Source organism: Primulina huaijiensis, chromosome 5 (assembly GCF_012295235.1).
Source record: "Primulina huaijiensis isolate GDHJ02 chromosome 5, ASM1229523v2, whole genome shotgun sequence".
Taxonomy (NCBI): domain Eukaryota; kingdom Viridiplantae; phylum Streptophyta; class Magnoliopsida; order Lamiales; family Gesneriaceae; genus Primulina; species Primulina huaijiensis.
In genome coordinates, this window is record NC_133310.1 from 11,055,129 (window position 1) to 11,127,217 (window position 72,089).

General features: G+C 34.9%; 3 protein-coding genes, 1 long non-coding RNA gene and 1 other non-coding gene across 7 annotated transcripts; all 5 read left to right on the top strand.

Annotated features, from left to right (window-relative positions):
- Window positions 1–16,753: 16,753 nt before the first annotated feature.
- On the top strand, window positions 16,754–24,608 carry LOC140977814 (uncharacterized). Of its 2 annotated transcripts, XR_012175440.1 has the most exons (4): window positions 16,754–16,988; window positions 23,801–23,873; window positions 23,972–24,292; window positions 24,374–24,608. It is a non-coding gene; the product is annotated as an uncharacterized lncRNA (long non-coding RNA). The 2 variants fall into 2 exon arrangements; XR_012175439.1 differs by lacking the exon at window positions 16,754–16,988 and having other exon boundaries at window positions 23,019–23,873; window positions 24,374–24,607.
- Window positions 19,729–21,863, top strand: LOC140977403 (uncharacterized). The gene is made up of 3 exons (XM_073442150.1): window positions 19,729–21,316; window positions 21,402–21,683; window positions 21,770–21,863. The coding sequence occupies exons 1-3, from the start codon at window positions 20,907–20,909 to the stop codon at window positions 21,861–21,863; spliced, it is 786 nt and encodes a 261-aa protein (XP_073298251.1). The 5' UTR covers window positions 19,729–20,906.
- A 9,882-nt stretch (window positions 24,609–34,490) lies between the features above and the next one.
- LOC140977929 (small nucleolar RNA R71) lies at window positions 34,491–34,601 on the top strand. The gene has a single exon (XR_012175494.1). It is a non-coding gene; the product is annotated as a small nucleolar RNA R71 (small nucleolar RNA).
- Window positions 34,602–37,812: 3,211 nt separating this feature from the next.
- LOC140977544 (uncharacterized) lies at window positions 37,813–39,253 on the top strand. Of its 2 annotated transcripts, none has more exons than XM_073442293.1 (5): window positions 37,813–37,958; window positions 38,061–38,167; window positions 38,259–38,543; window positions 38,652–38,756; window positions 38,940–39,253. In XM_073442293.1, the coding sequence occupies exons 3-5, from the start codon at window positions 38,463–38,465 to the stop codon at window positions 39,048–39,050; spliced, it is 297 nt and encodes a 98-aa protein (XP_073298394.1). In that variant the 5' UTR covers window positions 37,813–37,958; window positions 38,061–38,167; window positions 38,259–38,462; the 3' UTR covers window positions 39,051–39,253. The 2 variants fall into 2 exon arrangements, with proteins under 2 accessions (XP_073298394.1, XP_073298393.1); XM_073442292.1 differs by having other exon boundaries at window positions 38,849–39,246.
- A 16,513-nt stretch (window positions 39,254–55,766) lies between these two features.
- LOC140977636 (uncharacterized) lies at window positions 55,767–56,630 on the top strand. The gene has a single exon (XM_073442383.1). The coding sequence runs from the start codon at window positions 55,767–55,769 to the stop codon at window positions 56,628–56,630; it is 864 nt and encodes a 287-aa protein (XP_073298484.1).
- The last annotated feature ends 15,459 nt before the right edge of the window (window positions 56,631–72,089 follow it).

Genomic DNA, 72,089 nt, shown 5'->3' on the forward strand with positions numbered 1-72,089 from the left:
TATTGCCTTCTGGTGAAGAGATGGCAGCTACCAATGTGATCCGAGACATAGATCTCGAGCTTCATGGCAATCTCGTTTACGCGGATCTGATTGTCTTACCAATGCCAGAGTTTGACATCATTCTGGGGATGGACTGGCTACTAAGGAACAGAGGTTTGATCGACTTTCAGCGGAGATCTGTTCTAGTCCGACCGCTTGGGATGACGCAGTTCTTATTCGAGCCAGACAGGTACTTTCCTTTACCGCGCATTATACCTTGTGTCCAGGCTAGGAAGCTCATACATAGAGGGTGTCGGGCATTTTTAGTGACTTTTGTATCCGTCCCCGAGACACCCAGTCAGTCAGCCTCCGATGTCCCAATTGCTAGGGATTTTCTAGACGTGTTTCCTGATGACGTCTCTGGTATGCCACCCGAGCGAGAGGTGGAGTTTTCTATTGAGCTTATGCCAGGTACGGTACCGATCTCAAAAGCGCCGTACCGATTAGCATCGACGGAGATGGCAGAACTAAAGAAGCAGATCCAGGAACTTCTTGACAGTTTTTCACCATGGGGCGTGCCAGTTTTGTTTGTGAAGAAGAAGGATGGTTCGATGAGGCTTTGTATTGACTACCGGGAGTTGAACAAGGTCACAGTGAAGAACAAGTACCCACTGCCGCGGATTGAGGATTTATTTGATCAGTTGCAGGGAGCTTCAGTGTTCTCAAAGATTGATCTGCGTTCCGGTTATCCCTAGTTGAGGGTGAAAGAAGCCGATGTTCTCAAGACTGCTTTCAGGACTCGTTACGGCCACTTTGAGTTCCTTGTGATGCCGTTCGGTTTGACGAATGCGCCAGCGATCTTCATGGATCTCATGAATCGTGTATTTCAACCGTATCTTGACAAGTTCGTGATAGTATTCATAGATGACATTCTCGTCTACTCCAAGAATCACGAGGAGCACAGCAGACATCTGATCACAGTTTTGCAGACCTTGCAGAAACATAAGCTATTCGCGAAGTTCAGTAAATGCGAATTCTGGTTAGAGAAGGTGGCATTCTTAGGCCACATTGTTTCTAGCAGCGGTATTGAGGTAGACCCAGCGAAAGTTGCAGCAGTCAGAGATTGGGTTGTGCCGCAGAATGCATCAGAAATCCGTAGTTTTCTTGGGCTAGCAGGATACTATCGGAAGTTCATTCAGGGATTCTCTTCCATCGCAGTCCCACTCACATCATTGACAAAGAAGAATGTTAAATTTGTGTGGAGCGAGGAGTGCCAGAAGAGCTTCGATACTTTGAAGCAAGCTCTTATCTCAGCGCCAGTATTGGCCATGCCGTCAGGGCCCTGTGAGTTTGTTCTGTATACCGATGCTTCGAAGCTCCGTCTAGGCGCAGTGTTGATGCAGCATGGGAAGGTGATAGCGTATGCTTCTCGACAGTTGAAAACCCATGACAAGAACTACCCTACCCATGATCTAGAGTTGGCAGCCGTAGTTTTTGCCTTGAAGATTTGGAGGCATTATTTGTACGGGGAGAAGTGCCAGATCTTTACCGACCATAAGAGCTTCAAGTATTTTTTAACGCAGAAAGAGCTAAACATGCGTTAGAGGTGTTGGCTGGTGTGGGGACCCGGGCTCTAACTCAATTCTCTTTGGATTAATTGGATCTTTGTTAGAAAATGTAGGTCAAAATTTTACTTTTAATATTAAAACAAATGTAAATAAACCTACACAAGTAATGTCTCCATTTTATTTCAACAAACATAAATCCATGTCTTATTTCAGTACATTCATACCAACTAGTGTTCAATACCAACTACAAACCACATTGTAGTACATGTCTAGTAAGAAACCACTAGAAATCTTCTTCTACGCCCGTAATCTCCACGCTATCTCGATCTCTCATCTTTGTCTCGACCCTGATCCTGTCCCACCTGTGATCATGCACACATACAGACACAACCACAGCCGGATACTCCGGTGAGAACAAATCCCAGTATAAAACATGGTACACATGCATATACACAATATAAATCATGAAGCATACTCTCATGAATAAAATCAATGGCAATAGGTTCCATAATCTATGAAACCAAATCAATATCAGCATGCAAATGAAATCGAAATCATATCTTGACTCGACTCGACTCTAACTCTAGGGATCCCGGTGTGAATAAGACGTCACAGTCTACCACCTACCCTCCCAATCGGGGTGACAGTACGTCTTATTCCTAGACTTCGGTCATGTCTGTATCGAATGTCTACAATCGGAGTCAATTATGCTCTTATGCGTCGATATCACCGAACGTCTAGCTTGGAAAGTCTGCCATTGACTCTCTTATCTTAAATGCTTGAATATAAATCTATAAACAAAGCATCAACATATAAAAAGGTAACAATCTAGTATGTGATTTTGGGAAACTCAAATCCAATCTAATTCGAGTTATATCTTCCCGAATCAACATGAATTATACCTTTCGTTGTATAGTATTTGTTGTAGTCGAAGTCTCGATGTCGAATTTGATAATATCAACTCTGAAATGGCAATGTATAGATATAATCTATCAAGACACAACTCAAAGCAAATCTTGTACAACTCGTTATTCAATCTCAATACAATTCGACGGCATAACGGCGTGATTTCTCAATACCGATCAACTAAAATCGCAACATAATTCATATTAAAACTCACAACCATCACAATCTATATATCAAGATCTCAAAATCTGCATAATTTCCACCCAATACATGCGGGAATTTCATATAAATTGCATACGATATCATTTCTTCGATCCGGTATCGAATATAAGATTACCACTATCATACCAACACATAATAGGAATCATATCACAATTTCCCCAACAACTAAACTTCAAACCATGCTGAAAAGTAAAGAAACTTACATCCTTTGATAGCTCTTAAGGCGAGGAATAAGAATCTAAACTCGGATCGAAAATCTGATGGTTGGATTCTTCGCAATCAAATGTCTAATATGTGAGGATCTTGAGCTTTCTTGAATGCTTCTCTCGGTGGTGCTGGTTTCAAGGTGGAGGAGAATGAGAGTGAATAACATATATATATTGCATGCAAATCTCGTACGTGGCTTCTTCAGAATTTTAGTGTATTTCAGGCGGCGCTCGGGCGGTTGAAATATACCGCTCGGGCGCGGCATGTTCAATCCGAAAACTTTTAGTGTTATCCCCTGGCGCTCGGGCGGTCACAAGCCACCGCTCGAGCGCCAGACTTTCTGTCCGAGAACTTTTCTTGGTAACCATTGGCGCTCGAGCGGTCTCTTTCTACCGCTCGGGCGCCACGACTTATGTACAATTTTTGGATCTTGAGTTGTACCGACGCCCGGCTTTTCCATTTGAGTTCCTACAACCTTAATTCTATCAATTCAGTACCATCTGACCACAATAATCAAATCTCGGGCATTACATTTCTCCCCCTCTTAGATATAAGTTCGTCCTCGAACGCGCAGGCAATTAATCAAAGCAAGTAAAAGAAGCAATGACAAAAATCTAAACAGGAACTCACATCATCAAAATAACTCGGGATATCTCTGTCTCATCTCTGATTCTGTCTCCCAAGTGGCTTCTTCAGTGCCATGACGACTCCACTGGAGTTTCACCAACGGAATATTCTTCGTTCTGAGCTGTTTTTCTTTTCGATCAAGAATCTGAATTTGCTGCTCAACGTAACTCAAAGTCTGATCTAGCTCGGCTTCTTCTGGCTGCATGACATGAGACCTATCTGGCATATATCTACGCAACATCGATACATGAACGACGTCATGTATCCAAGATAGAGCAAGCGGAATGGCGAGTCGATAGGCACGATCTCCTATCTTCTCGAGAATCTCGTATGGACCGATGTATCGCTGAGACAATTTTCCACGTTTGCCAAATCTGACAACGCCTCTGAAAGGAGAAATCTTCAAGAATACTCTGTCTCCCTGCTCAAACGCTAACGGTCTACGTATGATGTTCGCGTACTTTTCCTGTCTATCTTGTGCCGTCTTCATTCGCTTCTGAATTATCTATACTTTCTCAGTCATCTCACGAATCATATCAGGCCCAAGTTCTGGTACCTCTGAGATGTCATCCCAGTTCAATGGAGATCTGCACTTCTTTCCGTATAAAGCTTCAAACGGTGCCATCTCGATGCTAGTCTGGTAAATGTTGTTGTACGAGAATTCACAAAGAGCTAGTGAATCTTGCCAACTAGTACCAAAATCTAGTACTACAGCTTTCAACAAATCTTCTAAAGTCTGAATAGTCCGCTTTGATTGTCCGTCTATCTGGGGATGGTAAGCAGTACTCAGGTGCAATGTCGTACCTAAAGCCTGCTGCAGACTGTGCCAAAAGTGTGAAGTGAATCGTGGATCACGATCTGATACGATCGACTTCGGCACACCAAGCAATCTGACTTTCTCTCTGACATATATCTCTGCCATCTAATCATATCGATACTTCATTCTGTATGGAATAAAAAATGTTGATTTGGTCAATCTATCTATCACAACCCAAATCGCATCACAACCCCGAGATGATCGTGGTAACTTCGTAACAAAGTCCATGGCAATGTGATCCCATTTCCATTCAGGAATAGATAAACTCTGAAGTAAACCTCAGGGCTTCTTTCTCTCGGCCTTCACCTGTTGGCAATTTAAACATTTCGACACAAACTCTGCAATGTCTGACTTCATTTGTTTCCACCAGAACTGTGTCTTCAAGTCATTATACATCTTTCTGCCACCAGGATGAATACTGAACCGACTACAGTGCGCTTCTGACAATATCTGCTGTTTCAAATCTAAAATATCTGGCACTACAAGACGGTTATTCACATACAGAACATGATCAAGTACCTGATACTCGGACAAATGCCCTGATCGGACCATCTCAATTGACTTCTGAACATTTGGATCAGTTCTTTGTGCTTCTTTGATTCTCAAAATCAAATCTGGCTGAACTTGAATTGTAGCAAGTTGTAATGGTCTACTATCTGTATCAAATTCTAATCTAGACAAACAGCAATCTTCAACTAAATTCGAAACACCTATCGTCGATAAGGATAGGGAACATACCTTTCGACTCAAGGCATCCGCTGCTGCATTTGACTTCCCTGGATAGTACTTGATCTCGCAATCAAAGTCTTTCAGTAGGTCAAGCCATCTACGCTGTCTCATATTCAATTCTGACTGAGAAAACATATATTTCAAGCTCTTGTGATCAGAGTAGATCTCAAATTTCTCGCCATACAGATAGTGTCGCCATATCTTCAGTGCAAATACGATAGCCGCCAATTCAAGATCATGAATTGGGTATCGAGTCTCGTGTGGCTTCAACTGTCTCGAAGCATAGGCAATAACATGCTGTCGATGCATAAGAACACATCCTAACCCTCTGTGCGATGCATCACAATATACAACGAAATCACCTGTACCTGAAGGTATCGTCAACACTGGAGCACTGGTTAGTCGTCTCTTCAACACTAAGAAGCTAGACTCACAATCTTCAGACCACACAAATGGAGTATTCTTCTGTGTCAACTGGGTAATCGATTTCGCAATACTGGAGAAATCTTTAATAAATCGTCGATAGTACCCTGCTAGACCCATGAAACTGCGTATCTCTGGCACAGAACTCAGTCTCGGCTAACTGATCCCAGCTTCAACTTTACTCGGATCAACAGAAATACCGTCTCCAGATATGATATGACCTAAGAAGACAACCTGTCTCAGCCAAAACTCACACTTTGACAGTTTAGCATACAGTTGCTCATTTCTTAACGTCTGCAACACAATTCTCAAATGCTCAGCATGATCAGTCTCATTTCTCGAGTAAACCAAAATATCATCTATAAAAACAATCACAAACTCATCCAGATATTTCTGAAAGAAATGATTCATCAGTCCCATAAACACCGCTGGAGCATTTGTTAAATCGAAAGGCATGACAATAAATTCATAATGTCCGTACCTGGTTCGGAATGCTGTCTTCGGTATATCAACATCTCGGACTCTCAGCTGGTGATATCCAGATCTCAGATCGATCATGGAATAGACAGAGGATCCCTGCAACTGATCAAATAAGTCGTCAATACGAGGCAAGGGATATTTGTTCTTTATCGTTGCCTTGTTTAGTTGCCGGTAATCAATACACAATCTCATCGAACCGTCTTTTTTTCGCACAAATAGCACTGGTGCGCCCCAAGGAGATACACTCGGTCTAATATACCCCTTGGCCAATAAATCTTCAAGCTGTTCTTTCAGTTCTTTCAATTCAATAGGTGCCATTCTATAAGGAGCTCGAGATATAGGAATGGTACCTGGTACAAGATCAATGCTGAAATCTACCTCTCGAACTGGAGGTAACCCTGGAATCTCGTCTGGGAATACATCAGTAAACTCGCAAACCACTGGCGGATCTGCCAATGCCGGGCTCGATTTCAGTAGATCTACTGAATATACAATGAACCCCTCTGCTCCTTTCGGCAACAATCTACTCATAGTCAGAGCAGATACTAAGGGAATCCGAGATCTGGAACCCTTACCGTAGAATTTCCATTCGTTAGCCATCTCTGGTCTGAATCTAACAATCTTCTGGAAACAATCTACAATGGCTCTGTACTTGGTTAACATATCGATACCGACAATACAATCAAAATCAGCTAACCCAAGCACAATGAAATCTAAATCAATCTCGTGGCCCTCAAACTGTAGTATACAATATCTAACTGAAGTCACATATACAAGACCACTTCCCAACGGAGAAGAAATAAACACTACAGCAGGCAAGGACTCGACAGGTAAAGCATGCATCAATGAAAAACGCTCAGATATAAAAGTATGAGATGCACCGGTGTCTATCAACACATAAGCAGGATAACCGAAAAGAAAACAGTTACCTGCAATCACATCATCTGGCGCATCTTGGGCCTGCTCTTCTGTCAGTGCAAATACTCGAGCCTGCTGTCTGGGAGGTTGGCTCACTGTCTGGCCACCTCTGGCTCGGGATTGGGTCTGTGAAGGTGGCGGCTGAAAGGAGTGAACAGATGAAGCTTGCCTCTCAGGCTGATCTACTGAGTCAGATGCTCCTACACTCTGAGTTTGCTGTGACCCTCTCTGTGGACAGACCCTGGCAAAGTGTCCCCGCTGTCTACAGATATTACATCGGCCCGTCACACCTTGACACTGCTCTGTCGCATGTCTGCCCCCACAAGAACTGCAATAAACACCTGTATACTCTAAACTCTGGCCAGGACCTCTCTGTCGTGACCCACTAGAGCTCGACGAACTGCTCCCTGATCTCTTAAACTGTCTACCTCTCGCTTTCAGAAAATCTTTCTTGCCACTACTACTGCTTCCACTATCAAATCGAGGAGGAGGTGGTGGAAACTGGGCGGCAGGCTGTGGCGGTCTCTGACTCTGAGCACTATATGAAGCTCCTGGCTGTCGAATCAATCCAGCCTCGGCTCCTTTCGCTCTGTTCAGTGCATCAGAAAAAGTGTTGGGTCGTCCCGTGTTCACCAAAGTAAAGACGTCAGGGTTTAAGCCATTGATGAACTGATCAGCGACCGCTTCATCACTTTCTGCTACATGTGGCGCAAATCGGAGAAAAGAAGAAAACTTGGCAACATATTCTTCAATGTTCCACTGCCCCTGTCGTAAGTTTGCAAATTCTGCTCCTTTGCCTTTTCGATATGACACTGGAAAGAAACATTGATAAAACTCATCTTTAAATACCTTCCAAGTAATATCGATACCTCTATGCTCCAATGCTCTTTTCGTTGTAAGCCACCCACTCTTCGCCACTTCTTGCAACTGATGCCCTATTAATTTCACTCTTCTTTCATCTGTATAAGAAAGAGATTCAAACAGCATCTCTATATCGTCTAGCCAACTCTCACAATTCACTGCAGTCTCAGTACCCTTCAAGGTCGAAGGATGAAATGACTGAAGTCTCTTCAATAAAGTCTCTATCGGTGTTGCAGTAACGTCCATCTGAGTACCTGACGTACTACCCTGTTCTGGCACTTGACCTGCGGCTGGTTGTGGTATTCTTCGAGGAGGCATAATCTGATTATCACACAGATTAGTACACAATCGATACAGTCTGTCTCAGTCCTCCTCTGATCATATACCTCTGATCCAGACTCGGTTCTGATTCAGTCTTCGTAAAGGCATGCTGTAATCAACTCAGATAACAACACAACATGTAATAAAGAAAGCAATAAATCATGCTAACACACAAAAGCAAGGAAGAAGACTCATCTACCCCGCTCAATCTATTCTATCTCAGTCTACAGAACCTACTGCTCTGATACCACCTGTTGTGGGGACCCGGGCTCTAATTCAATTCTCTTTGGGATTAATTGGATCTTTGTTAGAAAATGTCGGTCAAAATTTTACTTTTAATATTAAAACAAATGTAAATAAACCTACACAAGTAATGTCTCCATTTTATTTCAACAAACATAAATCCATGTCTTATTTCAGTACATTCATACCAACTAGTGTTCAATACCAACTACAAACCACATTGTAGTACATGTCTAGTAAGAAACAACTAGAAATCTTCCTCTACGCCCGTAATCTCCACGCTATCTCAATCTCTCATCTTTGTCTCGACCCTGATCCTGTCCCACCTGTGATCATGCACACATACAGACACAACCACAGCCGGATACTCCGGTGAGAACAAATCCCAGTATAAAACATGGTACACATGCATATACACAATATAAATCATGAAGCATACTCTCATGAATAAAATCAATGGCAATAGGTTCCATAATCTATGAAACCAAATCAATATCAGCATGCAAATGAAATCGAAATCATATCTCGACTCGACTCGACTCTAACTCTAGGGATCCCGGTGTGAATAAGACGTCACAGTCTGCCACCTACCCTCCCAATCGGGGTGACGGTACGTCTTATTCCTAGACTTCGGTCATGTCTGTATCGAATGTCTACAATCGGAGTCAATTCTGCTCCTATGCGTCGATATCACCGAACGTCTAGCTTGGCAAGTCTGCCAATGACTCTCCTATCTTAAATGATTGAATATAAATCTATAAACAAAGCATCAACATATAAAAAGGTAACAATCTAGTATGTGATTTTGGGAAACTCAAATCAAATCTAATTCGAGTTATATCTTCCCGAATCAACATGAATTATACCTTTCGTTGTACAGTATTTGTCGTAGTCGAAGTCTCGATGTCGAATCTGATAATATCAACTCTGAAATGGCAATGTATAGATATAATCTATCAAGACACAACTCAAAGCAAATCTTGTACAACTCATTATTCAATCTCAATACAATTCGACGGCATAACGGCGTGATTTCTCAATACCTATCAACTCAAATCGCAACATAATCCATATTACAACTCACAACCATCACAATCTATATATCAAGATCTCAAAATCTGCATAATTTCCACCCAATACATGCTGGAATTTCATATAAATTGCATACGATATCATTTCTTCGATCCGGTATCGAATATAAGATTACCACTATCATACCAACACATAATAGGAATCATATAACAATTTTCCCAACATCTAAACTTCAAACCATGCTGAAAAGTAAAGAAACTTACATCCTTCGATAGCTCTTAAGGCGAGGAATAAGAATCTAAACTCGGATAAAAAATCGGATGGTTGGATTCTTCACAATCACATGTCTAATATGTGAGGATCTTGAGCTTTCTTGAATGCTTCTCTCGGTGGTGGTGGTTGCAAGGTGGAGGAGAATGAGAGTGAATAACATATATATATTGCATGCAAATCTCGTACGTGGCTTATTCAGAATTTTTGTGTATTTCAGGCGGCGCTCGGGCGGTTGAAATATACCGCTCGGGCGCGGCATGTTCTGTCCGAAAACTTTTAGTGTTATCCCCTGGCGCTCGGGCGGTCACAAACCACCGCTCGGGCGCCAGACTTTTTGTCCGAGAACTTTTCTTGGTAACCATTGGCGCTCGAGCGGTCTCTTTCTACCGCTCGGGCGCCACGACTTCTGTACAATTTTTGGATCTTGAGTTGTACCGACGCCCGGCTTTTCCATTTGAGTTCCTACAACCTTAATTCTATCATTTCAGTACCATCTGACCACAGTAATCAAATCTCGGGCATTACAGTTGGAGCTAGTGAAGGATTACGACTGTGACATTAGCTACCACCAAAGCAAAGCTAATGTAGTCGCGGATGCATTGAGCAGGAAAGTCGCAGTGATGGCTCATTTGAAGATTTCTAGACCCCTTCAGTTTGAGATGTAGAGATTTGATCTAGAGACTTATCCACGAGGTAGAGTTCCCCGTCTATCTACCTTGACTATTCAGTCCTCTCTTCTAGACCGTATTCGAAGTGGGCAGTCAGCAGATGAGCAGTTGGCAAGGTGGAAGTAGAGAGATGAGGCCAAGGGCAGTGTCTTGTATATAGTTAGCGACGGTATTGTGAAATATCGAGACAAAATGTGGGTTCCTAGCAGCGATTCTATTCGAGCAGATATTTTATCAAAGGCCCACATGTGGCCGTACTCTATTCACCCTGGAAGTACGAAGATGTACAAAGATCTGCAGTTGTTGTATTGGTGGCCTGGCATGAAGAAGGATATCAGACGTTTTGTATCCGAGTGCCTGACATGTCAGCTTGTGAAAGCGGAGCATCAGAGACCAGCAGGTATGCTCAAGCCTCTTCCTATTCTCGAGTGGAAGTGGGAAAATGTTACCATGGACTTCGTGACCGGTTTGCCGAAGTCAGCCAGAGGATCAAATGCTATCTGGGTGATTGTTGATCGTCTTACCAAATCAGCACACTTCTTGCCTATTAAGACGACTTTCACCATGATTCAGTATGCAGAGTTGTATATCCGGGAGATAGTCCGACTTCATGGTATTCTCGTTTCTATCGTGTCTGACCGAGATCCTAGATTCACTTCCTCATTTTGGAAGAGTTTGCATTTGACTATGGGTACGAAGTTGTTGTTTAGCACAGCTTTCCACCCTCAGACAGATAGGCAGTCAGAGAGAGTTATCCAGATTTTAGAGGATCTTCTCCGTGCTTGTGTTATCGATTTCTCAGGGAGTTGGGAGTCGAATTTTCCATTGGTAGAGTTCACCTATAACAACAGTTTTCAGTCGTCTATAGGTATGGCTCCGTATGAAGCACTGTATGGTCGCAAGTGCTGATCGCCTATTCACTGGGATGGAGTAGGGGAGAGATTAGAATTGTGTCCGGAGATTATTCAGCAGACTACCGATGTAGTAGTCAAGATCCGTGATAGGATGAGGACTGCTCAGAGTCGACAGAAGAGTTAGGCGGATCAGCGGAGGAGAGATCTAGAGTTTGCCGTTGGCGACCATGTTTTCGTGAAGGTAGCACCTATGAAAGGTGTCATGCGATTCGGGAAGAAAGGGAAGCTTAGTCCGAGATTCATCGGACCATTTGAGGTCCTCGACAGGGTTGGGACTCTAGCTTATCGTGTCGCTCTTCCCCCGAATGTGGCCGGAGTACACAATGTGTTCCACGTCTCTATGCTCAGGAAGTATATGGCAAATCCTTCACATATCTTGAACTTCGAACCGTTACAGCTCACTCTGAACCTGTCTTATGAAGAAAGACCAGTGCAGATATTAGACAGACAGTAGAAGAAGCTTCGGAATAAGCAAGTGAAGCTAGTGAAAGTCAAATGGCTTAATCATTCGGAGGAGGAAGCTACGTGGGAAGCTGAGCCGGAGATGAGGAGTAGATACCCCGAGTTATTAGGTGAGTTTTAATTTCGAGCACAAAATTTCTTTTAAGGGGGGGAGAGTTGTAGAACTCGTAAACCAGACTACGTATAAGCCATGCATAATTTCTAGTATGGTTTCTTTATTATTCAAAGAATTTTTTTTATTTGATAGTCATGATTATTTATTTTAAATCGCATAAGTTTAGTTTTATCCTTTCAGTTAAATAAGTGAGGCCGGACTGGAGTTGGAGTTTTAAGATAAAATTTAATGATAAGAAAATATTCCTAGAATTTATTCATGATAAAAGATAATTTATTTTATTGTGAAAGAATGTTTAGGAATTTAATTAATTAATTAGAGTTAAGTAGTAAATAAATTCTTCTATGTGCAATAATTTAATTAAAAGCCTAAATTAAAATATGTGACCAATTGAGATAAGTTAATCTAGACTTATTTTATTTAAGAAATTGTAACTTAATAGTTAGTGAATTTAAATTAAAAATTAGTCATGCGTACAATATAATCACTATCCTAAATTAATTATTTAATCCACTAAAATACTTAATGGGTAGATAAAAATTTAAAGATTTAAAATACAAGATTTAAGCAATATTCTCACCCCATTTTAATAGAATTTTCGGCCATCGCACTTCAAAGGATTTAAATGTTTGACAACTCATTTTCTTTGATTCGTTTCCTTATCCATTCTTGGTAGATTAATCCTCTCAATTTAATCACCACTAATTATTAATTAAACAATATTCCAACCCCATTTTTAACAAGAATATCGGCCACCCCCTTTAAATATTTGATATGGATTGACAATTCACCATCTTGATTCATATCCTTAATCTTTTCTTGGGAGATAATTCCCTAATCATTTAATCTTCAATAATTAAATAATTAAGCAATTTCCTACCCCACTTTGAATGATAAAAATCAGCCATCATCCCTTGATATCATCCCTCAATCTCACAATATCATATCATTCCTATCTAGCAATCAACTCAAGGATAGAAAGATTCATTTCCTCCCTTCAATCTTGCAACTTCCTCATTCACTTCCTAGCCATTTCTCTCTCCCCATTTTCGAAAATTTCAGAGCATTTTAGAGAGGAAAAATCGTGGGAGGCTAGCAAGAAAAGAAGAGAGAAAAGAGAAGGGACTCCGTCTCCTCCGTGCCGTATTCTTCGTATTGATTTGTTCTCATTTCAAACAAATCCAAGGCATGCATATATCATTATTTTCTCTTCAATCAAGTCCTATACATGTTTTTAAACCATATTTTGTTCATGAATCATGAAGCATATTCGAAATTATGGCAGTAACTTTTAAAAAAAATCTGTGCAGAATTTTTACTCCCACTTGTGCTTCAAGTTTGTGTGATTTTGATGATTTCAGGGGTTGGCTTCGGTTCCAGGCATCCAAGGCTGCACCTAGGCACGTACTAGGGTGTATTAGGATCGTGTTGGTCCATTAGTTCAAGCCTCATGCACGCAAGGGAGGGAAATGACAGCAACTCTTCCATAATGCCATTTTGAGTCTCGATTTCTTGTTTTGCTGTCAAAAGGGAGGGTTCGGGTCTTGGTTGGCCTAGGACCTGTAACCATGGTCTGAACTCCTCCTTGACATGTCTAGGACGTGACCAAGATGCCCTTTTATGGCTTGGTTCATAGTCCCATCGGTTTTAAAACAAAACAAGACAAATACCCCCCCTTCGATTTTTTCCCCGGCGCGAGTGAAGCTTCGGCCTTGAAGTTTTGTGTGGATCTTGGTTGGCTTTTTAGCCATTAGCCATGGTTCACACAATACCTCATGGTGTCTAGATCAAGCCATGGTCAACCATATGACCACTGGAACGACACATGACAGCAAGCGATCCAAACAATCGCATGGTACAGACACTACAAGAAAAAAGGCCTACGACAACGGTTTTTCCCCGTTGTTGTAGGTCTTTTAAAACTGTTGTTAAAGCCCGTGTGGTTAAAGGGTGCGCTCAAAGACAACAGTTTTTATCCGTTGTTGAAGCTACAATTTGCAACGGTTTTTAACAAATCGTCGCACATAAATATTGCGACGGATTTTTGTTAAACCGTCGCTAAAAACCTTCGCTAAAATTAGCGACAGTTAGGCAATGCATTCCGTCGCTAATATTTTCAGTAAAATAAAAAAAAATAACTTTTAACAATCTAATTATTCTAAAAAAACTTGTATTTGAATAGACTAAGATCTTAAAACTTAAAAATTTAACAAAAATAAAATGAAAAAATTTACATAAATAAGCGGGGATTTCAAAAACTTGGAACAATTTTTTAAAATTACCGAAACTAAAATTATGTAAGAAAAATTTTAAGTGTTGTGAAGTTGTGTGTTTTAAAATTGACCGAATAAGTGGGTATTTATAGAAGAGTTGCGACGGGTTTTGGTTAATATGTCGCTAATAGCGACGGGTTTTTGTTAAACCATCGCGAATAGCGACGGTTTATTAATGACCCGTCGGCGATCTATAATTTGCGACAATGTTTTCTCATCCGTCGCTAATTTTAGCTACGGTTATGCTAACACCGTCGCGAAACTTAGCAACGGTTATCCTTATACCGTCGCGAAAATTAGCGACGGTGTAATAATAACCGTCGCTAAGTATAAATATGCGATGGATTTACGATGGATTTAATTAAAACTGTCGCTAAATATAGCGACAGATATTATACCGTCGCTATATATAGCAACGGTTGTAGGCCAAACCGTCGCTATTTTTAATTTCGCGACGGTTTAAATAAACCGTCGCTAACGATAGAGGCGGTTTCAGTAAATCCGTCGCTAAATACGTTTTACATCACCTTTTCCACAACAGTTTAAGAAAACCGTTGTCAATTGTCAAAAAAACACGCTAATAGATAACGTTTCTATAAACCGTTGTCTTTGACCCTAAAAAACGCTCAAAAGACAACGGTTTTACAAAACCGTTGTCATTGACCCTAAAAACCGTTGTCTTTGACACCTAAAAGACAATGGTTTTTATAAATCGTTGTCTTTTGTTTAAAAAAACACACCTACGACAACGGTTTTCACTAAAGCCGTTGTCAAAAAGCATAGGACAATGGTTTTAGTAAAAACCGTTGTCGTAGGTGTGTTGTTAATGGTGATTTTTCTTGTAGTGAGAATTTTTCTTTGTGTTCTCGGTTTGAGCTTTGTGTCGTCCTAGGTGTTTGTTTTGATTATGGTTGGCCGAGGGCCCTTAGCCATGGTTCAAACCATACCTTCGGATTTTTGTAAGAGGCTCTGGTTGGTGGTTCAAACCCCAATGGCCGATGGTCTCGAAACGAAGCGACGGAAGCTCAAGAGCTGCTGCTGTATTTTCTTGGACAGCAGGTTTTGATTCGGTTAAGAGGTCACGTACGAGTTCTTGGTTGGCTTTTAGCCTATGGGCTTGGACTGGACAGTACCTTATTGAGTTAGGAAGGTCATGGTTTTGGCCGTTTGTGATTTGGTTAAGTTTAGAGGTCGTACGAGAATTTACGGTGCAATGTGCCAAAGTGACTCTCGAAAGAGCGTTTCATGTTTTGGCCTCCATTCACCAAAATTTCGACTTATACAACTTTAGGAGCATTATTTCTTCATTTTAGGTGTAATTTAATCATGATTAAATGCTGGTTTGGTGTTGGTTCGGGTTGACACGGAGTCATGGTTAAATACCAAGTCGTTGAGCGTAATTGTCTCGTTTTTGGGTCCAATTACGAATTTTGGTCAAGTTAAATCATTTGCATATTTTTCATGTTAGAATTAGGGCGCAGCGAGCCTGGGAACAATCCAACCCATTTGGTAAATTAATACAGGATTTTTTAATTATGTTAATTAATTATATTACGTGCATAAAAATATAAAATATTCATTTTTGAGATTTATGCGATATTGCTTGTGGTGACCTCACTATCATGGGATTGCAGACTATCATGGGATTATTACCTCACCCGGTGGTCACTAACCGGTTCATGTTCATTTATTGGTACGGATATCCAGTCCAAGGGCTGTGATGATCTCTACCGCCCAGTATATTGTGGTTTAGTCTGATCAGGCGATTCAGTTCAGTTCATGGGCCACTTGCGTAGAACATAATCTCAATAGAAAATTATTACATGCTATTTCATGACAGGGCTCTACGGAGAAAACATTTCACCTACGATTTTCAGTTCAGTTATGCACGTATTTATAATTATTTATGACACGATTTTCATGTTACGCTTTATGACACGATATTTCTACGTTATATTTTAAGACATGATATCTTTACATGGCATGAAATTTTATGATATATGTACTTGTTATTTACGATATATGCATGCTGAGTCTTTAGACTCACTAGACTTGATTGTTGTAGGTACTGATGAGGTCGGGACCGAGAGCGGGGACCAGTGAGCCATCGTGGGTCGGCAGTAGTAGGAACCCGAGGACCTCATTTTCAGCACTTACTATTTTTATTCCAAACTCAGTTTTTATTTTGTTGAAATTATTTTAGTTGTTACTTTAAAACAAATATTTACTTCCGCTGCTACCACTACAAGAAAAATGCTTTTCCGCAGCACGTCATCAACAGCGTGCATTAAAAGCACGATGTTGATACAACTTTTAACGGCATGCATTTATGTGTGCTATTAATATTATACACTATCCTCATCGTGCATTTATGTCTGCTGTTAATAACCTATACAACAACGGCGTGCATTAAAAGCACGCTGCGGATAGTAATATTTTATACTATCCGCAGCGTGCCATAAAAGCATGCTGTTGATAACCTATACAACAACGACATGGATTAAAAGCACGCTGCAGATAGTAATATTTTATACTATCCGCAGCGTGCCATAAAAAGCATGCTGTTAATAACCTATGCCTACAGAACAATGGCGTGCATTAAATGCACGCTGTGGATAGTAATATTATATACTATCCGCAGCGTGCTTTTATGTGCGCTGTTAATAACCTATGCAATTATAGTATTACACAACACTACACGCGCGATTTAAAGAGTGAAATCCCAAATCCCCATCTCTTAATCGGCCCTTCCCCTCCTCCCGTCGGTGTTCTGTGTGCCGACTCCAACCACCGTTGTGTGCTGTCCGGCCACCGGAGATTGGAGCGCAGTAGCCAGCAACCTTGTTCCCCTAACCTTGCGCCTCCTTCGCTGCCTCAGATTGGAAGAACTAGCACGAGTAGGAGCCTTGTTTCAGTCTTTTTCCGTGCGCGAGTTTTTCCTTCGTTTTCTGTGAGTGCGTCTCTCTATTTCTTAATTAATATATAAACATGTTACTCTTTCTATTTGTAATTTTTCTTAGTCGATTTTGCCCATTAACGCTTCCTAAAACCCTATTCGCATTTCCCGGAATAATGTTCAAGAAGAGCTAATTTATTTGTATTCGATTGAATCTACTGGGATTTTTTTTTGTTCCACTCGATTGTTTAGAAAAACTAGAGCAACGCATTGAGGATCCGATTTTTAATTGTGTTTAATCTCATACTCCGGGCGGTTTTCCCTATGATCCTCTATGTACAAATTTTGATTTTTTGGTTGAATGATGTATGTTGTTTCCTTTCTTTCCTTCTTTCTGGGGAATTGGGGTGCTGTTGTTAACTGGGAATTTTTACTTTTTATCACGTTATCTAGTGAAAGTCTGAAACCAATTAGATTGGATCAAAAACAGAAAGAAAATGGGGGAATATGCCAATTTGGTGAAGAAAAAGGATTTAGAATGGCCCTTATTGACATTTAGGCTACATAAGACATTGCTATATGAACTTCTAGTGGAAATTATTTTATGAAGATTCTTTGCTTCAGCTTAAAGGCTGGAAATTATATGTCAAATTGCCATTTATTATTTGCTAGCTATTTATGTTTATCAGAAAGTATACTTCTTTACCTGGTCCATTTGTTTTTTATGTTGTTTAATCCATAAAATTGAAGATTTCTTGGTGCAACAATGCTGTTGTTTTTTACCTCGTCGATGTTCTCTCTCCATTTTCCTTCTCCTCGTTGTGCTTATCCTTCTCCTTCCTTTCGTGTTGCTGATCTTTCTCAACTTTTGTTGCACTGTCATTCTTTGGATCTTCTCTTTCTCCCATTAATATTTGGACAAGATCAACTAACCTCTGCCATACAAAACAATCAGCTTAGAATCAAGATTTTCATTTGAAGGGTTGAATTACAATATGCATCTAATCAACTGAAATATACAAGGATAACATCTGAACACTTTCTAAACCATTTCTTTTCCATAAAATGAAAAATTATTTTAAATATTAAACAAGCATTTTTATAGAATAAAAAAGTTACACACACACACATATATATATAACCTGAACTATCTTGTGATTTTGATGATTTTGGGTGTGTGTCATTAACAAGTAGTACTGCATTTAGTTTATATAATATCTCAAGTTCCAAAATATTTGTCTGATTTTTTTGCATTTTCAAGTAAATCATTGATCTATAATCTTCTCCCTTATACTTTTACTCCTACCTAATAATTTTCCCCTTTTTCTGTCAATCCTCTAAAAAATTGTTCTTTTTAATTTTCTTTCACCTCTTGCGGTGTCAAAAAAGGCTACACTAATTACTTATGTAGACATTAAAAATGTATGTTCATCGACTCGTCTAAATTTTTTAATCTCATGAATACAAAAATAAAAGTATGATTTTTCTTCAAATAGATAAAAATGAATTGTATTTGTGTAAATAACTAATTTATTATTAAAGAAGAAATTTTATATTTGAATTAAATTGTAGTCTTCAATAATTATCATGATTATGTCACAATATATATGTCTTAAGTTAATTTTCAATAATAAACCGTAAGACAGTAAATTATTTTATATTCTATGAATAACGCATAATGTTGTATCGTTCGTTCTTTTTTCTATTATACATGATAAAAAAAATATGAGTAGAATTTAGGTTATCTTATTTTTATATATGATTTTTATTTGTTTAAAGTATAATGATGTATGAATAAGTTTTTTGTATTTAATTTTTTTTTATTTATTATGTGGTGTTCTCTTATAAAATGTTGAGGATATTTTGGGAAAGAAAAGTTGAGATAACATCTGACACCTAAGTAAGTACATCATATAAATTAAATTATCATCGTGTATATATGTGTGTGTGTGTATTGATAAAATCTCATAATTATTTCATACAAATGAAAAAGGTTTGTTCACGAGATGGATAAGGAATGGATGCATCTGCCTTCTAGGCTTGTACCCGAGTATGAAGAAGGGGTAAAAAAATTTATAGCACAAGCTAGGAACTATGCAAAAACACGTGAAGTAATCTTATGTCCTTGCAAGCGTTGTAAAAATAAGAAGTATATGAAATTTGACCAAGTTTACGACAATTTAATTATTAAGGGGTTCGGTCCTTCTTACATTATTTGGGTCTTCCATGGTGAAACTTATAACTCACAATCTGAAGCTGAAGGTAGTTCAGTAGGAGTTCAGAAAGAGAATGAAAGTAGAGAGGCATATAACTTATACAAAGATGTTTTTTTGTCGGAAGAAGAGGTTGGACACACTATACCTGAGGCAAAGGATTATGAGTTTGAAGATTTATTAAAAGATGCGGAAACTCCTCTCTTCCCTGGTTGTACATCTTACACAAAGTTGTCGGCAGTCGTCACACTATACAATTACAAGTCTACTAATGATCACACAGACAATAGTTTCAATGAGCTCCTTAAGATTTTAGGTGACATGCTTCCAGAAACCAACACACTTCCAAAAACTGTTTACACGATGAGAAAGTTGTTGAAACCATTTGATTTAGGATATGAGAAGATTCATGCTTGCCCAAATGATTGTTGTCTATTTAGAAAGGAGCTTCAAGATTTAGACTCATGTCCAAAGTGTGGATCCTCAAGATGGAAGATACAAAGTTACCACCAAAGTTTATAAAGGAGTTCCTAAAAAGGTCCTACGATATTTTCCATTGATACCAAGACTGAAAAGGATGTTTAAATTAAAAGAAAAGGCTGAAGAGTTGATTTGGCACTCCAAACACAAAATTCAAGATCATATGATGCGTCATCCAGTTGATTCAGTAGCTTGGGATACACTAGATCATAAGTGGCCTGATTTTGCATCAGATCCTAGAAATCTCCGCCTTGGTCTTGCAACAGATGGATTCAACCCTTTTTGTGACCTTAGTTCCAGATATAGTTGTTGGCCAGTTATTTTGGTCAATTACAACCTTTCTCCATTGTTGTGCATGACAAAGGAAAATCTTATGCTGACGTTACTGATTCCAGGCCCGAAGCAACTGGGAAATGATATAGATGTATACTTGGAACCCCTTGTGGAGGATTTGAAGGAGTTGTGGGACACCGGTGTGGAGGCGTATGATGCATTTAGTAAGTCAATGTTCAATATGAAGGCTATTTTGATGGGGACAATCAATGATTTTCTAGCTTATGGAAACCTAGCTGGATGTGCCACAAAAGGGAAACTCGGTTGCCCAATATGTGGTGAAGACAAATGTTCTATGTGGCTTAAGTGTAGTAGAAAGTTTGCATACTTATGACACAGAAGATTTCTTGCTCCTAATCATCCATTTCGGCAGAAAAAGAAGTGGTTTAATGGGAAAAAAGAGAGTAAAGGGAAACCTAGACCTTTGAATGGGATAGAAATTACCGATGCATTGAAAGATATTGAAAATGACTGGGGTAAAAAGAAAAAGGGTGAGACTGTCAACACTTTGAGAAAAAAGAAGAAGAAGCAGGATAGTTCAAAAGAGTTACAAAAACCAGTTCAAAGGTGGAAGAAAAAGTCAATTTTTTTCGATTTGCCATATTGGAGTGTAAGTTAATTTGCACTCTTTTCATTAGCTTTTGCAAATTTTTTATTTTTTGTTCCTAAATTGTTAGAAATATTCTGAACTAACACTATGAAACTTGTTTATGGTTATTTTTAGGGCCTCCTGCTACGTCATAACTTAGATGTGATGCATGTTGAAAAGAATGTATGCGAGAATATCATAGGCACATTGTTAAACCTGAGAAAAAATCCAAAGATGGTGTGAATGCTCGCAAAGATTTGGTACACTTAAAAATTAGACACGAATTACATCCGCAAGAAAAAAGGAGAAAATAAATATCATTTACCTGCTGCCCCGTACACACTGTCTAAAAAAGAAATGGATGTATTTTGCTCTAGGTTGAAGAAAATAAAGTTACCCGATGGATATAGCTCTAATATTGGTAACTGTGTTTCTGTAGAAGAGCGTAAGCTTATTGGGCTGAAATCTCATGATTGTCGTGTTATGATGCAACAATTGCTATCAGTAGCATTGAGAGATCTTCTACCGAAAGGTCCACGCAATGCTATATGTCTGTTGGGTGCATTTTACAATGAATTATGTCAAAGAGTATTAGACAGGAACCGCTTAGAACAACTCGAGGAGAATATTGCTGAAATTCTATGCATGTTGGAAAGGTATTTTCCACCTGCTTTCTTTACCATCTCGGTTCACTTGACAATTCATTTAGCAAGAGAGGCTCGCTTGTGTGGGCCAGTCCAATTCCGTTGGATGTATCCATTTGAAAGGTATTAAGTAATCATTAATCTTTTTGATAAATTTTATATTTTGCTATCTACACTTATTTCATGTGAATTTTGCTTTGTGATTTAGATTTATGAAAATACTAAAAGGGTATGTTAAGAACCGGGCAAGACCAAAAGGTTGTATAGCTGAGTGTTACCTTGCAGAAGAACAGATGGCATTTTGTAGTGCTTATATAAAAAATGCTTCTAGTATTGGTGTTCGTTCTAATAGGAACGATGATTTGGAAGATGGATTATTAGAAGGTCGGCCAATTTCTAAAGGGAAAGAAAATATTTTAGAGGATCACGTGTTACAAGGTGCACATCGATATGTGTTGTTCAATACTGCAGAAGTTGAACCTTACTTACAGTGAGTGTAGTTAGTTTCATACTGTTAGTCTTGATTTATTACATATCTTGTGTATTCTAACATCTTCATTCAATGATTTTAATTAGGATGCACGTTGACGAGCTTAAACAAACAGCTCATCGTTTCTTAAGTAATGAAACATTGTTACAAAAGAAGCATACACTACAAGAAAAACGCTAAACGACAACGGATAAAATCCGTTGTCGTAGGCCTTTAAAAACTGTTGTAACTGAGGGTGTTGTTGAAATGCCGTTCAACGACAACGGTTTTTATCCGTTGTTGTAGCTCATATAGCGACGGTTTTAATAAACCGTCGCTAATGAATTAAAACCGTCGCTAATGAATTAGCGACGATGTTCTATTATCCGTCGCTAATATTAGCGACGGACTTTAAAACGACCGTCGCCAATTAGCGACGGTTTTATAAACTGTCGCTCAAATTAGCGACAGATAACCATCAAGTCTGTCGCTACTTTTAGCGACAGTTTCTTAATGATGTCCGTCGCTATTATTTTCATTAAAATAAAAAAAATTACTTTTAATAAATCTAAAAAAAATACTTATAATTTGACTATGCTAACAATATTCATCTGACTATGCTAACAATATTCATGATTTTAACTAACACACAAAAATTTAAAAAATTAAAGGGAAAAAATTTACCCAAAATCGAAACTAAAATCGTGTAAGAGAAAAATTTTAACTGTTGTAAAGTGATGTTGGGAAAATGGACTGAGAAAATTTATAGAGAATTGGCGACGGTTTTTGGCTTAACCGTCGCCATTAGCGACGGTTATTTCATTTAACTGTCGCAAATTTGAAAACTGTCGGTCATTTTAGCGACGGTTTTCTCTAAACGGTCGCTAATTTAAAATTAGCGACGGTTTTGTTTAAATCGGTCGCTACATTTAGCGACGTGGAAAATAAAACGGTCGCTAATGTAGCGACGGATTTCAAAAAACCGTCGCTAAACTTAAAAATGCGACGGACTTGTTTTAACCGTCGCTAAATTAGCGACCGATTTAAACAAAACCGTCGTTTGTCCGAAAAATACGCCAATCGACAACGGTTTTTGAAAACCGTGGTCGATTGAAAAAAAAACACGGCAAAAGACAACGGTTCATAAAACCGTTGTCTTTTGCCTTAAAAAAACGCTAAAAAACAACGGTTTTCTCAAAACCGTTGTCGTTGACCTCCTAAAAGACAACGGTTTTATGAAAACCGTTGTCTTTGACCCCCTAAAAGACAACGGTTTTGTAAAACCGTTGTCAAAATTTACCTACGACAACGGTTTTCNACGTTGTTGTTGGGCGTTTTTCTTGTAGTGATATGGAAACATTTGCTGAATGGTTATCAAAACAGGATCATGTTAACTCTTCAGACCGAATTCAATGGCTATCACATGGTCCAAGAAAGCACGTTACATCTTATACGGGATATATTGTAAATGGACATCGGTACCACACAATTGATGTTGGAAGATCAACAAAAGATAGTGGTGTTTCAATTGAAGCTGATACAGTTTGTCAATCTAATGCTAATGACAATTCACATACAGTAGGAAGACTATCATACTATGGGGTTATACGAGATATTGTTTTGCTAGACTACTATTCTTTCAAAGTGCCTGTTTTTAGGTGTGATTGGGCCAATCCTGGAACTGGTATCAAAATTGAAGATGGTTTTACACTGGTCAACATACACCAAGGACTAAAAACTTTTGAAAGTGATCCTTTCATTTTAGCATCACAAGCAAAGCAAGTATTTTATTCCAGGGACAATGATGAAACAAATTGGGATGTGTTGCTAAAAGCGCCGCCTCGGGGTATTCATAACATGAATGTGCTTGAAGAAGATGCTTATACGTCATCAACACCTCTTGATGTGTCCCTACTTGAGATTAACATTACTGAGAAAGAACCGTATTCAAGGAATGAGTATAAGGGAATCGATGTGACTGAGACATGACTGAAATTTTCGGCAGTAGATTTTATAGTTATTTATTTTGATTGATACATGTTTTTCTAAAGTTACGTAACTATTTATTTAGTGTTTAAATATATTTGTTTGTTTGTTTATTTTCAGTGATGCATCATGTCATATTACATGTTTATCAGGTCATTAAATAACATTCAAAAGATGAGCAAAATGGTTAAAAAATGTAGCAAATGATCTGTAGATGAAATTCAGGTGAGACATTAAATCTTGTTTTATTTTACTAAAGCACACTAGTATATTTCAATGTATCTTATTTCCATTTTACAATGTATCTTTTTTCCATTTTACAGGAAAATATATCTAATGGGTTATATAGAATGGATTCTAACAATTCCGCTAATTCATCACATGATTTGCATGGCAAAGAACCAATTGATGATGAGAAAACAAATAAGAAAAAAGGACGGGGTGCATCAAAGTTGAAAATGGTTAGTGGCCAAGACAAGTGTAAAGAGCTGGAGCGTAATGAGTTTGGACAGCTGGTTGGAGATAATTCAGTGAAGTATGCTTCTTTCCTAGGTTGCATGATAAAAGAATTTGTGCCTTATACATTAGATGGATGGAATGACATAAGTTAAGAAGTGAAGGATAGGATGTGGAGCTGTCTTCAAGTAATATATTTAGTTACTTAATTTTTCATTTCAATTTTCATAACAAAATGTAGACATATTTTCTTGTTATTTAATTTACAGCTGACTTACAAAGTTGAGGATTGTGAAAAGAAATCAATTTTTCGAAAGTTGGCAAAATTGTGGCGCGATAGGAAATCCAAATTGCAAATACTTGTACGAGAAGCTAATACAAGTCGACTGGCTTCACGAGATCTCAATCTTTTGAAGCCTGAATTTATGGACGAAAATCAGGGGGACTTGTTTGTACATAGGACATTATCCCCTAACTTTCAAATAAGAATTTTTCTGAACTCTTTTATGGTCACTTAGTACATTTGCTTTACTTTTCATTTTGTTGGTATTTGTAATTTTTGTGATGATTTATGGGCAAATCATTTTTAAAATATGCCAAAACGTGTGGCAAATATGAGGTGGGTGTAAATGTAAGACATGTAAATCTTATATGAAGGCTGCTACTACTTAAATTATAATTCACCCTAGTGTAGGTTGTCTGCAAGTAATATATTTCGTAAGTACGAGATCGATCCACAGAGAGGTTATTTTGAGTGTAAATTTATTAATTTATAGATTACAAATGCAAGAACGAAGTTTACAAATTATAAATTTTGTCAAGGTTCGAGGATTTATTCTTGGTTTATACAATATTGTTTAACTAAAAGTAAAACAAAAGAAACCACCATAAATAATGGTTCCAAGAAAATAAAAATATTTAAACACACACCTAATATAATATAGTTCCCACTATAGAAAATACCGAATTCACCGATATTTTATATATGGTACCTATGATTATATATATAACTATATAAATATATAACTGCATAAAATAAATGTTAAATTAAATCATTATATTTCATTTAGAACAACCGGCAGAGCCACGCTATTGCCTAAATGAAATATATGATTTAATAAGTTAGTTGGGATAAAGTAAAAGTTAGATGCGGAAAGTAAAAGTTAGTTGCTATAAAGTAAATGTTAGATGCGGAAAGTAAACGTTAGTTGCAATAAAGTAAATGTTAGATGCTGAAAGTAAAAATTAGTTGCGATAAAGTAAATTTTAGATGCGGAAAGTAAAAGTTAGTTGCGATAAAGTAAATGTTAGATTGTTAGATATCATAATATTTCATTTAGAACAACCGGCAGAGCCACGCTATCGTCTAAATGAAATATATGATATAATTATATATATATATATATATATATGTATGTATAATATAACAATAATAATTGATGAAATATTTATTGTATCAAAATTAAACAACAAATCAAGATAACCACTTAAATGATATCAAGCATTTGATTTAAATTGATAACAACAAATAATTCATTTTTATACCTACAATAAAAAGAAATTAGCAAAATGAAAAGAAATAAAGAAAGAATATACAAAATATAAACAATCTTACGTCACCCAGAATTCATCATCTTCACCTTGACATAATAGATTTAGCTTTCCATTAACTTACTTTTGATCAACACTAAAAACATCACTCATAATTAGGAAAATGGAAAATATATTGGAACTTAGAACTTTTATACACACTCACAATATATTTTACAATGAGATAGAATGATTCTCAAGCTAGCACAAGGCCACTATTTATAAGCCAAATGAGAGAAAGGGTCAAAAATTCTATTAATGCAATGTAGTTGTAATAGTAGTCTTTGTCTCCTCCAACTCAAATTCCATGCCCCTTCTTTTAATGCTTTGTTCCACGACTTTAATCACCAAATTTGACTCAGCTCAAAACAGCAAACATGTGTGGAATTTTCTGTAGATGAATTTGGCTACTTTGTTCACCTCATTTGGTTAAATATTGAAATAGTTATGCTTTTTTACTATATGCTGGTCATGGTGAAAGTAAATTTGTCCTCCTTTTGATATTTTCACAATTTGATCATCTTAACCAACTTTTTAGGCAATCATGTCTTCTGCAAAGTTGTAGATAATTTCTCAAGGATTCCAAAAATATTTGAATCACCTCCATTTGAATTTTCTAGCTTGAGTTATCATTATTTTACCAACACGTAGAAAACCTGAAAATAAAACATATTTAGTAAGACATTTAAATATAAACACACAATACTAAAATAACATAATTTTATAATTTTAATGAAACTTAAATTTTAAAATATAGGTTTTAACGTATAATAAATTATTAATTTTAAGTTTCATCACAACCCCACACTATCTTATTACTAGTCCCTTAGTAATAAAATTTATCGGAAAATCACAACCTAGATTCTTTATTCCTTTTATATATTCAAATATACAAACATATTCATTTTAAAAACAAACTCATATACCGATTTATATATATATATATATATATATATATGTATATATATATATATTCATTTAATATAATAATATATAATTAGATGTGTTTTTATTATTATTTTCACATAATATATAAAGTAACAATATATATATATTTTTTTAATTTCTAAATTTTTTTATGATAATATAGTCAAAAAGATAATTCACACCACCCACCATAACATGTATAATATCGAGAATTTTTTTGTAAAAGCCTCACCTCCATATTCTTTCAGGTCAAAATATTTAATGGATAGCTGATTTACACTCATGGAGTTGGAATGATTATTAACTTCCATTGAAAAAGGCTAATTAGTAAAGCAGACAATTAAATAAACTAATATTGAAAACAAAATAGGAAAATTTACAAAGAATAAAATCCCCTTTTTTTCTCTTTTTTTTCTTTTTTTTTCTTTTTTTTTTTTAACGTGACTGCAAAGTTTTACATTGACATAATTTTTTTTTCCCCAAACATTCTACAATAAATTTCTACATATATAAACATTTATATAATGGATACATTCGACTACCTTTGAAACTTATTCAACACAAACAAATCTTTTTTTTTTAGAACATTTTGATTGATGGATTTTTTTTAGAACACATTTATAGTACATCAATCAAATCTAAAAAAAAACAATTATAATGAACAAAGAACTTTGCAGTCCGTTACTTATCTTCTATTTTTTTTATAATCAAAATTTTTTTATAGGGGAGTTATATTCTTGTAATTAACCAGTTTTTAATAATCAATAAAAATTTATTAATTGTTTTCTCATTTCTCACCACTTACTCACAAAAGATGTGTGAGTATATATTATACTTTAACAAAAAGAATTATTTCAATTATACATGTTAACAACCATACAAACCATATCTTTTAACTATATTATCATAAAAAGTTTAGAAATTATTTTATTTGAAAACACACACAATTATATATATGTGTATATATATAAATAAACACATCTATTATACATTTTATATTAACTGATCAAAAATATATATATATATAAATTGGTATATGAAAAACTAATTTTTCTTTTAATCTATAATTTGAATATAATGAATATTAAAATCTAGTGTATTGTGATTTTCCAATAATTATTAACTAATGCGTCTCAGGTGCATTTGACTGACACCTTACTCGTCATTGAACTAAACATTACAATTATTATTATTTCTATATATATGAATATATATTTTTTTAATTTTTTTATAAAAACAAACTAAGAGGAGAAGAAGAAGAGGAGATTTTTCATACCTTAAAGAGAAAACAAAATATTAAAACATACCGTTGAATCACAAGTTCAGCATCACATAAATTTTCTTTTCTTACTCTTGGATGTTGGCCAATTAAGTTGAGATAAGAATGGATCAGATTCATGACTAAATCCTTGCAGTAAATCAATAAGTTCACCTTCACTTGTAGCAAAAACTAACATCCTTCGCGAAGCTAATGAAATAAATCACTGTTCCACAACATCATCAAGAAACGATAGCAGTTTATCATAATAATTGTTAACATTTAACAAACCAATTGGCTTATTGTGGATATTTAATTGTGCCCAACAAAAAGTATGAAACATTTCTTCCAAAGTACCGAAACCTCCCGGCAAATCAATGAAAGCATCTGAATGTTCAATCATTTGAGTAATTCGTTCATACACGTTGTCCACTTTCATTTCTTCTTCTATTGTTGGTCCAGTAAGACTGGCTAAGGTAGTTGGAATAATGCCTAAGACTTCACTTCCACCTGCATGCGCAGCTTTTGCAACTTTTCCCATGAGACCAACTTCACCACCACCATATACCAAATGAATCTTTTTTTTAGCAAGTGTTATTCCAAGCTTTTCTGCTGTCTCTTCATAAATTGAATTTTTTCCCGCACTAGATCCACAAAATACACAAATATTTTTTATTTTACTTCCCGTGGACGTCGACATGTTGAGAAATATGTTTTCTGCAATTGTTAAATCACAGCATATAAATTTATAAGCGTAACGTGCCAAAAGTCAATATTTGAACATGAAATTATTATTATTAAAAGAAAATAAAAATGACATAAATTAAAACACATATATACAGCGTAGTTGTGATTGTGGCTCACATCTTCCTCTGATTTTACGTTCAGTAACTGCTTCAACGCCTTCTATGAGTCGAGGATATGCTTCCTATCCAATTTTCTTATAAATTGGCAAATAGGGTCTTTTAACGTCAGATTCCCGAGACGAAATTGTATATATATATTTACATATCTAAACAGAGATGCGTTACTACAGTAGGATCTTTATAAGGCTGATTCCACCGTCCATATTGAAATTCCTCATGTTGAAATTGCCACCATAGTTTAAGAAGTTCATTTTGCACGTACTCACTAGAATGCGTATTAAGAACCTCTAGAAAATTATGCAAAGGCTCTTTACTCAGACCATTCTTAATGAATAAAAGTTTATCTTCTCTATTCATTGATGTCATTCCAACATTTTTGCATTTCCCTTTACAAGTCCACCTTGCACATTTATGACATCCACATATACGTTTAGCTCTTCGTTTCTTAGCATATGTACTTTTACCAAATCCTGGCATATGTCTTATTATTATTTCACTTGCTTCCCCAACCAATCGGACTTTTGCTTCAATTATCAACTGGATATCATTCGGTATGCCATATGACATAATCAACCTTAGTCGCTCACATCTAGCTTTATATATTTTTCTCAACGCATTATCAGGTAAACAAGAAAAATATTTACGAAGATTCACGGAGTACCGTTATCCGCCACTTAGATAGTCACGGAGTACCGTTATCCGCCACTTAGATAGTCACAGAGTACCGTTATTATTATTATTATTATTATTATTATTATTATTATTATTATTATATATTTCAATTATTTTGGGAAACTGAAAAAACCGACTTAGATAGTCACGGAGTACCGTTATCCGCCACTTAATCGGGAAATGAACTAGAATCTGCAAAAACAAAATGAAAATATCAAACAACTATTGTGGATCATATAAAGGCATAAAATCATCATTAAGAATTTCATTTTCTATTAAAGGATTAAGTCTTTGCCCATTAACTTTAAACACGTCCTTATTTTTAGGATTTTCACTATCAACAGCACCATGAGGATAAACAAATTTAACTATAAATAGTCCTGACCATCTCAATCTTAGTTTTCCTGGAAATACATGGAAACGAGAATTATAAAGTAAAACTTTTTGTCCAATTTAAAATGACTTTCTCATAATATTTTTATCATGAATGACTTTAGTTTTATCTTTATAAATCTTTGAATTTTCATATGCATCATTTCTTAATTCTTCTAGTTTATTTAATTGCAATTTTCTTAATTTAGATGCATCATCTAAATTAATATTAAATGCTTTAATTACCCAATAAGCTTTATGTTCAAGTTCAACCGGTAAATGACAATGTTACCAAAAACTAACCTATATGGTGACATCCCTAATGATGTCTTAAATGCAGTTCTATATGCCCATAATGCATCAGTTAATCTTAAAGACCAATCTTTTCGATTTGGATTAATTGTTTTTTCTAAAATTTGTTTTATTTCTCTATTTGCAAGTTCAACTTGACCATTACTTTGAGGATGATATGGGGTAGAAACTTTATGTGTAATGCCATATTTTCTTAACAAAGAAGAAAATGATTTATTTATAAAATGACTTCCCCCATCACTAATTATTGCTCTAGGTATTCCAAATCGACTAAAAATATTTTCTTTTAAAAATTTTATAACAACTTTATGATCATTAGTTCTACATGCAATTGCTTCAATCCATTTTGAAACATAATCAACAACGACTAAAATGTACGTATATCCAAAAGATAATGGAAATGGACCCATAAAANAAGGTATTCCAAATCGACTAAAAATATTTTCTTTTAAAAATTTTATAACAACTTTATGATCATTAGTTCTACATGCAATTGCTTCAATCCATTTTGAAACATAATCAACAACGACTAAAATGTACGTATATCCAAAAGATAATGGAAATGGACCCATAAAATCTATCCCCCAACTATCGAATATTTCAATAATTATGATTGGATTTAAAGGCATCATGTTTCGTTTTGAAATTGATCCCATCTTCTGACAGTTTTCACAAGATTTGCAAAATAAATGCGTATCTTTGAATAAAGAGGGCCAATAAAATCCACATTGTAAGATTTTTGCAGCTGTTTTATTGGATGAAAAATGACCTCCACATGCTTCAGAATGACAAAATTTAATAACATTACTTACTTCATTGTCGGGTATGCATCGTCGAAAAATTTGGTCAGGACAATACTTAAACAAGTAAGGATCATCCCAATAAAATTTTTTAACTTCTATCAAGAATTTATTCTTATCCTGTGAATTCCAATGAGAAGGCATTTTATTTGTCACAATAAAATTTACAATGTTAGCAAACCAGGGCATAATAGTAGCATAAAACAACTGATCATCTGGAAAATTTTCATTTATTGGTATTTCATTATGAGATGATTCAGTCATTATTCTAGATAAATGATCGGCTACGACATTTTCTTTTCCTTTTTTATCTTTAATTATAATATCAAATTCTTGTAACAATAAAATCCACCGTATTAATCTTGGCTTAGCATCTTGTTTATTTGATAAATATTTTACGGCAGAATGATCAGTGTACACAATAGTAGTAGAACCAATTAAATAAGATCGAAACTTATCTAATGCAAATACTACTGAAAGTAATTCTTTTTCAGTAGTTGAATAATTTATTTGGGCACTATTTAAGGTTCTACTAGCATAATAGATTGCATACGGTTTTCCTTCTTTTCTCTGTCCTAACACAGCTCCTATAGCATAATCACTTGCATCACACATTAATTCAAATGGTAAAGACCAATCTGGAGGTTGTAAAATAGGTGATGTAATTAAAAGATTAATTATTTTTTTAAAAGCATTTTCACATTTCTGAGTCCATTCAAATTGTGTATCTTTTGTTAAAAGATTCGAAATTGGTTTAGATATTATGCTGAAATTTTTTATAAACCTTCTATAAAAACCTGCATGACCCAAGAATGATCGAACTTCTTTGACCGTTTTTGGTGATGTTAAATTAGCAATAACATCAACTTTGGCTTTATCAACTTCAATTCCTTTTTCAGATATCACATGACCTAACACAATCCCAGATTTAACCATATAATGACATTTTTCCCAATTTAAAACAAGATTTTTTTCTTCACATCGTTTTAATACTTCTTCTAGGTTTTTAAGACAATTTTCAAATGAGTTTCCAAAAACAGTTATATCATCCATAAAAACTTCTACAAATTCTTCAATCATATCACTGAAAATACTTAACATGCATCTTTGAAAAGTAGCCGGAGCATTACATAAACCAAATGGCATTCTTTTAAATGCAAAAGTTCCGAAAGGACAAGTGAAAGTAGTTTTTTCTTGATCTTCTAATGATATAGGTATTTGATAATACCCCGAATACCCATCAAGAAAACAGTAATAAGAATTTCCTGCTACTTTTTCTAGAATTTGATCTAAAAATGGTAGTGGGAAATGATCTTTTCTAGTTGCATCATTTAATTTTCTATAATCAATACACATACGCCAACTAGATGGAATCCTAGCTTGTAATAACTCTCCCTTTTCATTTTTTATAACAGTGATGCCTGACTTTTTAGGTACTACTTGTGTTGGACTTACCCATTTACTATCTGAGATTGGATAGATAATTCCAGCGTCTAATAGTTTTAATACTTCATTCTTAACAACTTCTTTCATATGTGGATTTAACCTTCTTTGTGGTTGTTGATATGTTTTAGCATTTTCTTCCAAATGAATTTTATGTGTGCAAATTAAAGGATTTATACCTTTTATATCTTTCAAAGTCCATCCAATTGCATTTTTATATTTCTTAAGTAATTTAATTAAATCTTCTTCTTGATTTGGTAGAAGAGTGGAAGAAATTACAACAGGAAATGTTTTATTTTCACCAAGAAATACATATTTCAATTCGAATGGTAAAACTTTTAATTCAAGTTTTGTATTATCATCTTTTTTAAAATTATTTTCAGACTCAAAACTTTCTATTGAAAAAACTTCAGATTGTTGATTTAAGTTTTCTTCTTGTATATTTTCTTCCATAATTGTTTCAATTTCATTATCATATTCATTTTCATTAATACTTGGTTGTTTACATAAATTGAACACATTAAGTTCTAGAGTCATATTTCCAAAAGACAATTTCATTATTCCATTTCGACAATTAATTAAAGCATTTGAAGTTGCTAGAAATGGTCGTCCCAATATTACTGGAATTTCATTATGTACTTCTATTGGTTGTGTATCCAAAACAATAAAATCTACAGGATATATGAATTTATCAACTTGAACCAACACATCTTCTACAATACCTCTAGGTATTTTGATTGACCTATCCGCCAGTAAGAGAGTAACAGAAGTGGGTTTTAATTCTCCTAAATTAAGTTTTTCATAAACTGAATAAGGAAGTAAATTCACACTTGCTCCCAAATCTAACAAAGCTTTTTTAATTTTATTTTCTCCAATAATACATGAAATTGTTGGACAACCAGGATCTTTATATTTTAAACTAGAATTATTTTGAAGAATAGAACTTACTTGTTCAGCCAAGAATGCTTTCTTCTTCACATGCAATTTTCTCTTCACAGTACATAAGTCTTTTAAAAATTTTGCATATGAAGGTACTTGTTTAATAGCATCTAATAATGGAATATTTATCTTTACTTGTTTAAAAACTTCATAGATATCAGAATCATTTTTTTGTTTTTTATGATTTGTTAATGCATGAGGAAATGGTGGAGGTTTATTTGATTCATTTACTATTTCAGATGATTTATCATTCAACATATTATTTTTAGAATTTAAGGTATCATCATTCTCAAAAGTATCAGGATTATCATCCTTACTCTTTGATTTTAAATGATCCTTGTTTTCATTACTATATGGATCATTAACTATTTTACCACTTCTAAGGGTAATAACAGATTTTATTTGATCAATTTTTTCATTTTTTAATTCTTGATTTTGATTTTTAGGATTAGGTTGAGGTTGAGATGGAAATTTTCCTTTTTCATGAATATTAAGTGCAGATGCAAATTTTGCAAGAGTTTCTTTCAAATCAGTCATAGATTGACTGTTTTGAATATTGATAGATTCTTGCTTTTGGATAAATGCATGAATTACATCTTCAAAGTTTTTTCTTGGAGGTGTAACATAAGGAATATAACCTTGATGATTTTGGTTATTTTGAAAATATTGTTGTGAGGGTTGTGCATTATTATCATTCCTCCAACTAAAATTAGGATGATTTTTCCATCCAGGATTATATGATGTTGAAAAAGGATCTAGTATTGGTTTTTTATAATTGTTAACATAATTTGCTTGTTCATGGAGACATTCTTTAAATGAAGGTAATGTTGGACAATCTTTTGTAGCATGATCATGTGTATCACATATATGACAAACAATTTCTTGAATACTTTTTAATTGACCACTCTTTTTCATTTCTAATGACTCAATTTTTCTTGCTAAAGATGCAAGTTTAGCTTGAATATCTATATCATCTTTAAGATTATAGATACCACCCCCATTTGTTGAATTATTGATTTTAGTTGTTGGTGGTTCTATTGTGCCTATATTATCCCAATTTTGAGCATTTTCTGCTAATGAATCCAAATACTCCATAGCTTCATTTGGGTTTTTATCTTCAAAAGTTCCATTACACATGAATTCTATCATTTGCCTATCTTTAGGTATTAGACCTTCATAAAAGTGAGAAACTATTCTCCATGTTTCAAAACCATGATGTGGGCATGTATTAAGTAATTCTTTATATCTATCCCAACATTGATAAAATGTTTCTCCTTGTTTTTGAGAAAAAGTAGTAATTTGTCTTTTAAAAGAGTTTGTTCTATGGGAAGGAAAAAACTTTTTGAGAAATTGTTGTTGCATTTCTTCCCATGATCTTATTGAACTTGATCTCAAATTTTGTAGCCATGTTTTAGCTTTATCTTTTAAAGAAAAAGGGAAAAGCTTTAATCGAACTATATCCATGCTACAATTTTGATCATTATAAGTGTTACAAACTTCCTCAAATTCTCTTAGATGTAAATATGGATTTTCAGAATCTAAGCCATGAAAATTTGGTAAAAGTTGAATAATTTGAGGTTTAAAGTTGAAATTAGATGCATCAGGAGGAAAAACTAAACAAGATGGGGCACTAGTTCTAATAGGGTTCATATGGTGCCTAAGTGTTCTTAATTGATCATGTTCTTGATTATTATTATTATTATTGTTATTATTGTTATCATTATCTTGATTATTTGAATTATCATCCATGTTTAAATTATTTTCAGATACTCGAATAAGTCTACCACTTTTTTTTCGACTCCAAATACTCATACAAAAAAAAAAAAACACAATACTTATAAATAAAACATAATTAACAAATATAAACTTAATTTATACCTCCCCGGCAACGGCGCCAAAAACTTGCTACTACTTAAATTATAATTCACCCAAGTGTAGGTTGTCTGCAAGTAATATATTTCGTAAGTACGAGATCGATCCACAGAGAGGTTATTTTAAGTTTAAATTTATTAATTTATAGATTACCAAATGCAAGAACGAAGTTTACAAATTATAAATTTTGTCAAGGCTCGAGGATTTATTCTTGGTTTATGCAATATTGTTTAACTAAAAGTAAAACAAAGGAAACCACCATAAATAATGGTTCCAAGAAAATAAAAATATTTAAACACACACCTAATATAATATAGTTCCCACTATAGAAAATACCGAATTCACCGATATTTTATATATGGTACCTATGATTATATATATAACTATATAAATATATAACTGCATAAAATAAATGTTAAATTAAATCATTATATTTCATTTAGAACAACCGGCAGAGCCACGCTATTGCCTAAATGAAATATATGATTTAATAAGTTAGTTGCGGGAAAGTAAAAGTTAGTTGCGATAAAGTAAAAGTTAGATGCGGAAAGTAAAAGTTAGTTGCGATAAAGTAAATGTTAGATGCGGAAAGTAAAAGTTAGTTGCGATAAAGTAAATGTTAGATTGTTAGATATCATAATATTTCATTTAGAACAACCGGCAGAGCCACGCTATCGTCTAAATGAAATATATGATATAATTATATATATATATATATATATATGTATGTATAATATAACAATAATAATTGATGAAATATTTATTGTATCAAAATTAAACAACAAATCAAGATAACCACTTAAATGGTATCAAGCATTTGATGTAAATTGATAACAACAAATAATTCATTTTTATACCTACAATAAAAAGAAATTAGCAAAATGAAAAGAAATAAAGAAAGAATATACAAAATATAAACAATCTTACTTCACCAAGAATTCATCCTCTTCACCTTGACATAATAGATTTAGCTTTCCATGAACTTACTTTTGATCAACACTAAAAACATCACTCATAATTTGGAAAATGGAAAATATATTGGAACTTAGAACTTTTATACACACTCACACTATATTTTACAATGAGATAGAATGATTCTCAAGCTAGCACAAGGCCTCTATTTATAGGCCAAATGAGAGAAATGGTCAAAAATTCTATTAATGCAATGTAGTTGTAATAGTAGTCTTTGTCTCCTCCAACTCCAATTCCATGCCCCTTCTTTCAATGCTTTGTTCCACGACTTTAATCATCGAATTTGACTCAGCTCAAAAAAGCAAACATGTGGGGAATTGTCTGTAGATGAATTTGGCCACTTGGTTCACCTCATTTGGTTAAATATTGAAATAATTATGATTTTTTTACTATATGCTGGTCATGGTGAAAGTAAATTTATCTGTTTTTTGATATTTTCACAATTTGATCATTTTAACCAACTTTTTAGGCAATCATGTCTTCTGCAAAGTTGTAGATAATTTCTCAAGGATTCCAAAAATATATGAATCACCTCCATTTATATTTTCTAGCTTGAGTTATCATTATTTTACCAACACGTAGAAAACCTGAAAATAAAACATATTTAGTAAGACATTTAAATATAAACACACAATACTAAAATAACATAATTTTATAATTTTAATGAAACTTAAATTTTAAAATATAGGTTTTAACATATAATAAATTGTTAATTTTAAGTTTCATCAAAGGCATGCATTCCAGAATTAGTTTTCTGGATTAGATCATGTGACATAGCACCATGTGAATATGCAACTAAGTTAAAAATCACAGAGTGCTAGAAGTTAAAAATCACAAAGTGCACTCCAGTCTACAATTTTGTAAGCAAGCGGAGTATTCAGGGGCTTGTAAACCAGGTGTGTCCACTCTCTTTTCTGTGTTTGACTTTGTTTGAGTTCCGACTTGACATACGTGAAGTTTGGTGTCCATTGGCTCTTTCTATGCAAGAATTGAAACCATTTTCGATGATGATTTTACTGTCTCATGGCTGAATTTGATCATATTTTTTTGTTTTGGATGCTAATTTGTTTATGGTTTTTGCCACTCTTATGCTTTTACCCTGGTGTAAGAGTGTTATTTTTTTAAAATCCGGTTTGGTGGTTTCCAGCTTGTGATAGCCACCTTACCCCTGTGGACTTGTATGCATAACACAATCAGCACCGGAATTGATAAACTATCATCCAGTAGCTTACAGGGAAATACATAATCAGCACCTGAGCATAAAAAATAATTCACAACAAATAATTTTGGAACTGTAAGCAGTTTACAAGATCAAATGCAGGCACAAGCTACATTTCTGTTTTCGATTCGAATTGTAGCCTTACGTTGCTCTATGGAACTCAAACCATAAGAAGAATGTTGGCATTGTTAAAACATGAAACTATTATAATGTTGGACAGATGATTTCTAATGTATAATTAGTTAGAAAGTACAAACTCCCTTTCAGATTTCATTGAACTTGTCATGAGTTTTGTTCCTGGCCTTTGTTGTCCATTTTTCAACCAGCACGTACATGTATCCTTAGCAAATCAGAATGGTGAGATTTGTGAATAACTTAAATTATACATCAGACTTGAGGCTATTACCTTATGTGATCCAAGATTACCTTATGTCCTTATCTTGATTTTCCTATACCGTGCATACGAGCTTTGATGATAAAAAGATCACATTTTGATTATGCAATTTTAACTAATTTCAGAACAAGAGTGAAAGATTTAGAACGATGAGGAAAAAACAAGATCACATTCACACAATGAGCCGGAGAGGTTATGCTCGTTTGACTCACATTATGGTAAATATTTTTATTGTTTTTATAATTTATGTAATTAGTAATGATATATATATACATTTTGAATTATGTTATTATGATTTTGTATTTATTTCTATATTAAAGGAGAAGAGAAGCCCGGCAGACACAAAAATTACGAGATCGCAAGTTTGGATTGAAGGTCACGAGAAAAAAATGGGGAGCCTAGTACTCAAGCTGTTGGATAGAAAATGGTAATAAAATAAATATTTTATTTTTAAAATATTAAACACAATTTTTTCCTTCTCGATTTTATCGTGTTTGATCATAATTTTTTTTTTGCAGAAAAAAATACAAGAATGTCCACCTGAATCTCAAAACACAACTAACATTGTTGATGATGCAATTAGCCTTGTGTTTGGCAAGGAAGCTCGGGGTAGAGTGCGCGGAATGGGCTTCGGAGTTACACCATCGAAAGTTGGAGCTTTTGTGAAACAAAATCGAAATGTTCAACAACTTCAAACTATGGTATAAAGCCTTCAACAACAAATGCAACAAAATCAGCTAGAAATGCAAGAAATGAGGTCCATGTTTTTACAAAGTATGAATCAACAAAATCAGCAAGAACAGGTTAGTAAGTAAACAATATATAAAAAATATGTTTGGTATACATACACACTTAAATGCTTTTGAATTATCATGATTACATCGCTTGACACGATTTTATTGTAAAATTAGGTTTCTAGTGGTGGCATTGGTAGCGGTATTGGGAATGAAGTTGGTAGTAATGGTGATATCGATATTGGTGCCAAGAAAAATGGTAATTTTGATCATGTTTCTCTGGTAATTATCCTTAAATTATGTATTTTTAAACCGCAAAATTGTTACAAAAATAGACATGGTTGAATAAATAAGTTTTCATTGTTTATTTACAGTTAAATTTGAGGAATGTGAGTCTTGGAGATATCCGTGCTAATACTAAATGTAAGCTGCTTCATTGGTGTGCTTATGAATTAGTTGTTGCAGAAGGTCGAATTGCATCAACAGATCCAAACACAAAATTGCATCACGTTGTTCTTGGTAGATCTTGTTGGAAAGTTTGGGTTGATAAGGTTTTGGTGGAGAAGGTGGACCTAATTCGACCAAATGATGAAATGCAGTTTCTCGAGGACGCGATAGGAAGCACGGTAGCATGGTTATCTAAATTTATAGTATTGTGTGATTTATAAATATTCTACTGATTTGCGTGTATTGAAAGTTTAATCATCGTTATATATGAACCAGCTAGTTGTTACAGATTCTATATCTTGCTTTGGATTTTCAGACTTTCAGTATTGATATACTGAAAAACAATGACTTTTATCAATTTTGTGTTAATTAAACTTAAAGTTGCACTAAATTTTTTGTAAAATTTTGGTTTATCGTTTTTGTCCATTCGATTGATTTTTTTAACGAATTTGATTTTATCGGCTAGCAACCGAACGACGTAGAATTTTTCTGCATGTTGTGGATAATATTATCCTCAACGTGCTTTCGCGTGCTATCGATAATAGTATCTGCGGCGTGCATGTATGTGCCACTAATAATAGTATTAACGGCGTGCATTTGCACGTCGCGGATAAGAGTATTCGCGGCGCGCAATCGCATGCCGTGGATAATACATTTAACGGCGTGCGCATGTGCGCCGCGGATAACAGTATCCGCGGCGCGCGTGTGCATGCCGCGCATAACAGTATCCGTGGCGTGCTTATGCGCGCCGCAAATAACAGTATCTGCGGCGTGCGTGGTATCTGCGGCGCGCCCACGCACGCCGGATAATCTTGAACTTTCAACAACTTTCAGCTGTGCAGCGTGCAATGTGCGCCGCGGAAAGGGAAATTGCGCGCTGCGAAAAATCATTTTGGTTGTAGTGTGCTTTAAACGTTGAACCATTTTTATCAGTTTATTTTATGAATGAGGCTTTTTATTTAATTAAAGAGAAAATTTTTAATTTTTCCGCAAATTTTCAAGTACGAAATACGGGCCTCTACAATAATTGTGTTTTTTCTAGATTTGATTGTTGTACTGTAAATGTGTTCTAAAAAAAACTATCAACCAATATGTTTTTAAAAAAAAGATTTGTTTGTGTTGGATAAGTTTAAAAGGTAGTCGAATGTATCCATTATATAAATGTTTATATATATAGACATTTATGGTAGAATGTTTGGATAAAAAAAAAATTTATGTGATTGTAAAACTTTGCAGTCACGTTAATAAAAACAAAGAAAAAGAAAAAAGGAAAAAAATGGGATTTTATTCTTTGTAAAGTTTCCTATTTTGTTTTCAATATTAGTTTATTTAATTGTCTGCTTTAATAATTAGCCTTTTTCAATTATAATTAATATTCATTCCAACTCCATGAGTGTAAATCAGCTATCCATAAATATTTTGACCTGAAAGAATATGGAGTTGTGATTTTCCGATAAATTTTATTACTAAGGGACTAGTAATAAGATAGTGTGGGGGTGTGATAAAACTTAAAACAAAAAATTTATTATATGTTAAAACCTATATTTTAAAATTTAAGTGTGGGGCCCCGGGTCCGACATCTAATATTAATAATTATAAATGTAACAAATCAAATGATTGAGTAAAATACATAATCAGTGGTTCACCAACCGACATAAATATCGTTAAAATAATTTAAAGATCTCAAATACTTGAAATATAAATTTTAACATGCCAAAATAAAGTAGTGAACCAAAAAAATCCAAACATCATCACATAGCTACTAAGACCCAAGAATCCCACTCTAACTCGTATCTTCTCGCCTGGAGCTGGACTCTGGCATCCCAAGTCTCGCCTCACCTATTGTCAAGCACATGAAAACAAGAGGTAGCCGACGTGCCGGTGAGTATAAACCCAGTATGATACAATCAATAACATATGAGATTTAAAATGACAAATAGTTCATATAATTTCATAAAGATGCAATATAATGCAATGCATGATCAGAAGATATGGGCTAACAATAAATCTCAAGATCAAGTGAATCATCTGGTCATAGGGTACCCAAGGGAAGAGAATCCCACAGCAACATCCACAGACTCATCCGCTCGGGGTGGGTTGCTGTGTTCTAGAATCCCAGGACTATTGTGCACCTATAGAGAGTGTTCAGGCCATAGCAGCGACCTCCGCATACACTATGCAAACTCAACTATAGCCCCATACGTCCAACAAATCAATAAATCAAGGCGACCTCCGCCATATCAAATCTGAATCGACAAGTGGCTCAATAAGCAATGTAATGATGCAAATCAATATCATCATCTCGATATCATAAAAAACTCATCTCAAGACAACAATCATCATCAAATCACAAGTATTTCATCAAGCCATAGAATTTTAAACTTAAAATAAAAATGATACTTTTACCTCTATGTTACCGACCGTAACATACCTTTCAAATATTACCAAAAAGAGATCGAAAGGTGTAGTCGAGAAGTCTTGAATCTCTGAAGTATACTATAACTCAAGAACTCGGTTCATTTATCAAAACAGAGCAGTTTCTGTACAAAATTCATAATTAATTCAATATTGCTTCAAATCAAGATCCAAAAATTGGATATGCAAATAAACTCAAAGTCCAACAATTGTTCTTCAAAAAGTTTTGTCAAACAAAGTTGTTTACCCATTCGTTCATAATCTGAAACATACAACATCATTTTAAGGAATTCTGCGTCAACACATTTCTGGCACACTTTAGTATTTTGATCATAACTTCCTCAATATCCAATGGAATCAAGCCAATTTGTTATCATTTCGAAGGTAAGACAATTCTCTATAAATTTTATTGGAACATCAAATTCAGAATCCCAACCGATTAATACCAAAATTTTAATAAACATAAGGCATGTACACAAATCTGCACTAACTCGGAATTCCAGACCAGTTATAGTAAAAATTACATATCTATCTCATTTCTTCATGGAATTGAGTCATTCAATAACCAAATCGAAGCTAACTTGATGCTCTACAAATTTGATGCAAACCATAACATCAAAATCCAAATAGAACCATCCCATATACCCGAAATACAGTAGGCATAAAAACTGATCTTGCACAAAAACAAGAAATCATGCTCATATCCATTTTAAATTCAAACCAACTCAATTATAACATCTTCAACATCTTAATATCTCAAATATCAATTCTAAACTTTAACCCATTTCCAAACTTGAATAAAAATGGGAAATACTAACATTCTCGTGAAGCCCGTGATGAGAGGATCACAAATCTAACTTCATTTCATAATTTTCTTGAACAAATCTCCCATAGATTGAAGAAAGAAATGTAGAAAATGCAAGGAAAGAGGGTTTCGGTGGAGGAGAAGAAGGAGAAATGATTGGAGGAGGTGCAAGTTAACTTAAATATTGATTTTTCGCGTTTGTAGCACCGCAGCGTCACTTTTCAGCGCCTCAGCACCAAATTTACGCAAAACTAGCGCCTAGGCGCTACTATTCTAGCGCCGCAGCGCTTAAATAGTGCCGATGAATAGTAATTTTTTTTAAAAAAAAATTCGGGTATTACGATTCCTCACCTCTAAAAATATATTTCGTCCTCGAAATCAAATCATCAATTTCAAGTCTACGATGGAATGATCAATACTGAAAATAAGACTGAAAATAGAAGCATACTTTATTTGAATAACTCTGGATATTTTTGTCTCATTTTGTCTTCTAATTCCAAGTTGCCTCCTCGAAACCATGTCTGTTCCACTGTACTCTAATCAACGATATCAATTTATTTCTGAGTTGCTTATCTTTTTTGTCTAGAATCTGAATCGGTCTCTCAATATAGCTCAAAGTCTGATCTAACTCAACCTCGTCAGGTGGAAGTACATGAGAAGGATCTGGATGAAATTTCCTCAACATAGACACATGAAAAACATCATGAACACCTGATAATGCAGGAGGAAGAGCTAATCTATAAGCCAAATCACCAACACGTTCCAAAATCTCAAACAGACCTACAAATCTCGATGATAATTTTCCTTCTTTCCAAATCTAATTGTACCACGGAAAGGAGATATTTTCAGAAAAACTCTGTCACCTTTCTCAAAAATCAATGGTCGTCTCCTGATGTTCGCATACTTAGCCTGCCTATCCTGAGCAGCTCGCATACGACTCTGAATCAATTTCACCTTCTCTGTCATATCTCTTCTCATATCAGGTCCTACAATTTGTGCTTCAGATAAATCGTCCCAATACAAAGGAGATCGACACTTCCTGCCATATAGTGCTTCAAATGGTAACATTCCAATGCTCACTTGATAACTGTTGTTATAAGAAAACTCGACAAGTGGTAACGAATCCTGCCAACCAATACCGAAATCCATCACTACAGCTACGTTCTGACTGTCCGTCTGTCTGAGGATGATATGTTGTACTCAAATGCAAACGAGTACCAAGGACCTCTTGTAAACTCTGCCAAAAATGAGAAGAAAATCTGGGATCACGATCTGATACAATGGACTTAGGCACACCATGCAATCGCAAAGCTTCTCTGATGTACAATCTAGCCATCTGATCATGCCTATATGTCATCTGATAAGGAATGAAACACGAAGACTTGGTTAATCTGTCGATGATAACCCAAATTGCATCGCAACACCTCGACAACTTAGGCAATTTCGTGACAAAGTCCATGGTGATATGGTCCCACTTCCATTCTGGAACCTTAAGGCTATGCAGAAGACCTCCTGGTCGCTTCCTTTCTACTTTTACTTGTTGACAATTCAAACATCGAGATACAAATTCTACTATGTCAGATTTCATTCTTTTCCACCAAAATTGTTTCTTCAAGTCATTGTCCATCTTTTTACTTCCAGGGTATACACTGAACTTACTGCAATGAGCATCACGCAAAATCTGTATCCTCAATTCTGAAATATTAGGAACTACAATACGATCATTCACAAACAAAATACCATCAGTATTGACCTGAAATTCTGACCGATATCCTGATTTGACGAGTTCAACTGATTTCTGAATGCTTTGATCTAACCTTTGGGCCTCTCTAATTTTTACAAACAACTCTGGCTCTGCCTGAATCACAAATACTCTTACAGGTTGAGTATCTACCACAAAATCCAAACCAGAAAGATAACAGTCTTCTACTAGATCAGATACACTGCTAGTGATCAAGGACATACTGCATACTTTTCTGCTCAAAGCACCGGCTGCTGCATTAGACTTGCCTGGATAATATTTTATTTCGCAATCATAGTCTTTTAACAAATCTAACCAACGTCTCTGTCTCATATTCAGCTCTGCTTGTGAAAAGAGGTATTTCAAACTCTTATGATCAGTGAATATCTCAAATGTATCCCCATACAAGTAGTGACGCCAAATCTTTAGAACAAAAACCACTGCTGCTAGTTCCAAGTCATACACTGGTATTTAGACTCATGTGGCTTCAGTTGTGGCAACAACACGACCATGCTGCATTAATACACAACCTAGTCCTTGATGTGAAGCATCAGTGTGCACTGTAAATCCTCCTACACCTGATGGAATAGTCAGAACTGGAGCACTAGTCAATCTCTTTTTAAGTTAAAAAAAACTAGCCTCACATGCCTGAGACCAAATAAATGGTGCATTCTTGTGTGTCAGTTGGGTAATTGGTCTCGCAATCTGTAAGAATCTTTCAATAAATCTGCGATAATATCCTGCCAAATCCATAAAACTACGCACCTCAGAAACTGATGTCGGTCTAGACCAATTGATGACTGCCTCAACTTTACTCGGATCAACTGATATACCGGCACTTGAAATCACATGTCCAAGGAAAATCACTCTATCCAACCAAAACTCGCATTTTGATAATTTAGCATATAACTTTTCAGTTGTCAAAATCTGCAAAACAGCTCTCAAGTACTTGGCATGCTCAATTTCAGATTTTGAATAAATAAGAATATCATCAATGAAGATCACAACAAATTTATCTATATACCGTTGAAACACATGGTTCATCAAATCCATAAATACCGCAGGTGCATTGGTCAACCCAAAAGGCATTACCAAAAATTCAAAATGCCCATACCTGGTACGAAAGGCAGTCTTACACACATCTGCCTCTCTAACTCTTAACTGATGATATCCAAATCTTAAATCAATCTTAGAATATACTGAATAACTCTACAACTGGTCAAAGAGATCATCAATCCTTGGTAAAGGATACTTATTCTTTACTGTGGCTTTATTCAATTGTCTATAATCGACACAAAGCCTCATAAACCCGTCTTTCTTCTTCACGAATAAAATCGGAGCACCCCAAGGTGAAACACTTGGTCTTATATATCCTTTAGCCAATAAAACCTCAACTTGTTCCTTTAGTTCCTTCAGTTCAATTGTCGCCATCCTATAAGGAGCTCTAGATATAGGCTGTGTACCTGACATCAACTCAATGTTGAACTCAATCTCTCGGACTGCAGGAAATCCTGGAATCTCGTCTGCAAATACATCTGAAAATTCACTAACAATTGGAATATCTGTCAATTTAGGTACTAACCTTGAAATATCAATTGCATACACCAAGAAACATTCGGCTCCTTTCTTCAACAAATGAGTCATAGACAAAACAGATATCAAAGGAATCTTAGCTCGAGAACCCTTACCATAGAACGTCCAATGATCTGTCATATCAGGCCTAAACTTAACAATCTTCTGAAAACAATCTACAATAGCCATGTATCTTGTCAGCATGTCAATGCCAACTATGAAGTCAAAATCAGACAGCTCCAACACAATACAATCAAGTTCAATGACATTATACTCATAACGAAATTCACATCCATTTATCATTTCAGCTGACTTCATCACGTTTCCCAATGGAGTAGAAATAGATAATGTAGATGATAATAGCATAGAATGCAACGAATGCAATGTGACAAAGTGCTCAGCTAAGAAAGTATGTGATGCACCGGTATCCATCAAAACATAAGCTGGATAACCTGAGAGAAAAAAATTACCTGCAATGACATTATCTGGAGCATTATGTGCCTCATCCTCAGTGAGTGCAAAAACTCGGGCCTGCTGTCTGGGTGGCTGTCCTACCCTGTGGCTATCACTCTGTTTATTCTGATCTGACCGGTTTGACTGCTGATAGGAATGAACTGTAGGGGTCTGGCGGTTTGGTGCGGTGTCTGTCTCGATGAGCCCCCACTCTGAGATATATCACTGCCACGGTTAGGACACACTCGAGCATAGTGTCCCACCTGATTACACAAGTGGCAAGCTCCCGAGACTCCTCTACACTGATCGGTATAATGTCTACCACCACATTGACCACAAGTCGGGCCTGAATAACCAGTGCTCTGAACTGAACCAGACTGTCTCGATCTACTAGAACTCAAAAAATTACTGCCATGCCTCTTAAATTGTTTCCCTCTAGCCCTAAACTGCTCTCTTATGTTGCCACTGTTACAGCTACTATTACCCTGCCTGAACTGCTGTCGATTCTGTGGCTGTTGGGGTCGTTGCATATATTGAGAACCTCTCTGCCTAATGATTCCAATTTCAGCTCCTTTGGCCTCAGCAAAAGTGTTAGGCCTTCCAGTATTAACCAGGGTAAAGATATCAGGATTAAAACCATTTATGAAGTGATCGGCCTTAGCTTCTTCATCAGAAGCCACATAAGTAGCAAATCTCAGTAAATTTGAGAACTTAGCGACATAGTCCTCAACATTCAGATTCCCCTGCTTCAAATTTGCAAACTCGGCTCCCCTAGCTTTCCTGTATGAGGTAGGAAAGAAACGCTGATAAAATTCAGATTTAAAGATATCCCAGGTAACAATCGTACCTCGACTCTCTAAAGCTTTCTTGGTCATGATCCACCAACTTTTAGCAACATCCAATAACTGATGAACAACTAACTTGATTCTACGATCATCTGGATACTCAAGAGGTTCAAATAATTGGTCCATATTCTCCAACCAGTTCTCATACTCTAATGCATTCTCTGTACCCTTCAACATCGGAGGGTGCAAAGACTGAAATCTGGCTAACAGTATCTCCATCGGAGTCGAAGTTATATCCATCTGAGTATGAGTAGCACTGCCCTGATCTTGTGCCATTGGTATGTTTTGTCTAGGTCTACCACGACCTCTACCTCGAATAGCCATGTCTGATATACAATAGATCAAACACATATAAAATCACAATATCATAATTATCTCAATCTTGTATCAATCATCTTTGGCTCTCGAGACTCAATAATCTCAAAAATCTCAAATAAAGCTCAACAATATAATATCTCAATTATAATCATGTATTTCACAGTATGGCACAATCAAAATGCTAGCAAATATATCACATGATCAAGCAATTTGAACTGACTCGATTTACCCTGTTCCCAAAAATCAAATGCTCTGACACCACCTAATGTGGGGCCTCGGGTCCGACATCTAATACTAATAATTATAAATGTAACAAATCAAATGATTGAGTAAAATACATAATCAGTGGTTCACCAACCAACATAAATATCGTTAAAATAATTTAAAAATCTCAAATACTTGAAATATAAATTTTAACATGCCAAAATAAAGTAGTGAACCAAAGAAATCCAAACATCATCACATAGCTCCTAAGACCCGAGAATCCCACTCTAACTCGTATCTTCTCGCCTGGAGCTAGACTCTGGCATCCCAAGCCTCGCCTCACCGACTGTCAAGCACATGAAAACAAGAGGTAGCCGACGTGCTGGTAAGTATAAACCTAGTATGATACAATCAATAACATATGAGATTTAAAATGACAAATAGTTCATATAATTTCATAAAGATGTAATATAATGCAATGCATGATCAGAAGATATGGGCTAACAATAAATCTCAAGATCAAGTGAATCATCTGGTCATAGGGTACCCAAGGGAAGAGAATCCCCCAGCAACATCCACAGACTCATCCGCTCGGGGTGGGTTGCTGTGTTCTAGAATCCCAGGACAATTGTGCGCCTATAGAGAGTGTTCAGGCCATAGCAGCGACCTCCGCATACACTATGCAAACTCAACTATAGCCCCATACGTCCAACAAATCAATAAATCAAGGCGCCCTCCGCCATATCAAATCTGAATCGACAAGTGGCTCAATATGCAATGTAATGATGCAAATCAATATCATCATCTCGATATCATAATAAACTCATCTCAAGACAACAATCATCATCAAATCACAAGTATTTCATCGAGCCATAGAATTTTCAATTTAAAATAAAAATGATACTTTTACCTCGTATGTTACCGACCATAACATACCTTTCAAATATTATCAAAAAGAGATCGAAAGGTGTAATCGAGAAGTCTTGAATCTCTGAAGTATACTATAACTCAAGAACTCGGTTCATTTATCAAAACAGAGCAGTTTCTATACAAAATTCATAATTAATTCAATATTGCTTCAAATCAAGATCTGCAAATTGGATATGCAAGAAAACTAAAAGCTTAACAATTGTTTTTCACAAAGTTTTGTCAAACAAAGTCGTTTACCCATTCGTTCATAATCTGAAACATACAACATCATTCTCACGAATTCTGCGTCAACACATTTCTGGCACACTTTATTATTTTGAGAATAACTTCCTCAATATCCAATGGAATCAAGCCAATTTGTTATCATTTCGAAGATAAGACAATGCTCTATAACTTTAATTTGAACATCAAATTCAGAAACCCAACCAATTAATACCACAATTCGAATAAACATAAGGCATGTACAGAAATCTGCACTAACTCGGAATTCCAGACCAGTTTTAGTAAAAATTACATATCTCTCTTATTTCTTCATGGAATTGAGTGATTCAAGAACCAAATCGAAGCTAACTCGATGCTGTACAAGTTTGATGAAACCATAACATCAAAATCCAACTAGAACCATCCCATATACCCAAAATACAGTAGGGCATAAAAACTGATCTTGTGCAAAAACAAGAAATCATGCTCATATCAATTTTAAATTCAAACCAACTCAATTATAACATCTTCAACATCGTAATATCTCAAATATCAATTCTAAACTTCAACCCATTTCCAAAATTGAATAAAAATGAGAAAATTTACATTCTCGTGAAGCCCGTGGCGAGAGGATCACATATCTAACTTCATTTCATAATTTTTTTGAAAAAATCTCCCATAGATTGAAGAAATAAATGTAGAAAATGGAAGGAAAGAGGGTTTCAGTAGAGGAGAAGGAGGAGAAATGATTGGAGGATATGAAAGTTGACTTAAATATTGATTTTTCGCGTCTGTAGCGCCACATCGCCACTTTTCAGCGCCTCAGCGCCAAATTTGCGCAAAACTAGCGCCTAGGCTCTACTATTCTAGTGCCGCATCGCTTGAATAGTGCCGATGAACAGTAACTTTTTTTTTTGTCAAATTTTTTTTTTAAATTCAGGTATCATATTAAGTTTCATTAAAATTATAAAATTATGTTATTTTAGTATTGTTTGTTTATATTTAAATATCTTACAAAATATTATTTTATTTTCAGGTTTTCTACGTGTTGGTAAAATAATGATAACTCAAGCTAGAAAATTCAAATGTAGGTAATTCAAACATGTTTGAAATTCTTGAGAAATTATCTACAACTTTGTAGAAGACATGATTGCCTAAAAAGTTAGTTAAAATCATTAAATTATGAAAATATCAAAAGGAAGACAAATTTACTTTCACCATGACCAGCATATAGTAAAAAAATCATAACTATTTCAATATTTAACCAAATGAGGTTAACAAAGTGGCCAATTCATCTACAGACAATTCCCCACATGTTTGATGTTTTGAGCAGAGTCAAATTCGTGATTAATGTCGTGGAACAAAGCATTGAATGAAGGGACATGGAATTGAAGTTGGAGAAGACAATGACGACTATTACAACTACATGGCATTAATAAAATTATTGACCCTTTCTCTCATTTGGCCTATAAATAGAGGCCTTGTGCTAGCTTGAGAATCATTCTATCTCATTGTAAAATATAGTGTGTGTATAAAAGTTCTAAGTTCCAATATATTTTTCATTTTCCCAATTATGAGTGATGTTTTTAGTGTTGATCAAAACTAAGCTCATGGAAAGCTAAATCTATTATGTTAAGGTGAAGAGGATGAATTCTTGGTGAAGTAAGATTGTTTATATTTTGTATATTCTTTCTTTATTTCTTTTCATTTTGCTAATTTCTTTTTATTGTAGGAAAATAGCATTAAGTCATCAAGGGTCTTTTTAAGTTGAGAATTACAAATAAGGATTTAGAAAAAAAATTTAATTGAGATCAAGCAGATGTAAGGACATTGTAGAACTTAATTTTTATCAGAGTAGCGTAGTGGAAGCGTGGATTTTTGGGATACTTAAACTAAGTCTAAATTTTTTATTATCAAGGATAAGCGAATTTCGAGAACGAAATTCAATTTAAGGGGGGAAGATTGTAACGCCCCGAAAATTTGAAGGTCCACGCGAACCAAATACATAAAAGTTATTAATTTCCTTGTGTATTTCAATTAATTGTTTTAATTGCATAAATTAATTGTGGGGACCCGGACGCTAATCATGTTCTTATTCGTGATTGGGACTAATTAATCAATTATAATAAACAGGGTCTAAATTTTTTTTTTTTCAATATAATATCAAATGCGGAACGTAATGGAATCACTCTACTATACATATCAGTATAAAAGTCAAGTACAAGTTTCGTACTATATACAATCATTTACAAACTAAGGTTCAACTACTAAATATCAAATGTTCAACCCTATCTCAGATCAAGTCCGTAGTCTCCACTCTAATCACGATCTCTCTCTTCATCTCCTCGACCCTGAACCTGTCCCACCTGTTGTCATGCACACATACAAACAGACAACAGCCGGATAACTCCGGTGAGAACAAATCCTAGTATAAATCAACGAAATATGCAATCATATAATTAATATAAAGCATGAAGCAGATATCAGATATATATCAAAATCTGAAACATAATTAATATCAAACTATCAATCATACTCGTGACTCCACGGCTCAGACTAGACTCAATCCTAGTCTAGGGATCCCGGTTTCCAGAAGTTGGTATTCCTATATCGACCAACAGTAATAGAAGAAACTCCGATTCTATCCACGTCGATATAACCAAACATCCAGTGTCTTGACCTATCCGTCACAGACTGTGGCACTATCGCCAATAGACTATCTTGTGACATCATGCAATGTGCCCGTGGCGATCCCGCCACTATCAGGTACTTCTGTCACAAGATCACTCGTCTAAACACACGCTCTCTATACATCAATAGAACAAGCATATCAAATCAAATCAATGCAAATAATAACAAATAGTATGTGATTTAGGGAAACACAAGTATATCCTACTTGTGTCGATCTCCCAATACCACATTGACTTATACCTTCCGTTTGTCGTCTCGGTCTGAAGCAATATCAGTTCTGAACTCAAGACTGTTTTTGTAAATCTGAAACGTTATATCGAGAATCATAATATCAATATTCCATTCTCAATTCAACACTGAATCTGATTAATCTATATTTAATTCAAATCATCGACATAACGGCACAATCTCAATATCCCCGTAAATACCATATCAACAGATATCAATTACCAATCATAACCCATATCCAATACAATCTCTAAGCCAGTCACAATTCAAATCTGTCCAATACCACTCAATATAATCTGAAAAATCATAACAAATTCGTAATCAATCTGTTTTTCAATCTGACTTCGATTCTATGATGTCTAACGTATCAAGAACATCATATAGGAATCCTATTCAATTCTGACAATAGCATAATTTCAAANGCGAGAAGTTCTGTCTCGCACATACAGCTCCCGAACAACTGGCGCATATGCGCGCACCACTTCCGCGCATATGCGCTAGAACCTCTGGCCTCACTTTCCTCTTACTCATACATGATCTCCATTCATGCCTCGGAATGGTTCGTCTATCATCATATAAATTTATCGATAAATCATCTCAGATTAACAGGATAAAAATCTCGGGCATTACATTAATTATGTTGTGCATATTGACATGTTTAAAATATATTTTTTCACATGGTAGCATTAAAATGTATTTTTAAAGGTTATTGAAGTTGCGATCGAGGAAAGGAGACAGATGGCAGAAAAATAGAATTTTTTTATTAAATAATTGTTTTTAATTATTTAAAATATGAGTGATGCTTTTTATTATTTTTGAAAATAAGGGTTTTAAGGTGATTTTATACGCCGGGAGTTAAATTTTATCGGTGTTGGTTTTTCAACAAAAATATGAACATTTTGGCAACCCGGCTAATAAATTCACAAACTTATTTAAGTAAAATTATTTTAAATAATTTTTAAAACAACTAATGGGCATAATTGGCCTAATTAAACTTGTTAATGGGCTTAAGCTACTATTAGCCATTGTTATTAATATTTAAAGTGTAAATAAACCCTTCCCCACACCATAACCCACGCTCCAACTTTGAGAATTCACTCCAAACTCTCCCCAAGCAAAAACATCACACGCACACGCAAGAGCAAGAAGGAAAAAGCATCAAGTAGAGTTTTCAAGCCATCGTTTTTCGTTGTCGTTCTTCAATCGTCAACATTTTTTCGTGCGTTAAATACGCAAAGACACGCCATATTATTTCCTTCAAACATCTATCACACCATAGTAATTGTTTAAGCATATTTTTAATGAAAACGTGACATAAAAGTTGTTATTTTCGTAGCTATGCAAATGCATGTGATTAACTTGTGATTTTTGCTTCAAAATTAATGTTTTTATGTTTTTTAAGAAGCTGCCATGGATAGGGTATTAATATGGAATGGTTTATAATCAAAACATGATAAAATTTAAAAGAAAACCATGCTGGAACCATAGGACAAGAGGGAAGAAGAACCGTGGGATATTTTTTAAGGCTTGTGTGCTTGTTGTGGTGCATAGGCTCGGTTCTTATGCATGAAGCTTAGGGTCTTGACCAGGTCTTGAGTAGGGTTTGGTTGGGACGTGGCTAGGTTCTAGGAAGAGTCCTAGCATGGCTAGGACTCGTGTACCAGGCTAGGGAAGAGTCCACGCTGCATTGGACTCTTCCCGTAGGGTGATGGTGATGGTGCTGGCCGAGAGTTTTCAAGGGGTGGCTCGGTCTAGGGGCGAGCTAGGTGGTCCATCAGGGTCCTAGGGTTATGGGCAGGGGTCGGGACAGGGCTGGAGTGGCTGGGCTCGACGTGGCTCTAGCCAAAATCAGAAAATGTGGAATCGTAAAGGAAGTAGTGCGCAGGCTGTTGTCTTCGTTCTGATGGCTCGTGCGTGGCTCAGGGGCTCGGGCTGGGGGTGGCTCGGGTCTGGGACTTATCTAGGGTCATTAAGGGCCATGAGTGATCAGCGGTTAGAGGGCTGGTGGAGTTCTCGGTAGCTATGAGTATTGGGCGAGAAGGGGAAAGCCGTGTGCATGTTGTGTAATAGCCCAACCTTTATCATGTTAATCTCTATGGTTTATTATTGTTATGATCATGTTTTATGATTTAATGGTTGAGATTATGTTAAAGGGTTATTGTTTATGGTGTTGTTTATTGAAATGGGATTAGAATGGTTATGGTTATATTTATTGGAATAGTTGTTTGAGTTATGTTATATAATTGTGATTGGGAATGGTAATGAATGGGTAGAATAAAAAGTTGATCTTACGCAAAATAGGAAATAGAAGTGCAGAAACGGTATGAATAATGTGGCAGTAGTGGTGGTTTTTAGCATAATGTTTTATGTATTGATCTAATTGATGTGAGATCACTTCCATTAAAAACATAAGATATAAGGTTATAACTCTCATGTTTTGAGTTTTGTTCAAATCATTGAGAAAGACAAGCCAAAACCGCCTCGAAGTGTATCGTGTGTATCGTTGTTCTTGATATAACACATGTTGGGAGATTTAGCATAACTCTTTACTCAGACCTTCAAATGTCATTAAGCCAATTGGAGATGGAAGCCAAGACATAGAGCTACAACTTTCATGTTTACCACTTTTCCTAATTATGAATGAAAAAGGCATTTTTGGAGCAATATTTGAGGAAGCTGTGCGCAGAGCGCTGCCGGAGTCCATGGAGTGCAGGTGGCAACGCTGGCAGCGCAGGGCTGAAGCTCCGGCTGGCGGCGCCAAAGCGCAAGCGCCGCAACGCAATTTAAGTTGCGCCGCGGCGCTAGTCATGCAAAATTGTTTTTTTAAAACACGTTTTTGAGAGATTGAAGGCTTATACCTTCTATTCTAGACGCTTCCACTTATTTCCATCATTCTTCATTGGTTTCCATCGGTTCAAGTCTTTCATTTCAAGATTTTCTCTTCTTCATCTTCCACTTTAAGGTCAAGGATTGTAATGGTTTCTTAGCTTGTTCCTCTAAGATTTCAAGCTACAAGGTAAGAATTCTATTATTGGAGTTGGAAGGGTTAATAATATTGAGGTTTATATGGAAGGGTTAAGTTGAATTGATTGATTCATTGAATTATTGGTTATGATTTATGGTTATTATTGTGATTATTGTTGTAGGAATCATTCAAGATCATCATAGCAACCATAGTGCTTGTGGGTTGTAAGTAGAAGCTTCACTTTTATGCTCACATGATATTTATATGTATATAAGCCATGTTTATTATTAACTAGCTCCTTCCATTGGTATATACTTGATATATATATATATATATATATATATATATTGTTATGTATTCATTGTCCAAAGCTTATCATGGAATTAATTGACAAAAGAGCTAGTATTTAATTGTTCCTACCAAGTGTTTGTGAAAATGTCTCAATGAACTCTCCTACAATTAAAGCCAAGGAATGATAGTAAATCATGCATGTCATTGGCCAATCACATGATTATGAGTATTTCTCACAGTTTTGATATATTTATATATCAAAGAGATACTATCCCCAGGTCGCAGGTCACAGAACTATCATTTCTTTTCATTTAATTCATGCCATGAAATACCATGTATATTGCTTTGTTATCTATTGTTCATTGAAGATGGTATTATTCATTGTTTATTTACATTGATTCATTGTTCATTGCCACTGATTCATTGTTCATTGCCAATGCTATAGCCATGTTTCAAGCCAAGCCTATGTATATGTATTTGTTATGTACTTCTTTCTGCTTACTCAATTTATATCATTCCAGTTAATGTCATGTGATGCGGGTGATAAAAAGGATTGAATTAGATTGTCCGAGGCAGGAGAAGTCTTATAAAAGGCAATGGGAAAGATTTTGTTTGTTTATGTCACTTTTATTTTTGATTATGGTGAACATGAGAATTTTAATTAATTAAGTATTTTGCTAAAATGAATTATGGGGTGAATGAGGTTGAATTTTGGTTTTCTTTTGGATGATACAAAAGTTAATGTTCATGTAAACTAAATTTGAAAATGTTATTATGTTAAATGGGATATTGTTCTTTCCCTTTCAAATATTAATGCTTCCGCGTATGTTTTTCCTTTTAAATTTAAATGTCATGAGAGGGGGTTGTTTCAATTGGTATCAAAGCGATAGTTCTTCAGACCATATATGACTTCTTCTACCTAGGACAATCCGGTATGGTTTCGATCCTGCCTCTATGTATTTTAACTTTATGAATTGATTCCTTTTCTTTGCCATTGATGTACTCTTCCTTCATGTCTATTTTAACGTGAGCTTATGTGTAGGACATGCCTCCCAAGCGAAAGACTATTGAAGGTGACGATAGGACCCCTCCCATTGATAAGACGGTAAAAGGTGTAGATGATTTTAGTAGGCTATTGAAAGAACAAGAGAAGGTTCATGGTGAGAAAATCCAGTAGTTACTGAGCATGTATACCTCGACTCAGGGTCGTGGTCGTGGAAGAGTTCTAGGTACAACGAAAAGTTTTGAAGATGGTGCATATGATCGTTTCAGACGTATGAACCCTCCGGAGTTTATAGGTGGTGCCGATCCCCTCGTAGCTCTTGAATGGGTCAAATCATTGGAGGCTATATTTGATTACTTGAAGTTCACTGATCAAGATAAGGTTAGTTGTGTTGTCTTTATGTTAGTCAAAGCTGCTTGCATCTGGTGGGAAGCTACAAAAGTGACTGTCAATGTATGCGAGTTAAAATGGGAGGAGTTCAAAGAGTTATTTTATGCCAAGTATTTTTCAAGAGAAGTTAAAGCGAAGAAAGTTAAAGAATTTCTTGAGTTAAGACAAGATTCCTTATATGTTGCTGAGTATATATTGAAATTTGAAGAAGGATGTGTGTTTGTTCCGTTCATTGCTGAAAATGATAAAGACAAAGGAGAACATTTCCTTCGTGGCTTGAAACCAGAAATTCGACGGGATGTTCATATGGGAAAAGTGATTACTTATCAAGACATCGTTGATAGAGCCTTACTTTCCGAGCACGATGAACAAGAGATTGAAAAGAAACAGCAGTTAAGGAGGCAAGCTTTTCAAGCTAGAGGGCAAGGGACAAGCACTAGTTCTCGAGGTGGTTACAAAGGAAAAGGCAAGATGGAGCAACGCAATAAACCTTCTGCGCCTTCTTCAGTTATGGAGCGACCATTATGTCCCAAGTCTGGCAAGCCACACAAGGGTGAGTGTCTAGTTGGGAGTGGAAGATGTTTTAGATGCAAGGAGATGGGACACACGACAATGAAATGTCCTCTCTCTTCTGATAAAGGAAAAGTTCAAGGCTGAATTTTTGCAATGACAAAGGAAAGTGTGAATCCTGATTCTTCTTTGATATCAGGTAATATTTTAATATATGGCAAAGAAGCAATTACATTGATTGATACCGGTGCAACCCATTCTTTTATGTCTGAAGTGTTTATGCATTCTATATCTGTGGAACCTACTGTTATGCCATTGCACTTCACTATTATGTTGCCTTCTGGTGATGAGATTTGTCCTACTAGTATTCTTAAGGCATGTCCAGTACAGATGGGTACGAGATTGTTGTTTGCTGATCTTATTGTTATTCCGATACTTGCATTCGATGTTATATTGGGTTTGGATTGGTTATCTGCGTATCGTGCGTTGATTGATTGTGTGGGCCAGACGGTGAAATTTTTAGCCGATGACCATGATAGTGATGTTTTTGTTGGTCTAGGCTCTTCGATGGATATTCCTATTATTTTTTGCCTTCAAGCTAATAAGTTGTTGTACAAAGGTTGTATGGGTTTTCTAGCTTTAGTGGTTGATGTGCGAAAGGAAAGTAATTTGCAATTACAGGACATGATTGATGTGGTTCAGGATTATCCTGATGTTTTTGCTGATGATGTGCCTGGTTTACCACCTGATCGAGAGGTGGAGTTTGTTATTGACTTAATTCCAGGTTCAACTCCAATTTCCAAGGCTCCATACAGAATGGCTCCTACTGAAATGAAAGAATTGAAGATTCAATTGCAGGAGCTATTAGATAAAGGTTTTATCTGACATAGTTCCTCACCGTGGGGAGCTCCAATTTTGTTCGTAAAGAAGAAGGATGGATCATTGCGATTATGTATTGACTACCGAGAACTCAACAAGGTAACAGTGAAGAGTAAATATCTTTTGCCACGCATTGATGACCTCTTTGATCAATTGCAAGGAGCAGCAATATTTTCGAAGATCGACCTTCGGTCCGGTTACCATCAACTGAAGGTGAAAAAGGAATACATACCAAAGACTGAGTTTAGAACGAGGTATGACCATTATGAATTTTTGGTGATGTCGTTTGGACTAACCAATGCTCCTTCAGTTTTTATGGATTTGATGAATCGTGTCTTTAAGCCATATTTGGATACTTTTGTCATTGTTTTCATTAATGACATATTGATCTACTCAAAGATACGAGATCTTCATCGTGAGCATTTGAGAATTATGTTGCAGCTGTTGAGAGATAATCAGTTGTATGCAAAGTTAAAGAACTGTGAGTTCTGGTTGGAGCAGGTGGCATTTTTGGGCCATATTGTTTCGAAAGAAGGGATATCTGTTGATCCATCTAAGATTGAGTCTATTAAACAATGGTCCATTCCAAAGACAATTTCAGAGGTAAGGAGTTTTCTTGGTTTGGCAGGGTATTACCGACGGTTCATAGCCGACTTTTCAAAGATAGCTTTGCCATTGACAAGTTTGACACGGAAGGCTATCAAGTTTTAATGGACAATAGAGTGCCAACAAGCATTCCAAACATTGAAAGATAAGTTGACTTCTACCCACGTTTTAGTACTTCCTTGTGGTACTGAAGATTTTGTTGTGTATACATATGCTTCTAAGCAGGGGTTAGGTGCCGTATTGATGCAGCGTGGGAAAGTGATAGCATATGTTTCTCGTCAGTTGAAGGAATACGAGAAGAACTATCTCACTAATGATTTGGAGTTGGCGGCTGTGGTTTTTGCTTTAAAGATTTGGCGGCACTATCTTTATGGTGAGAAATGTGAAATATTTACAGATCAAAAAAGTTTGAGTTATTTGTTTTCGGAGAAGGATTTTAATATGCGGCAGCAGAGATGGTTAGAACTGGTGAAAGACTACGATTGCACCATTAGCTATCATCCTGGAAAAGCTAATGTGGTTGTGGATGCTTTGAGTCGCAAATCGAGTTCATGATTGGGTTCCATGATTTCTAAACCTTTGTTGCTTTATTTGCAAAGAAATGAGATCAATTTGGTATCTTCAGGTACAGTTGCTCGATTGTCTGCTCTAGTTCTTCACTCAACTTTATTTGATAGAATTTTAAAAGAACAACAGCTTGATGCTCAGTTATTAGAGTTGATGAAGAAAAGTGATATGACAGGAGTTTCTGAGTTTGGGTCGAACCGTGATGGGTTACTGACCTTTGGAGGTAGAATATGTGTTCCTATGGGTGATGACATTCGAAAAGAGATCCTTCTTGAAGCTCATATAGTGCCATATTCTGTACATCCCGATAGTACCAAGATCTTCGACGTCTTTATTGGTGGCCAGGTATGAAGAAAGATATCATTTTATTTGTTTCTGAATGTCTAACCTGTCAGCAGGTTAAGATTGAGCACCAGAGACCGGCGGGATTGCTGCAATCCTTGCCTATACCGCAATGGAAGTGGGAGCATATAACTATGGATTTTGTTGTTGGGTTGGCAAGGACGCAGAAAGGCTTCAATTCTATTTGGGTGATCGTGGATCGATTGACCAAGTCATCGCATTTTCTTCATGTCAAGACGACGTATTCTATGAATCAATATGCCGAGACTTATATTTAGGAGATTGTGAGACTTCATGGGATACTGGTGACGGTAGTTTTAGATAGTGATCCAAGGTTTACATCCGAGTTTTGGAAGAGTCTTCATGGAGCTTTGGGATCGAAGTTGGCTTTTAGCACTGCGTATCATCCTCAAAGTGACGGTCAATCAGAAAGGGTTATCTAAATTTTTGAAGATATGCTAAAAGCTTGTACAATTGATTTCCCGGGAAGTTGGGATTCCAAGTTGCTTCTTGTCGAGTTCACGTATAATAACAACTACCAGTCTTCAATCGGCATGGCACCTTATGAAGCTTTATACAGAAGAAAGTGCCGTTCTCCTTTGTATAGGGAAGAGGTAGGTGAAAGAAAGATGTTGGGCCCGGAGTTGGTTCAACAGACAGCAGATGTTGTGGCATTAATCCAAGAAAGAATGAGGACCGCTCAGTGCTACTACTTAAATTATAATTCACCCAAGTGTAGGTTGTCTGCAAGTAATATATTTCGTAAGTACGAGATTGATCCACAGAGAGGTTATTTTAAGTTTAAATTTATTTATTTATAGATTACCAAATGCAAGAACGAAGTTTACAAATTATAAATTTTGTCAAGGCTCGAGGATTTATTCTTGGTTTATGTAATATTGTTTAACTAAAAGTAAAACAAAAGAAACCACCATAAATAATGGTTCCAAGAAATTTAAATATTTAAACACACACCTAATATAATATAGTTCCCACTATAAAAAATACCGAATTCACCGATATTTTATATATGGTACCTATGATTATATATATAACTATATAAATATATAACTGCATAAAATAAATGTTAAATTAAATCATTATATTTCATTTAGAACAAACGGCAGAGCCACGCTATTGCCTAAATTAAATATATGATTTAATAAGTTAGTTGCGGTAAAGTAATAAGTTAGTTGCGATAAAGTAAATGTTAGATGCGGAAAGTAAAAGTTAGTTGCGATATAGTAAATGTTAGATGCAATAAAGTAAATGTTAGATGCGGAAAAGTAAATGTTAGATGCGGAAAGTAAAAGTTAGTTGTGATATAGTAAATGTTAGATGCGATAAAGTAAATGTTAGATTGTTAGATATCATAATATTTCATTTAGAACAACCGGCAGAACCACGCTATCGTCTAAATGAAATATATGATATAATTATATAAATATATATATATATATATCAATAATAATTGATGAAATATTTATTGTATCAAAATTAAACAACAAATCAAGATAACACTTCAATGGTATCAAGCATTTGATTTAAATTGATAACAACAAATAATTCATTTTTATACCAACAATAAAAAGAAATTAGCAAAATGAAAAGAAATAAAGAAAGAATATACAAAATATAAACAATCTTACTTCACTGAGAATTCATCCTCTTCACCTTGACATAATAGATTTACCTTTCCGTGAACTTACTTTTGATCAACACTAAAAACATCATTCATAATTTGGAAAATGAAAAATATATTGGAACTCAGAACTTTTATACTCACTCACACTATATTTTACAATGAGATAGAATGATTCTCAAGCTAGCACAAGGCCTCTATTTATAGGCCAAATGAGAGAAAGGGTCAAAAATTCTATTAATGCAATGTAGTTGTAAGAATAGTCTTTGTCTCCTCCAACTTCAATTTCATGCCCCTTCTTCAATGCTTTGTTCCATGACTTTAATCACCGAATTTGACTCAGCTCAAAAGAGCAAACATGTGGGGAATTGTCTGTATATGAATTTGGCCACTTGGTTCACCTCATTTGGTTAAATATTGAAATAGTTATGATTTTTTTACTATATGCTAGTCATGGTGAAAGTAAATTTGTCCTCCTTTGATATTTTCACAATTTGATCATCTTAACTAACTTTTTAAGCAATCATGTCTTCTGCAAAGTTGTAGATAATTTTTCAAGGATTCCAAACATTTTTGAATCACCTCCATTTGAGTTTTCTAACTTGAGTTATCATTATTTTACTAACACGTAGAAAACCTGAAAATAAAACATATGTAGTAAGACATTTAAATATAAACACACAATACTAAAATAACATAATTTTATAATTTTAATAAGACTTAAATTTTAAAATATAGGTTTTAACATATAATAAATTATTAATTTTAAGTTTCATCACACCCCCACACTATCTTATTACTAGTCCCTAAGTAATAAAATTTATCGGAAAATCACAACCTAGATTCTTTATTCTTTTTATATATTCAAATATACAAACATATTCATTTTTAAAAACATACTCATATACCGATTTATATATATATATATATATTGTTACTTTATATATTATGTGAAAATAATAATAAAAGCACATCTAATTATATATTATTATATTAAATAATATATATATATATATATATTATTTAATATAATAATATATAATTAGATGTGCTTTTATTATTATTTTCACATAATATATAAAGTAACAATATATATATATATATATTTAATTTTTAAATTTTTTTATGATAATATAGTCAAACAATCCCAGGAAAATAAGGGATCTAGCAGAAGATTTTTTTTCTTTTTTAGCTTCGTATGCGGTATTTCTGAAGCACAAGATGTTTGTTAACCCTCAAAATTTTCTACCATTTAGCTCAAATTGAAATTCAAATGGAGCAAATCAAAAGATATTTACAGGCGATTTTGTTTTGAAAAGGAGGGACTTTCACACCACCCACCATAACATGTATAATATCGAGAATTTTTTTTGTAAAAGCCTCAACTCCATATTCTTTCATTTCAAAATATTTAATGAATAGCTGATTTACACTCATGGAGTTGGAATGAATATTAACTCTCATTGAAAAAAGCTAATTAGTAAAGCAGAAAATTAAATAAACTAATATTGAAAACAAAATAAGAAAATTTACGAAGAATAAAATCCCCTTTTTTTTTTTTTTTTTTTTTCCTTTTTTTTTCTTTTTCTTTTTTTTATTAACGTGACTGCAAAGTTTTACAATGACATAAATTTTTTTTATCCAAACATTCTACCATAAATGTCTACATATATAAACATTTATATAACGGATACATTCAACTACCTTTGAAACTTATCCAACACAAACAAATTTTTTTTTTAGAACATATTTATTGATGGATTTTTTTTTTAGAACACATTTATTGTACATCAATCAAATCTAAAAAAAACAATTACAATGAACAAAGAACTTTGCAGTCCGTTATTTATCTTCTATTTTTTTTATAATCAATATTTTTTTTATAGGGGAGTTATATTCTTGTAATTAACTATTTTTTAATAATCAATAAAAGTTTATTAATTGTTTTCTCATTTCTCACCACTTACTCACAAAAGATGTGTGAATATATATTATACTTTAACAAAAAGAATTCTTCCAATTATACATGTTAACAACCATATAAATCATATCTTTTAACTATATTATCATAAAAAGTTTAGAAATTATTTTATTTGAAAACACACACAATTATATATATATATATATATATATATAAATAAACACATCTATTATACATTTTATATTAACTGATCAAAAATATATATATATAAATTGGTATATGAAAAACTAATTTTTCTTTTAATCTGTAATTTGAATATAATGAATATTAAAATCTAGTGTATTGTGATTTTCCAATAATTATTAACTAATGCGTCTCAGGTGCATTTTACTGACACCTTACTCGTCATTGAACTAAAATTTATAATTATTATTATTACTATATATGAATATATATATTTTTTTATTTTTTTATAAAAACAAACTAAGAGGAGAAGAAGAAGAGGAGATTTTTCATACCTTAAAGAGAAAACAAAATATTAAAACATACCGTTGAATCACAAGTTCAGCATCACATGAATTTTCTTTTCTTACTCTTGGATGTTGGCCAATTAAGTTGAGATAAGAATGGATCTGGTTCATGACTAAATCCTTGCAGTAAATCAATAAGTTCACCTTCACTTGTAGCAGAAACTAACATCCTTCGCGAAGCTAATGAAATAAATCCCTGTTCCACAACATCATCAAGAAACGATAGCAGTTTATCATAATAATTGTTAACATTTAACAAACCAATTGGCTTATTGTGGATATTTAATTGTGCCCAACAAACAGTATGAAATATTTCTTCCAAAGTACCGAAACCTCCTGGCAAAGCAATGAAAGCATCTGAATGTTCAATCATTTGAGTAATTCGTTCATACACGTTGTCCACTTTCATTTCTTCTCCTATTGTTGGTCCAGTAAGACTGGCTAAGGTAGTCGGAATAATGCCTAAGACTTCACTTCCACCTGCATGCGCAGCTTTTGCAACTTTTCCCATGAGACCAACTTCACCACCACCATATACCAAATGAATCTTTTTTTTAGCAAGTGTTATTCCAAGCTTTTCTGCTGCCTCTTCATAAATTGAATCTTTTCCTGCACTAGATCCACAAAATACACAAATATTTTTGATTTTACTTACCGTGGACGTCGACATGTTGAGAAATATGTTTTCTGCAATTGTTAAATCACAGCATATGAATTTATAAGCGTAACATGCCAAAAGTCAATATTTGAACAGGAAATTATTATTATTAAAAGAAAATAAAAATGACATAAATTAAAACACATATATACAGCGTAGTTGTGATTGTGGCTCACATCTTCCTCTGATTTTACGTTCAGTAACGGCTTCAACGCCTTCTATGAGTCGAGGATATGCTTCCCATCCAATTTTCTTATAAATTGGCAAACAGGGTCTTTTAACGTCAGATTCCCGAGACGAAATTGTATATATATATTTACTTATCTAAACAGATATGCGTTACTACAGTAGGATCTTTATAAGGCTGATTCCACCGTCCATATTGATATTCCTCATGTTGAAATTGCCACCATAGTTTAAGAAGTTCATTTTGCACGTACCCACTAGAATGCGTATCAAGAACCTCTAGAAAATTATCCAAAGGCTCTTTACTCAGACCATTCTTAATGAATAAAATTTTATCTTCTCTATTCATTGATGTCATTCCAACATTTTTGCATTTCCCTTTACAAGTCCACCTTGCACATTTATGACATCCACCTATACGTTTAGCTCTTCGCTTCTTGGCATATGTGCTTTTACCAAATCCTGGCATATGTCTTATTATTATTTCACTTGCTTCCCCAACCAATCGGACTTTTGCTTCAATTATCAACCGGATATCATTCGGTATGCCATATGACATCATCAACCTTAGTCGCTCACATCTAGCTTTATAAATTTTTTTCAACGCATTATCAGGTAAACAAGCAAAATATTTACGAAGATTCACAATACAAGCATTAATATTATTATTATTATTATATATTTCAATTATTTTGGGAAAACTGAAAAAACCGACTTAGATAGTCACGGAGTACCGTTATCCGCCACTTAACCGGGAAATGAACTAGAATCTGCAAAAACAAAATGAAAATATCAAACAACTATTGTGGATCATATAAAGGCATAAAATCATCATTAAGAATTTCATTTTCTATAAAAGGCTTAAGTCTTTGCCCATTAACTTTAAACACGTCATTATTTTTAGGATTTTCAATATCAACAGCACCATGAGGATAAACAAATTTAACTATAAATGGTCCTGACCATCTCGATCTTAGTTTTCCTGGAAATAAATGCAAACGAGAATTATAAAGTAAAACTTTTTGTCCAATTTCAAATGACTTTCTCATAATATTTTTATCATGAAAGGCTTTAGTTTTATCTTTATAAATCTTTGAATTTTCATATGCATCATTTCTTAATTCTTCTAGTTCATTTAATTGCAATTTTCTTAATTTAGATGCATCATCTAAATTAATATTAAATGCTTTAATTGCCCAATAAGCTTTATGTTCAAGTTCAACCGGTAAATGACAATGCTTACCAAAAACTAACCTATATGGTGACATCCCTAATGATGTCTTAAATGCAGTTCTATATGCCCATAATGCATCAGTTAATCTTAAAGACCAATCTTTTCGATTTGGATTAACTGTTTTTTCTAAAATTTGTTTTATTTCTCTATTTGCAAGTTCAACTTGACCATTACTTTGAGGATGATATGGGGTAGAAACTTTATGTGTAATGCCATATTTTCTTAACAAAGAAGAAAATGATTTATTTATAAAATGACTTCCCCCATCACTAATTATTGCTCTAGGTATTCCAAATCGACTAAAAATATTTTCTTTTAAAAATTTTATAACAACTTTATGATCATTAGTTCTACATGCAATTGCTTCAATCCATTTTGAAACATAATCAACAGCGACTAAAATGTACGTATATCCAAAAGATAATGGAAATGGACCCATAAAATCTATCCCCCAACTATCGAATATTTCAATAATTATGATTGGATTTAAAGGCATCATGTTTCGTTTTGAAATTGATCCCATCTTCTGACAGTTTTCACAAGATTTGCAAAATAAATGCGTATCTTTGAATAAAGAGGGCCAATAAAATCCACATTGTAAGATTTTTGCAGCTGTTTTATTGGATGAAAAATGACCTCCACATGCTTCAGAATGACAAAATTTAATAACATTACTTACTTCATTGTCGGGTATGCATCGTCGAAAAATTTGGTCAGGACAATACTTAAACAAGTAAGGATCATCCCAATAAAATTTTTTAACTTCTATCAAGAATTTATTCTTATCCTGTGAATTCCAATGAGAAGGCATTTTATTTGTCACAATAAAATTTACAATGTTAGCAAACCAGGGCATAATAGTAGCATAAAACAACTGATCATCTGGAAAATTTTCATTTATTGGTATTTCATTATGAGATGATTCAGTCATTATTCTAGATAAATGATCGGCTACGACATTTTCTTTTCCTTTTTTATCTTTAATTATAATATCAAATTCTTGTAACAATAAAATCCACCGTATTAATCTTGGCTTAGCATCTTGTTTATTTGATAAATATTTTACGGCAGAATGATCAGTGTACACAATAGTAGTAGAACCAATTAAATAAGATCGAAACTTATCTAATGCAAATACTACTGAAAGTAATTCTTTTTCAGTAGTTGAATAATTTATTTGGGCACTATTTAAGGTTCTACTAGCATAATAGATTGCATACGGTTTTCCTTCTTTTCTCTGTCCTAACACAGCTCCTATAGCATAATCACTTGCATCACACATTAATTCAAATGGTAAAGACCAATCTGGAGGTTGTAAAATAGGTGATGTAATTAAAAGATTAATTATTTTTTTAAAAGCATTTTCACATTTCTGAGTCCATTCAAATTGTGTATCTTTTGTTAAAAGATTCGAAATTGGTTTAGATATTATGCTGAAATTTTTTATAAACCTTCTATAAAAACCTGCATGACCCAAGAATGATCGAACTTCTTTGACCGTTTTTGGTGATGTTAAATTAGCAATAACATCAACTTTGGCTTTATCAACTTCAATTCCTTTTTCAGATATCACATGACCTAACACAATCCCAGATTTAACCATATAATGACATTTTTCCCAATTTAAAACAAGATTTTTTTCTTCACATCGTTTTAATACTTCTTCTAGGTTTTTAAGACAATTTTCAAATGAGTTTCCAAAAACAGTTATATCATCCATAAAAACTTCTACAAATTCTTCAATCATATCACTGAAAATACTTAACATGCATCTTTGAAAAGTAGCCGGAGCGTTACATAAACCAAATGGCATTCTTTTAAATGCAAAAGTTCCGAAAGGACAAGTGAAAGTAGTTTTTTCTTGATCTTCTAATGATATAGGTATTTGATAATACCCCGAATACCCATCAAGAAAACAGTAATAAGAATTTCCTGCTACTTTTTCTAGAATTTGATCTAAAAATGGTAGTGGGAAATGATCTTTTCTAGTTGCATCATTTAATTTTCTATAATCAATACACATACGCCAACTAGATGGAATCCTAGCTTGTAATAATTCTCCCTTTTCATTTTTTATAACAGTGATGCCTGACTTTTTAGGTACTACTTGTGTTGGACTTACCCATTTACTATCTGAGATTGGATAGATAATTCCAGCGTCTAATAGTTTTAATACTTCATTCTTAACAACTTCCTTCATATGTGGATTTAACCTTCTTTGTGGTTGTTGATATGTTTTAGCATTTTCTTCAAAATGAATTTTATGTGTGCAAATTAAAGGATTTATACCTTTTATATCTTTCAAAGTCCATCCAATTGCATTTTTATATTTTTTAAGTAATTTAATTAAATCTTCTTCTTGATTTGGTAGAAGAGTGGAAGAAATTACAACAGGAAATGTTTTATTTTCACCAAGAAATACATATTTCAATTCAAATGGTAAAACTTTTAATTCAAGTTTTGTATTATCATATTTTTTAAAATTATCTTCAGACTCAAAACTTTCTATTGAAAAAACTTCAGATTGTTGATTTAAGTTTTCTTCTTATATATTTTCTTCCACAATTGATTCAATTTCATTATCATATTCATTTTCATTAATACTTGGTTGTTTACATCAATTGAACACATTAAGTTCTAGAGTCATATTTCCAAAAGACAATTTCATTATTCTATTTTGACAATTAATTAAAGCATTTGAAGTTTCTAGAAATGGTCGTCCCAATATTACTGTAATTTCATTATGTACTTGTATTGGTTGTGTATCCAAAACAATAAAATCTACAGGATATATGAATTTATCAACTTGAACCAACACATCTTCTACAATACCTCTACGTATTTTGATTGACCTATCCGCCAGTAAGAGAGTAACAGAAGTGGGTTTTAATTCTCCTAAATTAAGTTTTTCATAAACTGTGGGGCCCCGGGTTCGATATCTAATACTAAAAATTATAATTGTAACAAACCAAATGATTGAGTAAAATACATAATTTTTGGTTCACAAATCCATATAAACATCGTCAATATAATTTAAATGTCTCAAATGTTTGAAATATAATTTTCAACATGCCAAAATAAACTAATTAACCAATGTAATCCCAACATCTAAAAATAGCTCCTAAGACCCGAGAATCCCACTCTAACTCGTATCTCCTCGCCTTGAGCTGGACTCTGGTATCCCAAGCCTCGCCTCACCTACCGTCAAGCACATGAAAACAAGAGGTACCGGACATGCCGGTGAGTATAAACTCAGTATGACACAATCAATAACATATGAGAATTAAAGTGACAAATATTTCATATTAAATTCATAAAGATGCAATATAATGCGATGCATGATCAGAAGCTGTGGGCTATCAATAAATCTCAAGATCAAGTGAATCATCTGGTCATAGGGTACCCAAGGAAAGAGAATCCCCCAGCAACATCCACCGACTCATCCGCTCGAGGTGGGGTGCTGTGTTCTACATTCCCAGGACTATGGTGCACATATAGAGAGTGTTCAGGCCATAGCAGCGACCTCCGCATACACTATGCCAACTCAACTATAGTCCCATACGTCCAACAAATCAATAAATCAAGGCGACCTCCGCCATATCAAATCTGAATCAACAAGTGGCTCAATATGCAATGTAATGATGCAAATCAATATCATCATTTCGATATTATAATAAACTCATCTCAAGGCCACAATCATCATCAAATCACAAATAATTCATCGAGCCATAGAATTTGCAATTTAAAATAAAAATGATACTTTTATCTCGTATGTTACCGACCGTAACATACCTTTCAAATATTACCAAAAGAAGATCGAAATGTGTAGGTGAGAAGTCTTGAACCTCTGAATTCTACTATAACTCAAGAACTTTGATCATCTATCAAAATAGAGTAGTTTCTGTTCAAAATTCATAATTAATCCAATACTGCTTCAAATCAAGATCCATAAATTTCTTAACCGTAATATGCCATAAAAACATCTATTGAATCATTTTATCAAACACATGCCATGCGTGCTAAAGAGTTAACTACTTTACTTTGTCATTGGCTTCAATTCCATTTTAAAATTCAAACCAACACAATTTCAACATCTCCAACATCTCAATATCTCAAATATCAACTCAAATATCAATTCTAAACTTCAACCCATTTCCAAATTTGAATAAAATATAACATACTTACACCATCTTGAAGATCTTGAAGAGAGGATCATAAATCTAACTTCATTTCATAATTTCCTTGAACAATTCTCCCATATATTGAAGAAAAAATGTAGAAAATGGAAGGAAGGAGGGTTTCGTTGGAAGAAAAAGAAGAAAAATGAGGAAAATTATGATACCATTCGATTTTAATGCCCTCCCAACACCAAAACACGTTTTTTGTACAAGTGCTGGGCGCCATGGCGCGTGTTTTGGCACAGGGGCGCGCACCATACTGCCCAACACCCAAAATTTTTGCACTCGGCGCGCCATCGCGCCGGATCCTGTGCAAGGGCGCGCAGTATTCTGCAAAGAACGCATGTTTAACTTCAGAATTTGCCAAAGTGGTAAACTACAAAGTTGTAGCCCTATGTCTTGGCTTGCATCTCCAATTAGTCTCATGTCATTTGGAGATCTGAGTAAAACATTATGCTCAATCTCCCAACATGTGTCATTGTAGGAACGACGATACGCACGACACACATTGGGGCGCTTTTGGCTCGTCTTCCCTAATGATTTGACCAAAACTCAAAACATGAAAGTTATAGCCTTATGTCTTATCTTTCTAATAAAAGTGGCCTCACATCAATTGGATCAATATACAAAACATTATGCTAAAAACCACAACTACTGCCACATTTTTTATATCGTTTCTGCACTTCCATTACCTATTTAGCTCAAATTCAACATTTGATTCTACCCATCCATTATTTATTCCATTCTATAACATTCATTACCATTCATACCATAACGTAAAGCCATAAACCATCATAACTACTACCACAATTTTATTTTTTTCAAAATTCGGGCATTACAATTCCTCCCCTCTAAAAATAGATTTCGTCCTCGAAATCAATCATCTCTTTTAAGTCTAAGATGTAATGATTAATACTGAAAATAAAACCGAGAATAGAAGCGTACTTCATTTGAATAACTCTGGATATTTATGTCTTATTTTATCTTCTAATTCCCAAGTTGCCTCTTCGACACCATGTCTGTTCCACTGTACTTTAATCAACGGTATCAATTTATTTCTGAGTTGCATATCTTTTCTATCTAGAATTTTAATCGGTCTCTCAATGTAGCTCAAATTCTGATCTAACTCAACTTCATCGGTTGGAAGTAGATGAGAAGGATCTGGATGATATTTCCACAACATAGACACATGAAAAATATCATGAACACCTGATAATGCAAGAGGAAGAGCTAATCTATAAGCCAAATCACCAACACGTTCCAAAATCTCATACGGACCTACAAATCTCTGTGATAATTTTCCTTTCTTTCCAAATCTAACTGTACCACGGAAAAGAGATATTTTCAGAAAAACTCTGTCACCTTTCTCAAAAATCAACGGCTGTCTCCTGATGTTCTCATACTTAGCCTGCCTATCCTGAGCAGCTCTCATACGACTCTGAATCAATTTCAACTTCTCTGTCATATCTCTTATCATATCAGGTCCTACAATTGGTGCTTCAGATAAATCGTCCCAATACAGAGGAGATCTACATTTCCTGCCATATAGTGCTTCAAATGGTGACATTCCAATGCTCACTTGATAACTGTTGTTATAAGAAAACTCCACAAGTGCTAACAAATCCTGCCAACCGATGCCAATATCCATCACTACATCTCTCAGCATATCCTCTAATGTCTGAATAGTACGTTCTGACTGTCCGTCTGTCTAAGGATGATATGTTGTACTCAAATGCAAACGAGTACCAAGGGCCTCTTGTAAACTCTGCCAAAAATGAGAAGAAAATCTGGGATCAAGATCTGATACAATTGACTTAGGCACACCATGCAATCTCAAAAATTCTCTGATGTACAATCTGGCCATCTGATCATGCCTATATGTCATCTAATAAGGAATGAAACACGAAGACTTGGTTAATCTGTCGACGATAACCCAAATTGCATCGCAACCCCTCGACGACCTCGGCGATTTCGTGACAAAGTCCATGGTGATATGGTCCCACTTCCATTCTGTAAACCTTAAGGCTATGCAAAAGACCTCCTGGTCGCTTTCTTTCTGCTTTCACTTGTTGACAATTCAAACAACGAGATACAAATTCTGCTATGTCAGATTTCATTCTTTTCCACCGAAATTGTCTCTTCAAGTCATTGTACATATTTTTACTTCCAGGGTGTACACTGAACTTACTGCAATGAGCATCACACAAAATTTGCATCCTCAACTCTGAAATATTAGGAACTACAATACGATCATTCACAAAAAAAATACCCTCATTATTGACCTGAAATTCTGATTGATGTCCCGATCTGACGAGTTCAACTGATTTCTGAATGCTTTGATCCAACCTTTGGGCCACTTTAATTTTTACAAACAACTCGGGCTCTGCCTGAATCATAAATACTCTTACATGTCGAGTATCTACCACAAAATACAAACCAGAGAAACAACATTCTTCTACTAAATCAGATACACTGCTAGTGATCAAAGACATATTACATACTTTTCTGCTCAAAGCATCGGCTGCTGCATCAGACTTTCCTGGATAATATTTTATTTCGCAATCATAGTCTTTCAAAAAATCTAACCAACGTCTCTGTCTCATGTTCAACTCCGCTTGTGAAAAGAGGTATTTCAAACTTTTATGATCAGTGAATATCTCAAATTTCTCACCATACAAGTAGTGACGCCAAATCTTTAAGGCAAAAAACACTGCTGCTAGTTCCAAGTCATGCACTGGGTATCTAGACTCATGTGGCTTCAACTGTCGTGAAGCATAGGCAACAACACGGCCATGCTGCATTAATACACAACCCAGTCCTTGATGTGAAGCATCAGTGTGCACTGTAAATCCTCCTACACCTG

Coding starts and splice junctions, on each gene's coding strand:
- LOC140977544 (XM_073442292.1), top strand. CDS start 38,463: ATGCAACAAAATCAGCTAGAAATGCAAGAAATGAGGTCCATGTTTTTA. Junction 38,544..38,651: donor AACAAAATCAGCAAGAACAG/GTTAGTAAGTAA, acceptor TTGTAAAATTAG/GTTTCTAGTGGTGGCATTGG. Junction 38,757..38,848: donor ATTTTGATCATGTTTCTCTG/GTAATTATCCTT, acceptor GTTTATTTACAG/TTAAATTTGAGGAATGTGAG.
- LOC140977636 (XM_073442383.1), top strand. CDS start 55,767: ATGTATACCTCGACTCAGGGTCGTGGTCGTGGAAGAGTTCTAGGTACA.
- LOC140977403 (XM_073442150.1), top strand. CDS start 20,907: ATGGATGTATTTTGCTCTAGGTTGAAGAAAATAAAGTTACCCGATGGA. Junction 21,317..21,401: donor TGGATGTATCCATTTGAAAG/GTATTAAGTAAT, acceptor TTTGTGATTTAG/ATTTATGAAAATACTAAAAG. Junction 21,684..21,769: donor GAAGTTGAACCTTACTTACA/GTGAGTGTAGTT, acceptor GATTTTAATTAG/GATGCACGTTGACGAGCTTA.